General features: G+C 35.2%; 2 protein-coding genes and 2 long non-coding RNA genes across 4 annotated transcripts; 3 read left to right on the forward strand and 1 right to left on the reverse strand.

Annotated features, from left to right (window-relative positions):
* The first annotated feature begins 17,162 nt into the window (after window positions 1-17,162).
* On the forward strand, window positions 17,163-23,689 carry LOC146937081 (flavin-containing monooxygenase FMO GS-OX-like 8). Its single transcript, XM_085751553.1, has 7 exons — window positions 17,163-18,005; window positions 18,350-18,420; window positions 18,748-18,909; window positions 19,983-20,065; window positions 20,622-20,757; window positions 21,965-22,129; window positions 23,279-23,689. The coding sequence occupies exons 1-7, from the start codon at window positions 17,447-17,449 to the stop codon at window positions 23,465-23,467; spliced, it is 1,365 nt and encodes a 454-aa protein (XP_085607679.1). The 5' UTR covers window positions 17,163-17,446; the 3' UTR covers window positions 23,468-23,689.
* Window positions 23,690-26,874: 3,185 nt separating this feature from the next.
* Window positions 26,875-29,825, forward strand: LOC146937082 (uncharacterized). Its single transcript, XR_015030839.1, has 3 exons — window positions 26,875-27,182; window positions 28,300-28,496; window positions 29,583-29,825. It is a non-coding gene; the product is annotated as an uncharacterized LOC146937082 (long non-coding RNA).
* A 739-nt stretch (window positions 29,826-30,564) lies between these two features.
* LOC146937083 (uncharacterized) lies at window positions 30,565-37,829 on the forward strand. Its single transcript, XM_085749332.1, has 12 exons — window positions 30,565-30,589; window positions 31,693-31,790; window positions 31,873-31,991; window positions 33,963-34,101; window positions 34,211-34,287; window positions 34,638-34,664; window positions 34,749-34,797; window positions 35,321-35,412; window positions 35,892-36,018; window positions 36,164-36,234; window positions 36,489-36,736; window positions 36,818-37,829. The coding sequence occupies exons 1-12, from the start codon at window positions 30,565-30,567 to the stop codon at window positions 37,591-37,593; spliced, it is 1,848 nt and encodes a 615-aa protein (XP_085605458.1). The 3' UTR covers window positions 37,594-37,829.
* Window positions 37,830-38,611: 782 nt separating this feature from the next.
* LOC146937084 (uncharacterized) lies at window positions 38,612-41,738 on the reverse strand. Its single transcript, XR_015033238.1, has 2 exons — window positions 41,264-41,738; window positions 38,612-39,149 (listed from the first exon to the last, which is right to left on the reverse strand). It is a non-coding gene; the product is annotated as an uncharacterized LOC146937084 (long non-coding RNA).
* Between the last annotated feature and the right edge of the window lie 30,351 nt (window positions 41,739-72,089).

The raw sequence follows: 72,089 nt of genomic DNA on the forward strand, positions 1-72,089 counted from the left end.
TGTTATACCTCACTGCATCTAGGCCAGATATTTTATTCAGTGTATGCTTGTGTGCAAGATTCCAATCAGATCCTAAAGAATCTCATATGACTGCTGTCAAGAGAATCTTCAGGTATTTGAAAGGAACAACTAATCTTGGACTCCTTTATAGGAAATCCTTAGATTATAAGCTAATTGGATTCTGTGATGCTGATTATGCTGGTGATAGGATTGACAGAAAGTCAACCAGTGGCAATTGTCAATTTCTGGGTGATAATCTTATATCCTGGGCTAGCAAAAGACAAACAACTATTGCTATGTCTACAGCAGAAGCAGAATACATTTCAGCTGCAAGTTGTTGTACACAACTACTCTGGATGAAACATCAGTTGGAAGATTATCAGATAACTGCTAACAGTATTCCCATTTATTGTGATAATACTGCTGCTATTTGTTTGTCTAAAAATCCAATTTTGCATTCAAGAGCTAAGCACATTGAAATCAAACACCATTTTATCAGAGATTATGTTCAAAAAGGAATTTTAGATATACAATTCATTGATACTGAAAATCAATGGGCTGATATATTTACTAAGCCTTTAACTGTTGAAAGATTTGATTTTATAAAGAAAAATTTGAACATGCATTACGTGTCTGATTAGATGTTTGCTTGCTCCTGAATAGGATTTTAGGTTCTGAAGTTAGTTCAGAAGCAGTAGTCCATCAGAAGCTCTTTATTGAGGTTCTGAGGAAAACTCGCTTCTGATGACGTCAGCATCTGAAGTCCAGAAGCTGGATTTATTGCTTCTGAATAGTTGAATTAGTGGAAACGTTGGGAGTTACTTTTTAAAAGTAACTTCTGGCCCACTAACTTGGTAGTTACTCTGTGAACTTCTTACGTGGCCTGTATGTGTTGGTGTATAACTAAAAAGGGCAATGATGATTTAATAGCTTTGAAAGTACTTTTCACGCGCCCCCAATTTTGTCATTAATGTTATGTTTGTTTGTCTCTTTTGAATTGCAATCGTTTTACTTTTAACACTTTGACAATTCACACACTACTCACTCACAACAAACACATTTGCTCTCAAACCTCTTGCGAAGTAAGCGCATTCTCTCAACCTTAGAACCCTAAAATCTTCATCTTCTTCAAATCTTCGTCAATCATCAAATGGCATCATCAAGCTCGCAACGAGAAGTTTCAGTATCTACTTCACGAATGATCCCTGAATATGACTACAAAGGAAGAAGCATGAAATTGGAAGAATGGGAACTACAGGTTCAAATAGAAAATCCGGTGGATTTTGAATCACTCGCCTTCCATGAGTGTTGGATCAGAAGCTACTATGAAAAGCAGGAACTTATGCATTACTTCAAGATGTTGAATGGACCAACATACGAAGCATTGGTAAGACACTTCTGGGTGAGGGCTAAGGTTTATGACAAAGCTGCGTCTATAACTGAAGAAAGTCAAATGGTGTTGATTTATCCCGAACTGGAAGGGAAGACCAGAGAAGAAATGGGTCTTGAGCCATTTACAGGTATTGAAATCAGGTCAAGTATTTGTGGTATTCCAGTAAGAATTGCGGAATGGCAGATAGAAGCTGTACTCTGTAGAGAGGCCTCTGGAAAATACTCTGGAATTGATCTCTCAAATACAGCTGAAGAACGCCTCTGGAAAGAGAAAGTAAACTTGGCCCTGTACAACTCAACACAAGCAGGAAAGTATGCTGATCTAAGCATGGATAAGAAGCTGCTTCTGAAGATTCAGAATGAGGACTTACTTCCATGTGGTGGAAGTGAGAAACCCAATTTGGCACAAAAGGTCTTTCTTCAACACTTCATTAAGAAGGAGAAAGTGAACGTGCCAAAATATATGTTCAAATACTTGATAGAGTGTCTGAAACAGAGTCAGCTGCAGAATAGAACCTGGGTACCTTATGGAAGACTCTTGTCAGAAATATTCTATCAAGGAGGAGTCTTGGACAAGCTAAGCAGTGCTGAAGCCTTCACAGACGAGTTGCTTGATACTAAAACTGGAAAGTTCATTAATGCACAAACCCTCAAGAATATGAAGTTGATCCCTGCTGTCACCAAGCTTCATACAGATTTGAGTGAATCACTTGTTAAGTCTGATCTTATGAAGGACTTTCCACCCATCTGCAAGAAGGATCCCATTGAAGTGCAGATGTACTATATAAAGGAACATTTTGAGGCAACCAATGAGAGAATCAGATTGGAAGATATTCCAGAGGAAATGTATGGTGGTGCTCTGCCACGAGCCAGAGGCAGAAAGTCAAAAAGAAAGATGACTGCAGAGCAATATCTAGAGGTTGAACAATCTGCTAAAAAGGCAAAAGTTGCTACTGACAAGCTCAAAATTGGTATTTCATCAGTACCTTCTATTGAAGAAGCCATTGAAGACATGGATTCCAGGATGATCATGGATGTTGGCATTACTCTTGATCAACCTGCAATACCAAAGAAGAAAAGGAAGCAAGCAGTAAGGAGGACCAAGAACTTCCCTCATGTTTCTAAGAAGACTGAAGTTGCTACTATTGTGTCAGAAGCTATTGGAAAAGCTATGGAGATTGCTGCTGAGCTACAAGAGTCTGTAGTTTCAGAAGCCAAGCAACTGTTGCTGATGACCAGTGAGTCTGTTAAAGAGGATTCTGATCCTGAACCAGAGAAGGTAATTAATATATCATCAGATTCCGCATCCTCACCATTATCAGATTCTGATGATTCTGATGATGATATACCCTTAGCCCAACTCTTTCAAAAACCAGTAAAAAGCCAGCCAACATCAACCAAAACCAACAAAAAGCCCTCTCAGTCAACTACTTATGAACCAGTTGGTCACATAATTAATGAGAAGTTGGCTGAAATGGCTGTGCAGAGAGAAAGAGTCATTGAGACTATCTTTCGCCTTAACCCTCAACCCCTTAACATTCAACCTCTCAACATGATTCCTCCAGAAAATGTTGAGTTTACCTCAGAAAAGGCCTCTGAAGCAACTCCAGAAGCAGCTGCTTCTGAAAACGTTGTTTCAGAAAACCCCCATCAACAAACACCTGAACCACATAAACCCACAACACCCCCACAATCACCAACAGCTACCATTGACCCCCAACTCAACACTCAAACATCAACTTCACCACAACAACCACCAACTGAAATTGAACACTCCCCACAACCAACTCCCATGGATGTTGACATCTCTCTAGTCAATGTTCAAGTCTCAACCTCTACCACTCACATTGCCTCTGACCAGCCTTCATCTTCAAACACTCAAACACACTTTACCATTCCAATTCCTAACCCTTTTCAAGATTTGGAAATCAGTGATTCTGATCTTGAAATCCTTGAACAACCACCCACAAACATCCTGGAATCTGGATATATTAATTCTGAGCTTCTGACAATCCTTAGTAGATTGCATAATCTTGTGGATCAACGAAGGACAATTGATCTCACAAGTGCATATGAAGACTCCTGGGCATCTCTTCAGAACCGGGCAGCTGAGCTTATTGAAGAGATCAAGGCTAAATGCATCAGAGTCAAGCAAGCATCAGTCAGAAGGCTAATGGAAAATCTGAATCAGAGTCTTAGAGTAAGAAGTTCTACACTGCTCCTGGCAAACCAGCCTTTCTTCTTAGAAACGGATTACTTGACCAGAGAAGCAAGGTTGTGTAAGCTTCTGAAGAAACAGATGGCACAGCAGCAGCAAGAAGCTAAGGAAAGGGAACATGCTCTTCTCCAAAGGCAACAACAGCTTGAAGAACTGTTGCAGAAGAAGATTGAAGAAATGGAGGAGATGAAGAAACAACAACAAACCAACCCTTAGTTGCACACCCTTGTGTTTTTATTTTTGTTTGTTGTTTGTTTTAAATTCCTAGTCCTTGCTTCTAAAACCATCGTGTTTTATTTCTCTATGCTTCTGAATGCTTACTGATTCTGACTGTTTAGCTGCTTCTGATATTTTAGATATTCATGTTCATATATTTTTGATCTTATTTATTTAATTAATTTCTTGTATACTCTCTTTTGTTTGAGTTTTTCTCAAATCTTTTTGTCTTTTATGCTTATTTTTATCTTTTTTGATAATGACAAAAGGGGGAGTATATGTGACAAGTATTTAAAGGCTCTGAGCCCCATTAATGGCATTTGAAATTTTTTGAAAAACTTCTATCATTTTTTTTTACCTTATTGGTATAAGCTATGAACGAACGAAGGAGTATCAAAATTCAAGTAAAATTAATTGAACCATTCTTCTTATCTATAAGTTAATTCTTTCAATGATTCAATTTTGTTTTTAAGCTCTGATATTCTTTATTGTGCGAAAAATGAATTTAATTAACCTGGATAGAACTTAGGGGGAGCTTACAAACCTCACCTTAAATACTATCAGACTCAGGGGGAGTTTGAGCTTACAAACCTCAGATTCTGAGCTTACAAACCTCAGAACCCCAAAGTCAACTTGTTAATTAGATTAACAACAATTGATCAATTTTAAATACTTTTGTTTGTCATCATCAAAAAGGGGGAGATTGTTGGAACAAAATGTGTTTAACAATGAACCTTAAAGAGTTTTGATGATAACAAGGTATTAAAAATTGTAAATTGGACTAGCTAATATTTGTTCAAGTGTACAGGACCATAATTATAAAGTTACATCATCATTGGTTCTGAATGAGCAAATAAAGAGCAAAAGAAAATGAAGCTTAGATGATTCTGAAGAAATAGTGCTCCTGAAGTCAAGCTGCTCCTGAAGAAATAGCGCTCCTGAAGTAAGCCACTCCTGAAGAATAGTGCTTCTGAAGACAAGAGGTCCAGAAGCCACATCATCAGAAGCTGCGTCATCAGAAGCTGCAGAAGTCATATCATCAGAAGCTGCATCATCAGAAGCTGCCTCATCAGAAGCTATTTCACCAGAAGCTGAATCTCAACTGGATTTGCAAAAGATTCAAGAATTGAAGAATTATCAATGCAAAAGCTGTCCATTGGATTCGAAAACACAAACAAAGGATTAGTGGAATTTTGCAACGGTCATTTCAAAGGTGTTTGAAGGCTTGTGCTTGCATTTTGGACGAAAGCGTTGACATTGTACTTTGTACGAATTGTACAACCACGTTCTCCACTACTCTGTTTTGTGTCCACGCTTCAAGACAAGAAAACAGCTCCAGAATACGGTCTCGCCTGCATATATGTTCCTTTGGATAAGGAATGGATTTCAAATTGGTTCTTCATAGGACAACAACCAAATCAGGCAATAGATCATTGGTGAAAGATCAAGCTTCAACAACGACTCTTTGGTGCGCTGGCAATTTCACAACGTCTCTTTCACACCTCTATATAAAGGAGTGAAGACCTAGAGATTTGGTAATGCAAGAACGCTAAACGAAAGACTCACAAGATTTTCACAAGTACCAAACCTCTGCTGAAATTGTTCTGCATTCACTTAGAATTTCTGTGTCTCAAAGTCATATCTTAGAAATTCTTAAGTCCATTGAGTCTGTATCTGATTTGTATTGTGAGCACCTCTGATTGTATATCAAGTGTTCAACCTTAAACAATTTTCTGTGTAATTTTGTTTAGTTAGGAAGTCTCTAGCAGTTGTGCTTGAGCAGGAAGTCTCTTGATTGTGTTCTTGAGGAAAGGAAGTTTCTTGCTTGTGTGCTTGAGCATTGGAAGTCTCTTGCTTGTGTGCTTGAGCATTTGTAATCAGATATTACTCATAGTGAAATATCCTTGGAAGTGCAAGGGGGACTGGACTACTTCCGGATTGTGGAAGGAACCAGTATAATTGCTTTGTGTCGTTCTTCTTCTCTCTCTCTGTTTTATTCCGCTGCATTTAGATTCTGATTATCACTTCAGAAGCTGTCTCACCTAGCTTCTGATCAGTGTGTTCAGTTTTTAGGAGAAAAGAAGAATTTTTCAAAACACAATTCAACCCCCCTTCTTGTGTTTTTCTCACCTTCAATATTTGGAGATATATGATTTGTATCCGTTGCGACTGTTGAGATATTTTATTACATGTATGTTGTTTTGGATTTTGTTTAGACGTAGCGTCTATTTCATGAATATTTGCCATATTCGAGTGTTTTATCGCTTTAAAAGAAATAGGGCGTTACAAGTTGGTATCGGAGCCTGGTTAGTCTTGTCCGGACTAGCATTCGTTGAATTTCTTGTTGTATGCGACATGTACGGGAGTACTGTCGGTACTTGTTATGTTGTGTTGTTTCGTTCTTTTAGGTGGGTTTGAGCGTAGTGGGGGAGTAACAGGTTGCTTCTAGTGTGTTAGTCTGGCAAGGGAAGGTATCAATGGCTGCGGAGGCTCAGTTTGTTGTGGTTTGTGGTAAGGTTCCTGTTTATTTTGAATTGAATGATGTTTGCTTCCTTGAAGGAGAAGAAGTTGTTTGCTAAGTTGTCGAAGTGTGAGTTTTGGTTGCGGGAAGTGAGTTTCCTTGGTCATGTGATTTCAAAGGGTGGTATTGTCGTGGATCTGTCGAAGGTAGATGCAGTGTTGCAGTGGGAATCACCTAAGTCTGTTTTTGAAGTTAGAAGCCTTCTTGGTTTGGCAGGTTATTATCAGAGGTTCATTGAGGGATTCTCTAAGTTGGCGTTGCCATTGACGCAGTTGACTCGGAAAGGGCAAGCTTATGTTTGGTATGTTAAGTGTGAGAAGAGTTTCCAAGAGTTGAAGAAAAGGTTGAAGAATCGTTTGTTGTGTATTGTGATGCTTCTAAGATGGGTCTTGGTGGTGGCTTATGCTTCCAGGCAATTGAAAGTGCATGAGAAGAACTATCCGACTCATGATTTGGAATTGGCAGCAGTGGTGTATGTGTTGAAGATTTGGCGACATTATCTGTATGGTTCTAAGTTTGAAGTGTTCAGTGACCATAAGAGTTTGAAGTACTTGTTTGATCAGAAAGAGTTGAATATGAGGCAGAGGAGATGGTTGGAGTATCTTAAGGATTTTGATTTTCAGTTGAGCTATCACCCTGGATAAGCGAATGTTGTTGTTGATGCTTTTAGTAGGAAGTCGTTGCATATGTCTGCTTTGATGGTTAAAGAGTTGGAGTTGATTGAGCAGTTCCGAGATTTGAGTTTGGTTAGTGAGTTGACACCGGAGGGTGTGAGATTGGGAATGTTGAAGCTGACGAGTAATATCTTAGAAGAGATTAAGAACGGTCAGAAGGAAGATTTGGGACTTGTAGATCGAGTGGTGTTGGTTCACCAAGGTAAGGGTGGAGACTTCATATTGGATGAGAACGGTGTTTTGATGTTTCGTGATCGTGTTTGTGTACCATATGTTCTTGAGCTTAAGCAACAGATTTTGGAAGAAGGTCATAGAAGTAGTTTGAGTATTCATCCAGGAGCGACTAAGATGTATCAGGATTTGAAGAGGTTATTTTGGTGGCCTGGAATGAAGAAAGAGATCGCGGAATTTGTGTATGCTTGCTTGGTTTGTCAGAAGTCTAAGATTGAACATCAGAAGTCGTCGAGTTTGATGCAACTGTTGTTTGCACCGGAGTGGAAGTGGGATAGTATCTCTATGGATTTGTTGGAGCGTTGCCAAAGACTGTTAAGGGTTTTGATTCGATTTGGGTAATTGTTGACCGGTTGACGAAGTTGGCACATTTCGTTCCTATTAAGACCGGTATGTCTGTGCCGAAGTTGGCTGAGATCTACATTGAGTTATCCCCAACAATTCAGCGGCCTGGTTGTAATATTGACAATTTTCATTTAAAAAGTAGTGAAATAAAGAATATTGGCTTAATGCATCATTTGGTCCTATTTCGTTAGTTTTAACCCCCACAAAAAGGAGATCGTTGGATAAAGTATGTCCATCAGATCTAATGGTGTATCATCAACACCTAATTATTTTACTCATCACCTTCTTCTTCCCTCATCAATCATCATCATCTTCATCAATCTTCATCATCTTTATAAAAATAAAAAATAAACCTTTTTTTTTTCTTTCAAAAATTCATCATTTCAACTTCAACAATGAGGGTATAATATTTGGGCTAATCCCCCAAAGGTGAATTTAGAATTACACCGTTAAATTGAATAAAATTGAATTTATCCTCAACTAATGGTTTTGTGAAAATTTTAGCGAATTGATTATTTGTATCAACAAAGCTTAATGCAATATCCTTTTTCTGAAAATGGTCTCTAATGAAATGATATTTAATTTCAACATGCTTAGACCTAGAATGTTGAATTGGATATTTAGAAAGATTAATGGCACTTGTATTATCACACATAATAGGAACACTTGTGTACCTTAGTGAATAATCCTCCATCTGATTTCTGATCCACAAAACTTGAGAGCAACAACTTGCTGCAGAGAAATATTCAGCTTCAGTTGTGGAGAGTGCAATGGTGTTTTTATTTCTGCAAGATCATCCAATCAATGCTTGTCCCAAGAATTGACAAGAGCCACCTGTACTCTTTCTCTCAACTTTGTCTCCAGCATAATCAGCATAACAATTGGCTACAAGATCAAAACTATAACCTTTTATATATCAAAGGCCAAGACCAATAGTACCTACTAGATATCTAAAAATCCTTTTAACTGCAGTTAAATGAGATTCTTTTGCACATGTTTGAAATCTAGCACATAAACCTACTGCAAACACTATGTCAGGTCTGCTAGCAGTCAAATAAAATAATGAACCTATCATGCCTCTATATTCTTTTTTAGAAATAGATTTTCTATTCTCATCCTTATCTGAACTTGAAGATAGGTGCATAAGGGTGACCATTATTTTTGCCTCATTCATTTTATATTTTTTAAGATTGTCTTTGACATACTTTTCTTGACTTATGAAAATTTCATTTGGATGTTGTTTGGTTGGTATACCAAGGAAAAAACCAAGTTCACCCATCATGCTCATCTCAAATTCACTTTGCATGAGATTGGAAAATTCTTCACATATTTTCTCTTTGGTTTCACCAAAAATGATATCATCCACATAAACTTGAACTATAAGTAAGTCAGAGTTATGAGTTTTTCTAAAAAGTGTGGTATCTATTTTTCATCTTGAAAATCCATTTTCAATTAAAAATGTGTTAGGTCTATCATACCAAGCTCTGGGAGCTTTCTTAAGACCATAAAGTTCTTTAGTGAGTTTAAAAACATGATTAGGTTTTTCTTCATTTATGAAGCCAAGAGGTTAATTCACATAAACTTCATAATTTAGAAAACCATTTAAAAATGCACTTTTCCCATCCATTTGAAAAAGTTTAATGATTTTATGTGTAGCTTATGCAAGAAGAATTCTGATAGCTTCTAACCTTGCTACTGGTGCAAAAGTCTCAACATAGTCAATACCTTCTTGTTGGTTGTAGCCTTGAGCAACTAACTTTGCTTTGTTTCTAAAAACTTTGTCATCTTCATCAACCTTGTTTCTGAAAACCCATCTTGTTCCAAACTTTGTTTCTTTCAAATTGGGAAAGTTCATTTTTCATGGCTTTAATCCATGAGTCATCAACTATAGCTTCATTGATTGACTTAGGTTCCATTTGAGAAATCATTGCCATGTTGTTTCCTTGAAAGGACATTCTGGTTCTAACACTATTAGTTGTGCTTCCAATGATTTGATATGCAGGATGATCTACTACCATTCTCCAACTTCTAGGTGGACTTTGAAGTGATAGATCCTGAACATTCTGATCATCTTCTTTCTCTATTGTACTTACATCATTTTGATTGGAAACATTCTGAAGTGTTGGTACTTCAGTGTCTTCACTTTTTTTATGTTGAGAATGTTCATCATATTCGTCAAATATGACATGCATACTAATTTCAACTGTCTAGGTTTTTAGATTGTACACTCTATAACCTTTAGAAGTTGTAGAGTATCCTAAAAAGATAGCTTTATCTGATTTAGGATCAAACTTACCCAATTTTTCCTTATTGTTCAGAATGTAGCAATAGCACCCAAATATGTGAAAGTAAGGTATGCTAGGTTTGATGTTTTTCCAGAGTTCATATGGGGTTTTATTAAGAACCTTTCTTATTGAAACTCTATTCAAAATGTAACAAGATGTATTAATGGCTTCAGCCCAAATATAATCTTCAACATTTGATTCATTTAACATTGTTCTAGCCATTTCTTGCAAAGTTCTATTTTTTCTTTCAACAACTCCATTTTGTTGTGGAGTTCTTGCACAAGAAAAATTATGTTTAATACCATTTTCATCAAAGAAGGTTTTGAAGGATGCATTTTCAAATTCTCCTCCATGATCACTACTTACTGTGATGATATTAGAAAGTTTTTCATTTTGAACTTACAAAAGTTTTGAAATGCTTCAAAAGATTCATCTTTGTGTTTTAAAAATAGAACCCATGTAAATCTGGAAAAGTCATCAACAATAACAAAACCATATCTTTTGCCATTTAGACTTGCAGTTTGAACTGGACCAAAGATATCAATGTGAAGAAGCTCTAAAGGTTTCTGAGTTGAAATAAATTCAATTGTTTTGAAACTGCTTTTGACTTGTTTTCCTTTAACACAAGCTTCACAGATCTTATCCTTTTCAAAGCTAATCTTAGGCAAACCTCTAACTAGATCAAGTTGAGAAAGTTTAGCAATGGTTTTCATACTTATATGGCCAGCTTTTTTTTGTCAAATCCATTTATCTTTTTCAAGAGACATAACATGATTCAGCTGACACATCATTTAAATCTAAAACATATAAGTTCTTTTTCCTTGATCCAGAGAAAAATAGTTTATTATTAGAGGAGGTTTGTCTTATTTCACATATGTTAGGTGATGAGTCATTAATTAGTAGTTTTTATATAATATTTGGTTTCGTTTTATTTAGATTTAAGTTTATTTTATTTAAATAATATTTCCTTTTAGAACTATTTTCTTCAATTGCATATTATTATATTTCAGGAACGATTATTTGATAGATTGAGTCTTGGAGCAAAAGAAAGAGAATTAGGAGCTGATTCGGGATGAAAATACAAAATATGGGACAAAAATATGTCACTCCCCAAGTCAGAGAGATGGCACGGCCCGTGCTCCCACTGGCACGGCCGTGCCAAGCTTCAGGACACTCTTTTGCTGCTTTTGCTTCAGGAACAAGCTGCCTATTTTGACCGAAAAGCCCGTGGTTTCTTGTGGAACATTCTAGTGAATATTTGCTTAGGTTTTAAGTCGACATACGACTATAAATAGAGTAGCTAGCTATCACAACAAAATCATCTATCATTCTTGGAATTCAATAAGTGACAATTGTCTTTCTTAATAAAAGTTCTTTTCTTTTCCTTTACTTTCTTGTTATTTTACTTTTATGCTTTTCTTCTTCTTCTCCATGTCTACGATGAACATGAGTGAGTAGACTCTTCTTGTCTTGGGATTGTTGGATAAGTCTAATGACGTAATCCTAATCAAATCAAATCATAAACCCTAGTTTTATATAAATATACTTTCTAATCTAATTTCACCGTTTTTATAATGAATTAGCAATTACTAAGCTAAGAAGCGAACGCGGAGGGTTTAGTAATTGTTAATTCATCATCACAAATATTAAGCGAAGGATCGAAAGATGAAGTTTTAATATTGGAACAAGTGAAATTAGACAAGGGTTGCGAAACATGAGAATAGTCTACCAAACCTTGAGACATATAAAGTTTCGTTCTTCAAAGATTCTAATAGCAATCAACCATGAGAATATGCATGGTTGCTAGAGGAACACACTCACTGGGACCGAAAGGAGATGTGATAGGCTAGAGAGAAACTTGTCTTTAGAAAGTATATCAAATATAAAGGTAGAAGTTTAGCGTTTGTTTGTGAAGGATTCGTTGTTATGATGAACCAATAATCCCGAGGCTCTTTTTATTATTATTTTCTTCCGTTAAAAATCAAACCTTTTTCAACTGAACCTTCTTCTAATCATTCTCTAAAAGTTAGTTAAATTGAACAACTCCCTGTCAGAACGATACTCTTTTATTACTACACCGGTAGAACCGTGCACTTGCGGTTTTATCTCATCATTAGGTTTAAGTCAACTTTAAATCCACTATCACACAATTGACTTATACTAAGTCAATTGTGGTTTTAAACCTTCTACATACTGAATATTTTCTATTTTAGCAGAGTTCAGTTTACCTATAGTACATTTACCTCTGATTTTACCTTTGTCATTGTTTCCAAATGTTACTAGTCCTCCATCCTTCTTTTCAAAGGTTAGAAACAATTCATGTAACCTGTCATGTGTCTAGAACAACCACTATCCAAGTACCATGGCTTTGTTCTTGCACCCTAAGGCAGGACCTACATTTGACAGGACAAAAACTTTAGGTACTCATGTAATGTTGGGTCCTTGAGGGTTAGTTCTTATAAGAGATCTTTACTAATTGTAACATTCTGTTTTGTATGATCAGATTTGTTACAGTAGGAACATATCTTCTTAGCCTACTCAACCTTTTGTGAACTTTCTGATATATTGAGATAAGAACGTTCTAAACTAAGATTAACCTTATTTTTTCTAATAAAGTTTTTCTTATGAAAATATGCTGAATCAATATGTCCTAGCCTGTCACGGTATGAACATTTTAATTTCATTTTTCCTTCATCCTTTTGAGGTACAAATCTCTTAATAAATTTGTTTGGATCTTTAAATCCCAAACCAAATTTTTCAGCATTTCCACTTTGTGATCCCAAAATGTTTTGAAATTTTTATGTAAACTTTATAAAACATGTAAGATCATTTTTTAGATCTTCAACTTCCTTTTTCAAAAGAGTGTTTTCCTTTTGTACCTCAGAAGGTTTAACAAAAATGTTCTTTTGTTTTCTGTTTAACTCTTTTTGTTGTTCGGACATTTTGAAATGAGAGTCTTGCAAAGTTTGTATGGTTTTTCTAGATTCATCATATTTGCTTTGAAATTTCTCTTTTTCTTCTTTTAGTTCAGAATTTTATTTGATTAATGAATGACATCTATTAGTTAGAAAATTTGAATAATATAAAAGACTATCAATTTTATTTTCAAGGTCTCTATACAAAGGATCAATTTTATAGACAATTACCTCTTCTTCATCATCTGACTGAGCCATCAGACACATGTTGGCTTCTTCATCTTCTTGTTGGTTCTGTTTCTTCCATGTCATCCCAAGTAATCATTGTCTTGAATGGTGGTTTTCTCTGCACCTTTTTAATGTCAGGACATTCACTTTTGTAGTGTCCAGTTTCGTTGCACTCAAAACAAGTGACTTGACTTTTGTCAGCTTCAGTTCTGGTGCTATTGATGGTGTTGGGAAATTTCTTTCTGATTTGATTTCTTCTCATCATCATTCTTTGTATCCTTTTGGATATCAGTGTAAGTTAATCTTCAGTTTCTTCTTCATGAACTTCTTCTGTTTCTTGTGGTTCTTGCACATCATCTTCAGTTGTTGATGAGGTTTGCTGAGATGCTTTCAAAGCAAGTGATTTTACCTTTTTCAATGGTTTGTCTCCTTGAAATACAAGTTCATGAGCTCTCAGTGAACCAGTGAGATCTTCCAGGTTCATAGATTTTAAATCTTTGGCCTGAGTTATTGCAGTGACCATAGGTCTCCACATACTTGGAAGACATCTCAATATATTTTGATTCTCTCATAACTTGATTAAAATAAGGAATGGGGGTTTGAATTGTGACCCTTTAAAAATTAAACATGTACCTTAAAAATAATTCTCAAGTTGTAAACTTGGAATATTTATGTTAACAGACAGACTTCAGAACGTTCATAAGTGTTATTGTGAAAACAGTTTAAATAAATAAATGTGTTTGTGTGTGTTGTGTTTACTGAAAGTAAAGAGTATAAGGAAGAGAATAAGAACACACAAAAATTTATAGTGGTTCACCCAATGTGGGTTAGTCCACTCCTCACAATCTTGTGAGAGTTTCCACTATGATGCTTGAGATAACCTCTCAAATCCTGCACCTTACAATCCTACAGCAACTGTATTCTCTTAGCCTCAGCAGGCTTACACCTTTCTTTCTAAGTTACCCACTTAGACTTTTACACCTTCTGCTCAAACTAACACCTTAGTACCCCTAAAGCTAGATGAGACTTTCTTTACAATTTGTTTGTGAGTTTGAATGATTGAAATCAGACAAGAGAAAAATGGAGGGAGAAGTTTATCTTTAAAACGATAAGATAAATATTGATACACATTTTTAAAGACTTCTTGGAATCTTTATAAGATCAATTTTTTTGCTAAAGCTTCAAACACTCTTATGTTGTTTTCTTGTATACTTTGCAATGGTACAAGTAATGTTGAGCCTTCCACTTCTATTTATAGAGTGTCTTAACCTTTTGTAGCCGTTGGAGTGTGACCAATAGTCTTGTGCCATGTGTCTTGGGACCCACCAACTTTTACTTGAAATTCTGGGTAAACTGAAATACTTCATAATGTTGTTGGGTTCATGCCATGTGTCTTGGGACCCACCAACTTTTACTTGAAATTCTGGGTAAACTGAAATACTTCATAATGTTGTTGGGTTCATCATGATCTTCATCTAGGTTTATGTGGATGAAGGGCCAGATGTGTTTCTGGGTTTCATCATATGAATATCACTTGAATTTATAGGTTGTACTATGAAGATTGTTCTTGTACGTACTTCAGAATGTTCTTGGGTCAGAGTGCATGATTGATAAAGTGGAACTGTCACTTCAAGCCCATGCTTTAGGGGATTTGGTTAGCTTTGTACAGTACCAACTTCCTTATGTGTCGAATTCTTGTTGAATAAGAGTATATCTTGCTTTTAGAATTGCTTTTTACTTTCCAACAACTGTACTGTTCATGTCAGAAAAAGCATGGAGCAGGATCGAACTTTCGGAACTCAGGGGACTTCAAAATGTTCCTTTTATTTCACTTATGATGATTTGTAAGAATCTCATTTGATGTAATCAAATCCTAATCGTGAAACATTTATGAAGTGCAGTATGAAAAACATCTTGGATGATATTCTTAAAGGAATATTCCTAATGTTTTGCACTTCAAATGTACATAGTCTTGAATGAACATTGAAGATGCCCTTTTTGACTTTAATCAAATAAATGACTTTATTCCTTGATTGATCTTGGTGAATGTACTTTACTGGGCTTTTATTTATGTCACGTGAACCTTGCATGTTCTTCATTTGGTTGATGAATTTCTGGGCTTGGTTCTTGATGTTCATCATAACAACCTTCTGAACTCTGTCCAACCTTCTGAACTCATTTTAACTTTCTGAACTCTGACTTAGTTCTTAAGTCTTTATGTCCTTTGATTTCTTGTTTCTTGATATGAATAAAACTTTGTTCCTGTCTTAGTTAAACACTCAAGAGCACAAGTTAAATACCAAGAAATTAATCAAAGTCCATTAATTCCTTAATCATCAAGGTTTGTTATCTTTAAAATTAATTAGGGATTTTACCTCAACAGGCCGAACCTTTATAGCCATGGCAGAAAACTATCATCTGACCCCATCAACTTATAACTTGTGGGTGAAATGGTTCTGAACTTGGAAAAGACCCAATCCTTGGATAAATTTGTGTACCTCTCTTCGCTGGTACACAAAGTGAACATAATACGGACACCCCCTAGTTCACACTAGAATAATGACCACATGCGGTAATTTAAACCGTTCAGCTCGAATCTGATGATTCCTTCTAATAATCTGCACATAGTTGTCCATGTAAATGTTCCAAGACCAAACCCTATATTTCCCTATAAATACTAATGTATGGAGTTCACCCAGGTATGCACATATTTTATCCTAAAATACATCGCAAATCCATAACGTTTACTGACTTAAACGTTGGAGTGTCTTCGTAGGCAGGAGTGGACCCACTGTATGGCTAAGTGTGGCTATATTCACACCAAAATATTACCCAATTTTTTTTTAATATACTAGACCGAAAATTTCATTATATATGATATATATCACTAATGTTTCACAAGTTTGTGCTTGGCCTAGTGGTAAATGGATCTGCAATCATAGTCGTGGGTCCGCCCTTGTTTGTAGGTATCACCTCCTCTGTTAAGAGAAGAAAGTTGTTGACAATGGTCCTACATTCAAAGACCATTCTACACCACCATTCAAAGATCTCCGTTTCGACAAGATCACAACCCGAGGAAATATACCTAAAATTCTTGACGACCTTTCTATAAAATAAAGAAAATCCATATAGATTTCTTACCTTATAATGTATTTACTTTGGAATAAGCCAACTATAAATGGCGGACCTTGCTGGTAAACTCCAATGCCTTCAGCAATGATGTATCCCAAAAAATAACTTTATTAGTTAAGAATGAACGGTTTAAGTTCAATGTAATAATGCTTTAGTAACAGAAAACCTAGGTTAATTTATGGACTAGGAAAAAAATGTTGATTGAATCAAATAAAAGAATGTTGATTTGGAATATATAATGTAAATAAGTTCCTTTGTCCTTCTCCTAAGGTGGGGTTTAGTTGTGTCAATGAAAGACCATCATAATTCATAACGACATATCAAACACATGCATGCAGTGCTGAACAAAACCCTGACCCACACAAAACCAAAAGAGAAAGTAAAAAGTAAGGTTGCAAACAGTAAACCCCAATGATGACTATAAACTTCAACTTTTATCAAAGAATTTATAATTTGTAAAAATTAAAGTGATATGAGAAGAAGCGTTTTCCACGTTAAGATAAAAGAGTCCGGTCCGGTCCAGTCCAGGTGTTATTATTGAACTCCAAACTTGAAAAAGTTGATAAGAATTAAAAGCATTCATTTTAGCTGTTCACGTGTGTCTCCAGGCCAGCAAACCATCACTATTCCTCAAAATAAATTGTACGCAAATTTACCCAATTTTTTTTTTTTTTTTTTGCATAAGAATATGTTTTCAGGATTTGAACTCGTGACCTTTCAATTATATGATAACATTTTTACTAGTTGCGTCAAGGTTACCCCTCATCATTAATCCTCAAAATATTTTTGAAAAATGTTTTATCTATACCTACATACTCAATCGATCACAAATGTGATATAATAGATGTGATATGTTATTGATCTGATAGAAACATGAAAGTGTTAATTACGTATTATTATATGAAAATTTGAGATGTTTAAATATAAAGAGTCGACGATGATTTCTCTTTGCCTACGTGAAACATTTCAACTATAAAATCCCCTCAATTCACCAACACATTCCTTACCAATACAAACATCTTTCATTTTCATTCTTACCTATCCCCTCATTTCAACTATATTCCTTACCAATACAACCTCGCTCTCGTGCATCCTCTATATCCTCATTTTTCTTATTTTTTCTCTTCTATTTTCTTTCTTTTCACCCTTATTTTCTCTGACCTAATCCTCTCAATCTCTCTCTCCACTCTTTATTTTTAGCTTAAAATTTTCTTTTTTTTCTTCTATTTTTTCTCTCTTGCAACCGCGGAATAGAATCCAATTTGATCCAACATATTTGTCCAACAACCATGGTTTCCGAGACGAACCAATCGAAGAATGTATGTGTAATCGGAGCTGGACCAGCAGGCCTAGTAGCCGCAAGAGAGATAAGAAAAGAAGGTCACAAAGTAATTGTGCTAGAACAAAATCATGACATTGGAGGACAATGGTTATATGATGATCAAAACATAGAAGGTGAAGACCCTTTAGGTAGAAACTCTTTTCTAAAAGTTCATAGCAGTATCTATAACTCTTTAAGAACACAATCTCCAAGAGAAGTCATGGGGTTCACAGATTTTCCATTTTCTACCAAGAAAGGTAGAGACATGAGGAGGTTCCCTGGCCATGTTGAAATACTTATGTATCTAAAAGATTTTTGTGAATGGTTTGGGTTAAGAGAGATGATAAGGTTCAATACTAGGGTTAATTATGTTGGAATGCTGGATGATTATGGTGTTTGTGGAAATAATTTGAAGTGGATTGTTAGAAGCAAAGAGAAGGATTGTGATAAGGTTGTGGAAGAGGTTTTTGATGCAGTGGTTGTTGCCACTGGTCATTACGCTCAACCAAAATTGCCATCCATTAAAGGTAACATGATTTTCTATACTAATATCTTGAATCTTCTCATCCATTTATTTCATGTTAGAGATATGAATATGATATAAAGAAACAGGAAGAAAGGAATTTTATAATGTAATACTCCAGAGGTAACGCCTCGCTAGCTATAGCAAAACCCATTAACTATTGGTGCAAGAAATATAACATACAAGATTTTTATTTATATGGCCAAGTCTTTGTATATTTTTTTCATATTATCCGATGTGCGACATTTTCTCATAATAATTAAAGGGAATTACATTCTCATTATTATTATTGATATGTGATTATGTAGATAATTATATATTGATGCATAATTATATATTAATGCTCAGGAATGGATACATGGAAAAGAAAACAAATGCATAGTCACATTTACAGGACTCCAGAACCATTCCACAATGAGGTATATTTGCTATGTAATCTCTTATGTTTTTTCTTTGATAAATCAAAGATAATATATATTATTTAATTGATATGCACTATGAAAAAAGAAAATTACACATGCAACCATATATCACAATTATATCTCTTTGTTAATATTAGCTCTGAAAATATATCTATAAATTATCCACGTGGCAAAATGTAATTAGAAACTATGTAAATTTATTTTTACACCGACAGTCCTGCTCTATAATACATGTAAATAATGGAAGGGCATACAAAAGCTTTGGAAGCTTTAGGGACACTCAAACTTATTTAAGCTGATTAATTTTTTTTATTTATATAACAGGTTGTGGTGGTGGTTGGAAATTCCTTTAGTGGCCAAGATATAGCAATAGAACTAGTGGGAATAGCAAAGGAAGTTCATATAAGTTCAAGATCTCTTGATACTATAACTGAGGGATTTTCTAAAGTCATATCAAAACATGAGACCTTACACCTTCATCCACAGGTATTGATAATTATAATCTCAAATTAAAGAAAAAAGATATTTCACTACTATTTTTGTTAGATTTATACTCACTCTGTCTCATTATATTAAGTGTGGTTTAAGGTTAGGCATGCAAAGTTCTGAAAAAATTATAGAGTATACTAATATGGGTTAAATATGTTTTTGGTCCCTATAAAACTGGGAACTTTTAATTTTAGTCCTTACTTAATTTTCATAGGTTTTTTAGTCCCTACAAAAAAAATTACTTCTAATTTTAGTCCTTGTTACAACAAAGTTTGTTTAATTATCCCTAAACTCTTAAATTTTTGAACAATTTTTTTGAGACACGTTTAGAACACTATGAAAGGTTCATTTACTAAAATTTAGAATTTTGTTAACATGAAACGAATTAAATATGAATTTTTTAAAACAACAAAAGTTAAAGATAAAATTAACAAAATCTGGACGTAGAAATCAAATTTTACGACAATTTTTTGCAGAGGAGCTTTTAGTAATGTTCTTAGCACGTCTTCAAAAAATTGTTCAAAAACTCAAGAGTTTAAGCATAAATTAAACAAATTTGAATTGATGAGGGACTAATACTGAGTGCAAAAATAAAAACTTAAGGGCTAAAAGAACTATTAAAATTAAGTAAGGACTAAACTTAAAAGTTCCCAATTTTATAGGGACCAAAAACATATTTAACCCTACTAATATTTATTAATTAAATAAGTTTCATTGATTAAAAGACTTTTATTAAATAAAGTAGTTGGGTTGATTGAGATAAATAATGCATAAGGATATTACTAGAAAAAATGTAATTAGCTTTATTTGTTAACAGTGTATCACTTCAATAGTAAGAGTTTGTCATCATAATTAGAGGAATGATATTTGAATAATAATTTGGGACAATCTTTATGACAATATTTTTTTTCTTTTTTTTATTGGTCAAAAACAATAGAAAGATAAGAAGAACATTATATGAGTATTTGAAAGGAAGTTGTTAAAAAATTATCATAAAATAATTTTACAAATATCATCTCTCTTTAACAGGGGACTTATATAGTAACGTGTTATATTGGATCATTGTGCAGATAGACGCCCTTGAAGAGGATGGAAGGGTAATTTTCATTGATGGTTCTTGCGTTAAAGCAGACTCTATTGTGTATTGTACAGGGTAAGTCCTTGAGAAATTCTAATATAGTCACATGACCAAATAAATAGTATTTGGTCACACACACAAAAAGAAGTATACCAGTAAATCAAGCTGTCAAAAGAAAAGATTGATTAAAAAAAATTATTTTCTATCACAAACAGTACATTATGATTGAATAATAATTATGATCTTTGTCCAGTGATTTCGCTGTGCGGACTAATCAATATGTCGAAACATGTTTAAATATTTCCTTTTAGAGTAAAGTAGTTATGTATACTAGTCCTTCCGTCCCGAATTAATTGAGCCATTGGTTCATTTCACACTTATTAAAAAAAATGTATAAATATAGGGGAAAGTGGAATATATTGAATTGGGAATGATGAAAGTATTATTAATTAGAGTTATAAAGGGGAAAAAGTGGAATATATTGAATTGAGAATGATGAAAGTAGTATTGAAAATTGAAATGACTCAGTTATTTTAAGACACTTTTTTTTAGTAAATGACTCAATTAATCCGGGACGGAGCGAGTAATAATTAAAGGTGTTTTTGAAATTCATCAATTGGTTGTTTTGTAGGTACTCCTATAGCTTCCCTTTTCTTGACACCAAAGGAATGGTGGTTATAGAAGATGACAGAGTGGGGCCTTTGTATGAGCACACTTTCCACCCTTTACTTTCTCCATCTCTTACTTTTATAGGCATCCCTAAAAAGGTAATTAACCTAAAATCAGCAATTGAAAAATTAGTTATGAGGTATATAACATCAACACTTCATACCGAATATATAAATGGCTTCTGACACATTTTGATTATGCAGCATTGACACTTCTAATTAAAAATATGGGTTTTGTTTGACATGCACGTGACACTTGTATATGTAATTGATATGTGTGATTGTATTCTGTTAATTCTTTTTCTCAAATAGACGTGTCGGTGTCGTGTTTAGTATTCATATGTGTTAGCGTTTTATGGTGCGTCGATGTCTAACACTAACACTTGTAGTTACATTTAATTACTTTATTTTTTTAAATTATTATCAGTATATATCATGTTTAGGGGCGTAGCCTTGTATATGGGAGGGGTAGCCTTGGCTACCCCAAAAAAAAATATTATTCTTGAATTGGTCTGTATGTATTTATATCCGGCAACCCCAAATAATAAACATTGAGCTACCCCAAACAAGTCCAATTGCAAAAATTATCATAAATAATAAAGTAAAAAAATTACTACATGATTGATAGATTTATTTGTATTGGTTTGATACTTTTGGTCTCAATAACAACTAAAGAAAAACCTTTTTCAACAATAAAAATTATCAAAACAATAGTCATAGACAACTTAAATGGACAATGAGTTTCTTGCAAATAACCGATTTATTTACATTTGAAAAGTTTTTTTTTTTAACGGCCGTTTGAAAAGATATTATTAATCTATTATTAAACAGGCAATTATAGATGAAATATTGGGTTCTTGAAACGCATTTTGTCCAACGTTTCTAAATAGCGATTTTTATGTTAAGTTCCTAATATTTGTTATTTTTAGTCCTTAATTTTTTATTAGAGATTAAATTCAAGACTTACGACACTTTTGTTTTGTAAAATTTTAAAAAATTGAGACAATAATTGAATATTTTTTTTATGGACTAAACCTAAAAAATTATAATTTATGGGACTAAAAACATATTATCCTTAAATTTAATATTTGTTTTCAAAAAAAAATTTCTTTATAGTTGGCCCCTGCTTAAATTTTTCGCGAGCTTCGCCGCTGATCATGTTTGTATATGAGTATGAGTAGGTACTTGGTAGATTTTAAGGTCACATTTATTTTTTTATCTCTTATGCATACTTTTTAGTTTCAATGGTGATACCAAAAGTATGTATATCAAATGTTGAATTCTTTAATTGATGAGTGTACTACAGATTTTAGGATTCCCTTTCTTTGAGTCCCAAGCAATGTGGATAGCTCAATTGCTTTCTGGGAAAAAAGTATTGCCATCATGGGAGGAAATGATGAAATCCATCGAGGAGTTCTACCATGAAAGAGAAGTAGCAGGCATTCCTACTCATGATATTGGAGATTTTGAGGTAAAAAAAAAAATAAACAAAATCTTGGTTTTTTTATTTTTAACAAAACAATATCTTGGTAGCCATTAAATTTTATAATATGCACCTATTTATACATAGATGGCTTCATCACATAATTTGAAGAGACAAAATTGCTAGCAATTTGCTTTTTAACACTCCCTTTTCAAATTAGTGGGATTTGTTAGATTTCAACTAATGGGGGGCTCATGCAATATTTTTTATTCTATACAAACAATTCATGAAATATCACATGTCCATTAAGCACAATCAACCATAGAAAAATATATTTTCTTAATTATAACAATGACAAAAAAAAAAGATATCAAAGATCATAGAAAAAGAACCTTTTATCAAAATAGTAAAAAATTCTTAAAATGTCTTAAGGGTGACCATTAATAGTTTTTTATTGTCATGTCTAACTTTTCTAGGCTGATTGCTTCACGCAATCCCCTAGATTTGTTTTGAATCTTTTATTTTTTTTTACTAAAAGATCTGTTTTGAATCTAATTTATAGAAGTTGAAATTCAATCTTCATCTAAAAATACTTATTTGGGGAAGGTGGTAAATATCTGAGTTATTTTTTATTTGAAAATTGCTCTTATCCCTTTTAAAATTGTTCATTCTCTTATCTCAATGGGAGTTAACTCACGTTCGGTATTATTCAATATGAGTTAACTCACGCTAACACTTTTAAGATATGTTGACCCGACTTAAAAAGTGCTTAAACCAATCTTAAAAGTGCTAGTGTGAGTTAACTCATGTTGAAAATATCGAGCGTGAGTTAACTCACGCTAAATTAAGGATATAAACATTTTCAAAATATAATATCATACGAAAATGGTATTATTTGGGTTTAGATCTACATATTAAGATCATCTGATTTAAACCGCCAAATCAAGATCAGATGTATGCATTCAAACTTTAATAAATCAAGTTCAAAATTTAATGTCAAATAAAAATTATCTGATTGTAATATGAGGATCCAGATCTACAAGTGCATGATTGAATAAGATATGGTCCATTGGTCTAGTCCTACATCAGAATTATTGGTGTACACTGTACAGCCACCCGTAGCTCCATTAATTTATGGAAAAATGAAAAGGTGAAAATTTGTATATGTGTTTTAATTTTTATTTTGTTACATTGCAGTATTGTGACAAATATGGTGAGAATGTAGGACTCCCACCATTACAAGAATGGAGAAAAGTGCTTTGTGTTTCAGCCATAATTAACTCCATTGTTAACTTGGAGACATATCGAGACTCATGGGATGATGATGAGGTGCTCCAAGAGGCCCTTCAAAGTCCTTACTTCACTCAACTTGGACTTGAAGATTGATTCTCTTCTCCAAATTTAAAATATATTTATAATAAAATTAAATAAAGAAAATGTGTGTAATAATTATCCCATGCAAGAACAAAAAATATGCATGTGCTCAATTATATTTCTCTGTTGTGTTGTTTCATAATGTTAGTGTGAGATATGATTGAATACTTGTGTATTCTATTACATTATGAGTGCATTGAATTTAAATCCAAAAAACGAAAGAGTTGTTTCGTACGTAGTAGCATTCAAATCATTTGATTATATTGGTTCTTATTTATAAAGAAAAAGGGAAACAAGTGTTTGAATTAGAACATTGTTTCATGTTTCATTTTGAATTTGATTTTAGGATGGAAAAATTATTAATCAGACTTTACTTGCCTCGCAGCCAACCTCCAAATTATTAGGGTCTCTTTTCTCTAGAATCGGGAGGGTTAATACTCAAAAGAAACATAGTTTTATTTTTTTGTGTTTTGTTGGAGTTGTGTGATGTATTCTCCTTCTATTCATTTTTTGTGTGTGATTGATCTCTCTATTCCTAATTACTTAATCTTACTTACTAAAGCTTGTCAGGTCAAGTTAACCCTAACTCTAACCATAAAGCAAGCATTTTCCTGCTCATTCTAAAGCATTTATGTCGACGCTTGACCCCATCACCTTTAATACACGCCATAAAGTCATTTCATTACAGGTTGTAGTAACTGCCATTTATAAGACGATTGCATATTATTTTAATTTTTGAAATAGAATAACACACTATTGCTGTATTAATTGTCATCCCAAATTAGACTTGTGAATTACGTACAAAATTGTATAATGGAAATAAAATAAGACACAATCAATTGTATCACTACAAGAAATAAGATATTTAGCAGCGACTTTTTCTCAGCGACAATCAATTTGTTGTCAATAATATGCTTATTGCAACGACTTATTTAAGTCGTTATAATAAGTTGTTTTTTTTCACAACAATTTCGTTATCGCTGAGAAAAATGACTTATCCCAACAACAATTATTATCGTTGGAAATAATACAATTTTTTGATATGCATATAGCAACGACTTATTTAAGTCGTTGTAATAAGTTATTTTTTTTAACAACAATTTCATTATCGCCGCGAAAAACGACTTATCCCAACAACAATTATTATCGTTGGAACTAATACAATTTTTTGATATGCATATAGCAATGACTTATTTAAGTCATTGTAATAAGTTTTTTTTTTCACTACAATTTTGTTATCGCTGGGAAAAATGACTTATCCCAACAACTATTATTATCGTTGGAAATAATACAATTTTTTGATATGCATATAGCAACGACTTATTTAAGTCGTTGTAATAAGTTTTTTTTTCACAACAATTTCGCTATCACTGGAGAAAATAATTTATCCCAACAACAATTATTATCGTTGCAGGGATCAAAAAATTATTATCGTTGCAAAATAATATAATTTTTTAAAGTCTGTCAAGTTTCTCCAAATTTGTAGCTTTTTTTTTTTGTTGAGGAATCCAAGTTTGTAGGCTTGTTCATTGCCACTTAGTTTTAAACTGTAACTTTGTTCTATAAAAAAGGATATGGAGGACACGCATCCCATATCTTGCAACTAATTAGTATTAAAAAAATAATAATCAAAGAACACCAAAAAACAGGAAAAAAAATTCACAGTTGGCCAACAAGCATTGAGAAAAAATGTTTCACGTGACAAAAATAGATATATTAAATTCTATCTATAGTTCCTTTAAAAATTCCAGCAAGTTTTAGACCTCTAAATGTTTTTCATCATGACTTTTGGTTTCTATTTTTAAGTAAACTCGTGCACGGTTCATATTTTTTAAAGAAGTTTTATAAAGATGTTTAGAATATTATAACAAATTTTCCAATGAAAATTCATAATTAATCCATCCATTGTTAAAAAAAATTAAACTTGTGCAAAAGAAAATTTACAATATAGAAAGATCTTTTTACACAATAATTTTTTTCCCCGGGATTATCTGTTTTGTAAATCTTGTATTGCTTAATTACAATTTCAAATTTCAATTGACATGATTTATGTATTACTTATTACTTCAAACAAATATTATGAATGGCGTAAACCATAATAGCAAAATGAGGTATATTTGCAATGACTAAAATCGAAGAAATGATTTTTATATTATAAATACTAAAAGAAAAAATTGATATATTAATGAGGGAGTGAGAGCGGTTGACGCCAATTAGTTTTGGGAAGGAATGGGGGGTAAAGTCGGTAACACAAAAAGTATATCTTTTTTGAAGTGTTCCTTGTTAATTAGGTGAAGTTCTTTTGTGGAGTAATGCTAGGCGCCAGAGGGTTAGGAAGTTCTTTTGTGAAGTTATTTTTTGGTAGCTGAAATGAGGAGGTTAGGTTGGAGGATTGATGGGCGGGTTGGAAGTGGCGACGAAGACTATTCGCTAGGGAAGAGGAGCAGGTGTTGCAGTGTGATTCTTTGTTCGATAACATTTTTTTCTAGCATGATAACGTTTTCAATAAATGGATTCGGAAACAAGATCACGATGTTGGCTATTGTGTAAATTGTATTTATAGAATTCTCAATCAGAATGAGGAAATGGGTAACGATTTGCATAACGACATAATTTGAAACAAAGCAGTGCCTCCAAGTGTCGCTTTTTGCTTGAAGGCTTTTTAATAAACAGATTCCCACCATGTGGGATAATTTGACTCATCGTGAGGTTGTTTTGTTATGCTCGTTTTTGCGTTCAAGTGACTATGGGAATGAGTAATCACTTAACTATCTATCTATTTATGGAGTGTATTTTTTGTAGGAGTATTTGGCATCTTCATATCTTTGGTGGTTGTTTATTTATGCAATTCATCCTTATGATATTGGTTTTTACGCGTTAGAATTCAGTGGCGCACACGTGTTCAGGAAGGAGACCTGTTTCTATTTTCAGGTTATCTAGGTGACATATTATTTGAAAAGAGTGCAATTCAAGATGTTTGATGTTTGATTTTCATTATTAGTGGTTTAATCGGTCACTTTGTATTAGGTATGCCACTCAGGAGTGATACTTTTGGCTTTTCTTTCGAATTTTGCCTTTGTTTGTTTTTTAATTTGACTTTGATCCATTCTAGGCACATCTTGTGCTTCATAAGGATTCTTTATTTATTTTAATTTGGGTCCTTAAAAAAACAAATATATTAAATTCTATTTATAGTTCCTTTAAATATCTTAAATAAAAAATGGTTAAGTAGGTTTTTTTTTAGAGGAGGTTAAGATTTGCTCCCTGTAAATATCTTAAATTATATTTATAGTTCCTTTAAAAAATTCAGCAAGTTAACCAGTGTCCCGAGGCTATGAGAAATGTTAACAAGTGTCCCATATACTTTTTAAGCACCTAACCATATACTTATTTTAAAAAGAAAAAAACTTAATGGAATTATAATTTTCATGAAAAATTGGCGGCATTGGTTTAGCGCTAAAATAACTTTGGTTGAGCACTTTCTCTTAACTCTTGAGTAACTGATACCCATTATCTCCTCCTACTCCAAACATATACCCACTACAGTTTCTTGAGTAAAAACAAGAATCTTTGCACAATGGAGGTAACGACAGTGACCAAGCAACGCTAAAGTCTTTTGCAGATGCAGATCTCTTTCAATTAGCATCCAAATCTCTTTCAATTTCTTGCAGATTCATAGTTCTCATTCGATTTTCTTTCACATTCAGAATTCGAATTTCTTCCCCAGGTAAGTATTCAAAATTCGAATTTCTTCCCGTTCGTTTATATGCTACGTTTTTCCTTTGATCAATTTTGGTAAAATGTTTGATTGCATGAATGTCTTGTTTTTGGGATTTGTCAATGATTTATTTCCGATGGCTTTCTCTCTCAATCAAAATCTAGGGTTATTTTTGTTTGACTGTGAATGTTGCTAAAAGGGGAAGAATTAGGAACATGAATGGATGTGGGAATATGATTTGGTGATTTTGGGTTACTAAGAATGGATTTTCTAACACACACAGACACATTTCAAGAGAGGTTCCCAGTTCTCATCTCATTTTTAAGTTGGTTTCTTCACGGAAATTTTACAATTTGATTTCAAACAATTTGGTTTCTTCATGAAATTGAGACTTTGGTGGAAAATTCTGCTGTTTCATGATGAGTCAAGTTCAGACTAAGTTATGTATAACCAACTCCAATTACCTGCATACAAATACATAGTTAGTAGATAAATTCTTTTTTTTTTGCTTTAATACAATCAAAACATCAATAAATAAGATATTGTATTAGTAGTGACTTTTATACAATCAAAACATCAATAAATAAGATATTGTATTAGTAGTGACTTTTTTAAGATAGAGTAGGTGTCTCTAATTTTAGATTCATTTGATGTTTTCTTTGCACCGATATAGCCCCCATTTTTTGTTTTCATTTGACTTTTTTTTACTTTTAATATGTTTATGTTGTAGATGATTCTATGTAGTATAATGGATGTCAATATAGTTGAAATGTTCTTGACAATTATGATGCTTTTGTATGCTATTTTATTTTCAAGAAAACTTAATTACTTCTTTGGTCCATGTGATTTTGGGTTACTAAAGAATGGATTTTCTAACAACACACATTTCAAGAGAGGTTCTCATCTCATTTTTAAGTTGTTTTCTTCGTGAAAATTTTACAATTTGATTTCAAAACAATTTGGTTTCTTCATGAAAATGAAAGTTTGGTGGAAAATTCTGCTGTTTCATGTAAAGTTCAACTAAGTTATGTGTATTAGACCCATTTCCTTTGTTCTTCTCTAGCCTAGTTGTAGTGCATAATAGATAATATAGGTTGTTCTAGAATTAAGGTACACTTGTAAATAGGTTGTTCTAGGCGTCAAAAAAGACAAGATATAGAGATGAAGTTAAAAGAAGTAGAGACTCAACTCGAAAAGGAGCGAAACATGAGGGAAGAAATGACGGCAAAATTTGAAGAGAGTCAAAGGCAACTAGGAGAAAAGATGGAGAAACAATTTGAGGAAAAAATGGCAAAGATGTTTAGTCAAATGATGAATTTCCAAGTAAGTATATAAATAATCATAGTCAACAGCACTTATGTTTTGATTGTAAGTCACATGAGCTCTGGTTGGGGTGTTATTTTGAATATTTTTATAGGGTATCGGTGGACAATTTTCTAGTGCACTTAATATAATGTCCGAACTTGTTCATAAGGGTAATAACATGACTTCAGAGAAATTGAAGTAATTTTTCTTTACTTTTAGCATACAATTTAGTCCAAATTTTATTTCAAGTTGAGATGGATTGGTGGAGACACGGCTTAATGCATTTGTGAGGATATTCTAATTGAGAATTCGTTTTTGCAATTGGTTAATAATCCAAACTTACTGGTGTTTCCTGTTTTCTGGTGTGAGAGTTCGGCTGCTGTTTGTGCAGTGGTTCTGTTTGTGTGCTGCTGTTTGTTAGACCTTAAAGCACACCAGCCATAGAGGTTTTTGGGCTAGTTAGTTTGGTTATAGCAAGCTTAGGCTAGTTATGTTCCTATTGTATTGGTTGTTGTCTGTTTTGGCAGGGTAGTGATGTGGTGTAGGCACATTTCCCTTGTATAGGTGGGTTTGGCATGACCTTTGGGTTGGTTTGGCCTCTAGGTGTTTCGCCTTGTTTCAGCGCCTTTGTATGTTTTCGGTTGCGAGTGTTGGTAGTTCTTTTACCTTCCTCTGCCAATAATATTTGCTGATTAAAAAAAATGCTATTGGTGTGGCTGTGTTAGCTGTTGCACGCCCTTGGTGCTGCTGTTTTTTGTTTTCGGTTGTGTGACAGCTTGGGGAAGCTTTTGGTGTGGATTTTTGCTGTTGGTTTTGGCCGTTGTTTTCGTTATTATTAGGGCTCATGTCCACAATCTTTGTCTCGTTGAGTTTGGCCATTGTATGAGTTTAAGTTTGGATTTGCTTAAGAGACGCGGTTTGAATATATGCTAAAATTGGTAGATTAATGCTTCAACATCTTGCTATTGTTTTTTGGGTTTTACGAATTTGACAGACACATTTGAAACATAGGCTTGATGATATTTGTTTTCTATTTTTCTTCCATCCATTAATTGTATAGAAAAAGTCACATTAAATATTAATTCGATTTTGTTGAAATTGCAGGTCAAAGTAAGGATGATTCAACTGCTTCACAAAGAAAGATTCTAAGACAAGCTACAAAAAAGAAGAATTAATATTGTTGCTGGCTGGAGCCACAATTTTATTTGTTATATTTGTTAATTTTTGGAATTGTTAGTTTTTCTTTTTTTTTCTGAGAAAACCATTTATGATTATTAGTTTTTTTTTGTGTTAAGAAGGATAATTTATGGCATTTTATATTTTTAATGTTATAGTACTTTGCAGGTATGTTAAACTTGACCATTTTTTACATTAAAAATATTGTTTCTTATATTCTAATGTAATTTTGAATAGTTATGACAATTTAAATTACAAATGTGATTGATACTGATTTTATTAGAAAATAAAAGTTAAAAAATAATCATTTTTATTAAATGACATAAGTTGTTGGGAAATGTAATTTATACCAACTACTCTGGTTGTGGCGATTGATAGAAAATAGCAGCAATTTGTACTATTGACAAAAAACAACTTCTCGCAACAAATTTAGTTGTTGAGGAAAATACTTTATCGCAACAAATAGTCATTGTGACAATAAAAAATAGCAGCAACTTGTATTGTTGACAAAAAACAACTTATCACAACAACTTTAGTTGTTGAGGAAAATACTTTATCGCAACGAATATAGTCATTGTGACATGTGACATATGTCAACAATAATTGTCGTTGCAAAAACATTAGTTTTCACAGCGACATCAAATGTCGTTGCAAAACTTTTCGCAACAGCACTTATGCCAACGACATGCAGCGATATTTTTTTCGCTGGGAAAAGCACATTTCGCAGCAACTTTGCATTTTTCTCAACGACATATGTCGCTGTCAAAAGCCTTTTTTCTTGTAGTGTATATTGATTAGCATTAAAACCATACAGTTGAAAATTTCTTTTAAAAACAAAAGAGGCCACACAGTTGCATATAAAAGAAACAACACCTTTTGCATATTAAAAGAAAACCACAGGGTTTTCATAATGGAAATCTTACTTACTAAAACTTGTCAGGTCAAGCTAACCCTAACCCTAACCCTAAAGCCAGAATTTTCCCGCTTATTCTAAAGCATTTATGTCGACGCTTGACACCCCCACTTTAATACACGCCATAAAGTCATTTCATTACAGGTTGTAGTAACTGCCATTTATAACACGATTGCATATTATTTTAATTTTTGAAATAGAATAACACACGATTGTTGTATTAATTGCCATCACAAATTAGACCCGTAAATTACGTACAAAATTGTATAATGGAAATAAAATAAGACACAATCAATTGTATATTGATTAGCATTAAAACCACACGGTTGAAAATTTCTTTTAAAAACAAGAGGCCACACGGTTGCATATAAAAAAACAGCACCTTTTACATATTAAAAGAAAACCACAGGGTTTGCATAATGGAAATAAAATAACACACAATCAATTGTACATTAACTAGCATTATTGTATAATCGAAATAAAATAACACACAATCAATTGTATATTAACTAGCATTAAAACCACATGATTGAAAATTTCTTTAAAAAAAAAAAAAGGAAGGCCACACGGGTGCATATAAAAAAAAACAGCACCTTTTGCCTATTAAAAGAAAACCACACGGTTTGCATAATGGAAATAAAATAACACCCAATCAATTGTACATTAACTAGCATTATTGTATAATGGAAATAAAATAACACACAATCAATTGTATATTAACTAGAATTAAAACCACATGGTTGAAAATTTCTTAAAAAAAAAAGGAGGTCACACGGTTTGCATAATGGAAATAAAATAACATCCAATCAATTGTACATTAACTAGCATTAAAATCACACAGTTGAAATTTTCTTTGAAAAAAAAGGTCACACGGTTGCATATTGAAAAAAACAGCATCGTTTGCAAGTTAAAAAAAAAACCACACGGTTTGCATATTAAAATCAGTCTATAAAATCAATCTCCTTTCTCCTTCCATTATTCTATCATTGATTCCAATAGAGGGTCATTGTATTGAAACTCTGTTGTCCTATCAGTGCTTGACAGGTGCTACGGTTATTTTTTCTCACAATTACGACGTGTTTTAACATTTTTTTTCCTATTTTTTAAACCTTTATGATGTTGCAGGTCCTTTGTTCAAAAATTCAGCTTCATCCTTTGAAAGTGTTGTCAACAAGTATTGTGTGAAGTTTAGGACGTACATAGTCGAGTATGATGTTGAAGAGGTGAAGATAATTTTGTCTGACATGTTTCATTTTTTTTTTTTTGTTATCTGTAATGGTTCTAATCGTTTTTTTGTTGCATCAGGGGGTTGTTATGCTACCGAACATGTTCACGAACGACTTTGGGGACCAAGTTCAACGATTTGCAACTATGATTGATGCAAAGAGCAATCAGTTTGAGGTGTTGGTTGAAAGAATTGATGGGTCTGTGTATTTCTCCAAAGGGATGGAAATCCTTGCGTGATTTTTTTGGGATCAGCTTGGGTGCATATAGTTCTTTCACATCTTACTAACTAAAGCTTGTCAGGTCAAGCTAACCCTAACCCTAACCCTAAAGCCAACATTTTCCCGCTCATTCTAAAGCATTTATGTCGACGCTTGACCTCCTCACCTTTAATACACGCCATAAAGTCATTTCATTACAGGCTGTAGTAACTGTCATTTATAACACGATTGCATATTATTTTAATTTTTGAAATAGAATAACACATGATTGCTGTATTAATTGTCATCCCAAATTAGACCCGTGAATTACGTACAAAATTGTATAATGGAAATAAAATAAGTCACAATCAATTGTATATTGATTAGCATTAAAACCGCACAATTGGAAATTTCTTTTAAAAACAAAAGCGGTCACACGGTTGCATATAAAAAAAAGCAGCACCTTTTGCATATTAAAAGAAAACCACACGGTTTGCATAATGGAAATAAAATAACACACAATCAATTGTACATTAACTAGCATTATTGTATAATGAAAATAAAATAACACACAATCAATTGTATATTAACTAGCATTAAAACCACATGGTTGAAAATTTCTTTAAAAAAAAAAGGAGGCCACACGGTTGCATATAAAAAAAACAGCACATTTTGCCTATTAAAAGAAAACCACACGGTTTGCATAATGGAAATAAAATAACACCCAATCAATTGTACATTAACTAGCATTATTGTATAAAGGAAATAAAATAACACGCAATCAATTGTATATTGACTAGCATTAAAACCATATGGTTGAAAATTTCTTAAAGAAATGGAGGCCACATGGTTGCATAGAAAGAAAAAAAACATAACATTTTGCATATTAAAAGAAAACCATATGGTTTGCATAATGGAAATAAAATAACACTCAATCAATTGTACATTAACTATTATGACTTATTCTTCTATGGTATAATATTGACTTAGGTAACATTGTGAGTTTCTACATGAAAATAAGACACGTACGTCAGCACGGGTCATGGTTATTTTTCTATAGTATAATATTGGCTTAGGTAACATTGCGAGTTTCTACATGAAAATAAGACCCGTGCGTCAGCACGGGTCATGGTTCTAGTACTGATTCATGTCTCTTATAATTAATGTGAATGTAAAATTATTTTTTTGAGTATGACTTAAAAATAGGAACCGCCGGATACATAATATATAACACACACTACACCAATCACTTATCACTTATACTAGACTTCAATAATAAATATAACTGTAATTTGACTCAAATGGTTAATGAGCTCCACCAAGAATGAATTGTTCTGAAGAAATTAAATTTGATTTTTGGATATAAAACAATTATTGATCAGACGTTACTTACCTCCCAGTCAAACTACGGATTATCAAAGTCTCATTTTCATTTGAATCGGATCATCAGGACCTAAAAAGACTTGAATGATATAATATAATTAATAAAATACGCGTCCAATAATTGACAACAAAATATAGTTAATATAATCTTTAAATTTAAAGATAACATATAAATAGAACAAATAATTTATATTTTTTGAGGGAAAATAATTTATAAAAATTTAAAAGTTATTTTTTGAACAAAAAAAAACATTAAAAGTAAAAAAGAATATACATAGTGATTTATCGAGGTTAAGTGAAAGTTACAAAAGTTAAGTGGAGAATTTCATCGAATAGTTAGAATAGACATAAGTGTGCTTAACGGTGTGTCAATTGTTAACGAGAAGAAGAGACTAAAGTAGAAAAAGGATCATCTAATTGACGTTTGTCACTGGGAATTAGGATCCCCAACTAGGAGTTGAGCGAAACAGACTCTGCATATACGGCAAAAGTTATGGTGCATAAGTCATAACTTATGCACCATGCATAAGTTAATCACAACCATCAGATAATTGGACACTTGTAATAATCTTATGGTTCTCACCTCAGACCCCACAATCAGTCCCCACAATCTTCTCCTACCTCATACGACTCAACCTTGCTCGCGCGCCACCGTAACTCCGACGTCGTTTTCCGGTTGATTCACGGCTGGATTGCGCCGACTCCAAGGAAGCAGCTCGCCACTAAGGTACCCACCGTTCACCGCCGTAACTGATTTGTTTTCCGTTTTCTCCATGTTAGGGTTTCGTTTTCTTCGATTCGAATTTTTCGATTGATTTCATTGCTTTTTCGTTCAGGCTGCTAGGAAATCTGCTCCTACTACTGGAGGAGTCAAAAAACCTCACCGTTACCGTCCTGGAACCGTTGCACTTCGGTAATTTCGTTTTCCCCTAATTTTTTTGGTTTTCAGAGTTTTGAATTTGAATTTTGGATTCATAATTTTTAGGAATTTTGAATTTGCGGTTTAACATTCTTGCCATCTCGTGATTCTGTTGTGTGTAAGTTGTTATGAATGTCTTTAAAGCAATCACCAAAGTGTTGTTCAAGTAGGAAATTATAGTCTTTCCCTTGTTTATGTCATTATTTTCTCTACCTAATTATCATTTGAAGGTTGGAATTTATTCCTTGGCTGTTTTGCATTCGTTGATTTAATTTTCTTATCTTTAGGTATATAACTTACTCAAAAGAATCTGAAGCAGTTTGATGTATTCAATCCGTTCATTTTTTTGTACTAGAAGGTAGATCATTGAGGTAAGGATATACCATTTTGATTGGGTTGTTAACTTGCGAGGTTTTCATGATTCTGTGATGACGGGTGGTTATTTTCATTTGCAGGGCTTGTTTTGGAACCACAAAGTATTGTCATGCATGGCTCAGAAATGTGGTAAAATAGACACTACAAACTGAATTTATGAATATTTTATCACACATACCTACATCTTTGTGCTACTATGTTAGAAACTGGATTAAACTTTGTAGAATGGGTATATCTATAGTATTATTCCGGAAATAATTCTTGTACCAGTAGGAAGCAGTGCCAAAATCGTAGATTTACAAGAGTTTTAATGACTAAAACTGAAAAGATAACACAAGGTATTTGATGAACCCTTCACTCTGCTTTACCGACTTGTAGGACTACTCATTTTCAGTCTTTTTCTTCACCCTAACTCATTTTTTTTATTTAGATATAGAGGTCAACTATGTCCCCAGCCTGGATTCCCTTTTTGTTTTGTCGCCTGAACCACTAAATTATTTCCTTACGTAAATCACTAGGCGTATCTTGGTTGTTTCCCATGCAATCTGCTACTTAATTATTCAATTCTCCTTGTTTTCCTTTCTGCTGTATCCTAATATAGACCATAGTAATAGGTTCCTCACATACTATATAAATTATCTTGCTGGTCCAGCCTTGCAGCAATAGAGACTGTTTGTATCTACATGATCATGGTGCTCACGAAGATAGCTTTACCAAAGATGAATTAGTATTAGCATTTGCAAGGTATGATTGGTTCTCAACTCATGTACACTGTCTCTCCATTTTGATTGAACTTTTGAATTTGCTATCGTGCCTATATAAACCTCAGCTAGTTGTCTTTTGACCATATTGTTTATTCATTTGGTAGTTCAAATTTTAATGGTTACACATCAATGTCTTTTTACTTCTCTGGTGTTGGATCCTCTTAAGTTTGATTGCTTTCAATTTTCATATCGTAAAAAAAAACCTGCATCTTGCATAACATAGTCTTAGGTTTCTCCATAATTTCCACAAATATGTCAAACAAGTATGGGTATGTCATGGTTCATTAGTATTTTTACCTTCCTTCTGTATGACCTCTTTTTATTTGTCTTGGATTGCATTCTCTTCCTTCTAGTTAGACATACTCTTATTTTTTTAGTATGCTATTCTATGTTTATGTTGATAGTTATATCTTCTTTGATTGTAGTTTTGGTTTTGTCTTTTGTGTGTTAAAAGAGTAGGGTCCTACAAATCATTGGTGCTACAAATAATTTGAATCGTCCTTCAGGGAGTGTTTTACCTCCACCACCAGATGATCTTAAACATGTATCATCAGCCACCAAAGTAGTGTCCAAAAGCTCTTTAGATGTAAGTATTAATGAACATTACTTCTGTGGTAAACTTATTTATTATGGGAGATATGATACTTCAATTTTCTACTATTTTGTTTTTTAGGCAGTGAACTGATAATTTTATTTAACTCACTTGTCTGTTATCCATCTTGACAATTAAGAACCAGATTAAAGAATCATGTTCAAGCAATGGAGCTGCCAATTCAACAGCACTTCCTGCAGCCAACTCTTGGTAATGGATTTATGAATGTTTGGTATGATCGCATTAATTTGTTTTGCATGGCAGTACGGCTGCTATTTTCATGGTGGTCACAGCATCTACAGTTTTTTCTTTAAAAAAATAGTGTAGTAGCCGCATGCTTCTGCTTTAGGTTGCGTCACCAGCTATATTTTTATGGCAGTTTAGCTTGCCACCATGAAATAACATAATCCACTTCTAGCATATTTTTTTAGTGTGAACGCTGACTTTTTGGTATATTGTACTAGGGCAAGGTGTGTATCTGGCAGTCTTTCAAAGGATACTAGTTCATCTTCATCACGTGCTGGTAATCTAGTCAATAGAAAGATTGAAGCATCTATTGATTCCCAAACGGGGTTGCTTGCACCGAAAGGTCTATACTTGATACAAAAAAAATCAGGGGAAGTAAAAGACAGCTCTGACGTGCATTCCACCAATAGTGTATCTGTACCTTCAGAGTTGAACAAACATCACATTGGTGGAAATTTGCAAACATGTGAGTCAATTGTTATCAATGAGGTTACTGTGATGAAACTTTCTGGCATTATTTTGTCTAACTGTGAAACTTATTCAGCAGCTTCCGTGGGCCTTGGTCAAGAAAAGGTTGTACCTTCTGTGAGTACAAGCTTCCTGGAGATCAGCGCACCACATGATTTGAATACTAACAAGGCAGTTTCAAATCGGGATGTGCATGGCTCATGTTCGGAGTTATCATCTGTTAGCATCAACAGTCATCTTGAAGATTCATATTTCACTTGGGATTCGGACAGAATACTTTTTACTCCTAACTCGACCAATTCCTCTTTAGGGAAGCATTTGCATCAAGATAATGAGTATTGTAAAGATCATTCAACCACACCAGCCTTTTGGGAAGATATAATTGTGGATGATATGCTAAACAAAGAATGTGATCAACAACAACACGGCAAAGGCAGCGATAATTTAGCATCCAGGCATTATTCACCTCAATGTCCTCAGAATCTAAGCCAATCAAGCCATCATCTGAAGCAGGAAAATCAAATTTGTAACCAGAATCATTTGGGGAAGCCTTCTGAATATTTTACTGAACCCTTGGGGGCAGGATTAGAGAAGATCGTGAAGAGTGAGGGTACTGGTTCAGATGTTGATAACAAGGTTTCTTCGGACGTCGGCGAAAACAACATTATATCTAACATTTTGTCTTTGGAACTAGATGCATGGGAAGATTCAATAGTTAAGTTGTTGGATAAAAGTGATGAGCCATACACATCCTTCAAAGCACCTGCTTTGCGCAAAATCCAAGACAATAATCAGTCCAGGTTTTCCTTTGCCAGACAAAATGATTCCTTGAATAAAACCTCTGATTTGCAGTAATCATTTGGGGTTGCTGGACATGATCCTAAAGGGAATTATGCATCTGGTGGTTGTAATGAAAATTATACATTTCACATTCTTTATAACATTCTTTATTTTGATATTGATGCTTATAGTTACAAAACCATTAGACAATTAGTTTGGTTTCACAAAGAACACTATGAAAACCATTAAACCATACGTATGGTTTCAACAATAGTTTTTATTTAAAACCATTTATAAATAATGATTTTCACTATTCTTTTAGGAGCACTTGTTGTGGAGCACTTGTTATTGGAAATTATAACATTCACATTCTTTGTTGTTACGTATTCATGATTATAGGTTGTTACAAAACCATTAGACGGTTAGTTTGGTTTCGCATAGAACACTATCAAAACCATTGAACCATACTTATGGTTTCAGTAATAGTTTTTATTTAAAACTAAGATAATTAGTTTATTTTATTTTATTTACCATTTGACAATTATTTAATAGGTTATAAGTGTGTACTATTAAGTGGTTACTTAATAATGATTTTAATGTTATCACATTTTTTTTATTACAAAACCATTAGACAATTATTTTGGTTTCACATTGAAAACTATCAAAATGTGTACTATTAAGTGGTTACTTTGAAAACTAATTTTAATAAAATTGAACATTATTGGGCCAAAAATTAAATAAAATGAACAGTATACTATGATAGATACTATAAAAAGACACAACCAACTGATTATGTCACTTTTCGTAGAAATTCGAGAGGTTTAACACGAAAAACAAACATAAAATAAAGCAAAAGTATGTTTTCTTTTTCTAGAAGATAAATTGTTTAAAACAAATTAATAATTTCATTTAAAACCATTAGGCAGTTATTTTGGTTTCACATAGAACACTATCAAAACCATTTAACCATACTTATGGTTTCAGTATTCCATACCCCTAATTTTAGTAAAATTAAATTAAATTGAACATTATTGGGCCAAAAATTAAATAAGATGAACAATATAATATGATAGATACTATAAAAAGACACTCCTAACTATCAAAACCATTAAACCATACTTAATGTTTCAGTATTCCATACCCCTAAGTTTGTTTCACCATAAACTTGATACAAATCCAGAAATTCATAAACTTGATACAAACATTAACAAGAAACTTAACACTAATCTAGAAATCCAGAAATTCAATAAAAAAAACATTAACATGCTAGCTTTTGAATCAATTCTTCATAGTATGAAGTTGCTGCCTTCTCCACATAGTTTCTTTTTGCAATTGCTTGAGTCGCTTAATATTGATGAACAGATTCCAATTCTCAAATCCATAGTTTTTGCAGCCTTGCCATTCTTCCCATAATTTTCATCATCTAAACTACCTTCATCAGAATCTTGTGCAACATTTTGTTGTTTCTTTTTTTGATGCTTCTTTTCTTTACCCTTAGACTTTCTTGTTTTCTGCTCCTTATTTTTACCACCATCAGATGATGAAGCTGTGTCATTCCTTTCCTCCTCCTCCATTTGTGTTAGCCCAAAACTGAATGATGACAATGGCTCTAGCTCTTTAGTTTTTTTCACCTGCATGATCAAAGAAGACCATTAAATACATCTAATGGTTTTGGAGTACAACTGACCAAAACCATTTCCACAGCACAATGGTTTTTGCATAGTTTTTAGAGTTTAACAAAGTTCTAACAAAGTGCATTGTGGTGTATGACTTCTAAATCTCTATGTCCATATTACGTCTTATTTTCACTTATATTTCTGGCTCTTGTTTGTTTTTTCCTAACAAAAATAACAATAATGAATTTTTTGTTATATTCAAAATAATTCACACACACATACAATAAAACCAAATATATTAGTGTCGTAAGGACGGAGCAAGTAAGTGAAATGCGGAAAAACCATTGAAATAAAACAACCATTGATTTTGGTCAGAGCACATATATAGCTAGCAGAGATGGACCAATAGAGCTCAAACTCAAATCACAAACACAGTGCAGGAAAATATTGTCTCAGCTGATATTTTAAGACCATAAGGACGGAGCAAGTAAGTGAAATGATCTCAATCCATACTTCCATTTAAGTGAAATAAATCAAAAGAAAAAAATCATTGATTTATACAGCACAACACATAACATAAGCAAGATGAAGATTTCTAAATACTATGACAGTGTGGCAGATTGCATTGTAGCTACTGCCTACTGCTCTCGCGCGCGCTCACACAAATGATCTCCAAACTTTTGAGTTTGGGTTCTAATCCTGCTGAAGATTACCTTCTTCCACTTACAAATTGGAAATTACCCTCTAACATGCTTTTTCAAATCAATCAAGAAATATACACTATTATCATACTTGAAGAAAAACTTTTTCCCCTAATTAGAAGAGCATTTTTAAAAGAATGACTGATGTTTGGTTTATGTAATGGATGACAGTGAGCCACATCCCATCTATATGAGCTAGTTGGACACTTATTTGTTTGTAGTTGGTTTTCGGTTTTTAAACATGTTAACACTGCATTCATTTTTAAGTGTTTGTTTTGTATGACGTTTGATGAAAATTACGGCAAAAATGCATATGAAAACATGCTAACATGCTTTTGTATGTTGCCAACGTGACGTGAAGCCAACACAAGCATATTTCAATATCTCTGGTATACCGTACAATGTGGTAAGAAACAAAACTAATATTATGCACTTACTAAGATTGATGTTCTACCATATCTTTTTGGTAAGTAAACGTTGCCAAAGGACCTAAGAAACAAAACTAAAAGGCTCTTATTTAGGAAACTAGACCCTAGATGCACACATTGAAAATCAAGAATGCAATAACAAAAATCTGAAGTGAAATTAAGAGAAAGGCAAGACTAACACATCTACTTACACATGTTAAAACTGGTTGCCACAAAGGCACACATAGGCAATTTTTTCCCTAATATGATAAAATGTTACTAATAAATAACTAAACAATAACTGTGAGGACTATAATAGAGACACAAATAGATGGGTAAAAGTTTAAGCATGCACGTCCATGAAGAGTTACATTTTTTTGTTTCTTAAAACCAAAACTTTCATCAACTCTTGACTCACAATTAACAAAAAAAACAAAATGCACTAACTTAACTTAAACTAATAATGCTCTAGTCTTCTAGCAACACTTCTTTTGTTCTTTTCAAAATGCACTAACTTAAACAAAATGCACTAACTTAACTTAAACTAATAATGCTCCAGTCTTCTAACTTAACTTAAACTAATAATGCTCTAGTCTTCTAGCAACACTTTTTTGTTCTTGAGAACATCCTCAACCTATCTCTTGAAATCTTCAGTCCCATTTTTCAAGAGATACTCTGAAACCATTTCCACAGCAAAATGGTTTCAGAGTAAAACTTCCAAAAACCATTTACACAGCATATTGGTTTTGGCATAAATTTTAATGTTGCGGTGAAATATAGTCCCGTCAAAGTAACCACTCGCACACAGCGCTAAAAAATTCTGTATTGAAAGAAAACTTAATTGTTAGTTACGACACTTCAATCAACCAAACAGAATAGGCAAAATACGTGATTTAACTTAACTTAGGGTACAAAATTCATAAGAGATACAGTCGCTAAGTTCACAATCATAATCTTAGTTTACCCGAACCCGAACCCGTTAAAATTCAGGAAACAGAAAAGAAGTGAATGAAGTACTTACCTCAGAGGTTTTAGGGACTTCATCGCAGAAGATTTCGCATTTAATATCACCTAGGTTATGGTGAAAGATGCTTGCGGCGGCGGAAGATGCTTGCAGCGGCGGAAGATGAAGATGATGTTGATGAAAATGCGGTGGTGATGATGTTGATTTCAAATTTGCGGCGATGATGAAGATTATGATTATGATTTAGCAAAAATGCGGTCGTGACAAAGATGGTGGTGAATGACGGTGTTGTTGAGTACGACGGCGACGGAAGACGGCGATGGAAGTTTGTTTCCGGTCGTAGAAGTTTGTTACCGGTGGTGGAAGTTGGAAATGGATGAAAATGATGAAAAAGATCGTGATGTTTTGTTTTGTTTTGTTTGCTTTCTTCACCAGTTTTTCTTTGGGGTGTAAGAAGTAATTCTGGTGGGCTAGGTGCATAATGGGTTGGACTTATGCAGGGTGCATAAGGAATCCTTATGCATGATAACCACACCCTGCATATACGATGGCGGTTTTTCCTCAGTTTGTTTCATGTCAAATAAACTTGATACCGAAACTTTCATATTTTAAATGAGGACAAGTGGAAAGTCTGGGATTTAAACTCCGACCACTATGCTTCCCACTATTTAGCAGTAATTTTCTAGATTAGCGGCACTTCCAATTTCCAAAGTCCCCGTTTACCAATCCTTTATATACTAATTCTCCTTAATAAGAAGAGAAAACTCATCCCTCAAAAAAAAAAAAAAGAGAAAACTCATGAATCTTACTACTCCCTCCGTCCCTTAATGTAACCCCCCTTTGCTTTTTTCACATTTCTTAAGAAAAGTTGTCAGTGTAATTAATTTGTCTGTTTTGTGTATTAATATTACCAAATTGTCCTTTGTTTGTATGTGTAATAAATTTGATTATTCATATTTCAAGACAAATTAGAAGTATTAATTAGGGGTATGTTTAGGAAAAAAGTAATAAATTTATACAGTAATTTGAAAAGGAGTTTACATTTAGGGACAAAAATAAAATCAAATGGGTGTTTAGATATAGGGACGGAGGGAGTAATTTTTTGTTTGTGTCGATCTTTTTCATAAATGAGGAATAATTAATGCAAATATGAACTCATTTTTCTTAGGTCATTAAATGAGATGACAATCATCACTATTAAAAAAGGGTTTTTCTTATGGCACTTGTTAGGGATTTAAAAATGGAAACAATTGATAATTTTCATGTAGAAAAAAGGTCTTTTTGATGTTTCATTGACTTGAATACACAAATACCAAGATAAAATTTACATTTTAAACTTGTTATCGAATGTCCTAAGAACATTTGTTAACATTTCTCTTGTCAAAACATACACATAACTGTGATGTATTGGATTTGAACCCAAATAAAGTTGTAGAGGGCAACATAATGCATAACGTTGGTCTATATGGCTAGATAGTTACCAAGCTAGAGGGGGTGAATAGATTTTTAAAAGATTTTCCGGAGATTTGATAAAAACGGATTTTAATGAAATTGACTATTGGAATTTTGCTCGAACAATCAAAATCAATGAATCAACAAGAAACCTTGAACAAGGTGCAAAATAATACACAATTTCAAACCAAACCTATGTGAACAAAATTACTATGCTATCAAATCAAAAACACAATGCAAGTGTAATTGAAGAATTGAAAAGACTTTGGAATCAGTTGATCTAAGCAAATTGTATGAAACCTAACTCAATGAATTATGTTAATTTTCAATGAAAAACAACTTAGATCAACACTAGCAGTCAACCTATCAATTATTCAATTAATCATATGCAATATCAAAAAGTAAAAAGGATAGGGGGAGAGAGAGAGAGAGAGAGAGAGAGAGAGAGAGAGAGAGTGAGAGAGAGAGAGAACACCGGTGTTTATAGTAGTTCACCCTTTTTCGTCCTCGCTTAGGGATACGTCTACTCTACTTGATGAAGTACACCTTCACCAAGGTCATCCACTTTGTAACAAATGTTGATTACAATGTTTACAAGTGTTCCTTCAAATTAAAACCCTAATTCTTCAACTCCTATGTAAAACACTCCCCAAACTTCAAGTACCCCTTGAATTTAGTGCTTATTGAATCTTCGGATCCTTGAATTACCCGTGCATTCCTTCGAACTCTTCACTCGAGTCTTCAATGCTACATCTGGTAAACGAACCCCCTTCGACTTCAAGAATGGTTAGAAAGACCCCCAAGTCCTTTGGAGGTGGAATGAGATTATCACTTCCTTTGAAGCCTTGATTAAGCCCAATCAATCTTCTTGAGAGAACCAACTTACAATCCCTACTAGCACCATAGAGAATCTATGCACTCAATGAACAAAGTGATTCTAAGAAAAAGTGTTTATTCTTGAAGAATGTATGAACAATGAGTTTTTGAGACCTAGAGAGAATAGATGCAAATGATTCAATGATTTTCAAGATGTGGAGAGAATTGTATATATAGTGAAGGGTGAAGAGACTCAATTTTCGCACATAATTAACAAATTGAATCGATTCAGACAACAAAAAAACAGACCAGAGAAGCATGAAGGATGAAATGATTCAATACACAGTTGAGTCGTTCAAGTGAACCGAGGATGAAGATTGAGACGATTCAAATTTCTTAAGAATCGATTCAAGGGCAGGTCAGAGAGTTTTGTGAGATGATTCAAACAGAAAAGAGACGATTCACACATGAATCAATTCAAGTAGATGTGAATCGATTCACATGAAGTCAGAGACTTCATTGAATCGATTCAGACTGTATTGAGTCGATTCAAACTGATCCAAAATGATTTTTGACACTTTTTTCAAAGGACACAAAACAACAAGACCAGAACACATAGATTCCAGAGTGCTTTAACATGCTAGCTATAAGACTATCATCAAAACGATAAACTAAAGAGATAAGCAATATCATCATCAAATAACCTACCCATCTTAGACATCATCAAAATAAAAACTAAAGCGATAAGCAATAGTATCTTCATTCTCCCCCTTTTTATTGATGTCAAACACATGTTGATGATGTGGGCTAATCTCTCCCCCTGAAACATAGCATACAAGAAACACACCAAACATGCAAACAAATATGGAAATATATATAGTCACATAGTCACGTGTGAAGAAATATAGATCAACATTATCTCCCCCTTTGACAACGTCAAAAAGGGATATTAACCAAAGTGGAATATCATAAACAAGCAAGTAAGCAATCACAATTGACTACAAACCGACATAAACATGCATAGATATCGATGAACATACATAAAATCAACATTAAAGATAACAACAAGCATGGATACCAATAACCATAAACATGCACATAAACATGAAAACCAAATTTCATGAACGAGACAATAATCATGATGACATAACCTCTCTCTTTAACAATGTCAAAGAGAGATGGTGCAACGGTGCTTTTTACAAAACAAATGCCCAACATAAGAAAAATGAGTTACCATGCAATTTATTTAGTGAATATTTGAACAAACAAGATTTTATAGAACACCCCCAAAACAAATAGCATGTAAACAATCGCAATTGAAATACAAGCCAACATGCAACTGTTTTCCTGTGATTTTGGCAAACGGGGGCTAGTTCTGATTATTACAAGCGAGATCGAACTAGAAATCTCAAGACCGTTGTGCAAAGGTTTTTATCGAAAAAGAGTTTGAAAAAAGACCACGAAATGCACTCAGGTTGCTTACACAGCAGGACGAGTTTGATGTAAAAAGGCACTGTCTCTCGACAGATTTGAGAATGCGATAAAAAGGCTTAAAATAAAGCAAGATAAAAGTAAGTTTACAAACGTAAACTCAAGGAAAAGGTAAAATGCAAATGCACTAAAATAAAAGGGGTGGTCTACAAATCAGTTTACATACATTTTGTATAACTCGTTTCCCTAGATGTCGGTAGTTTAAGTGTTGTAGAATTCTGTATATGATTTGCGATCCACTTTCCGGCTTGGAAACTACTATTTATACTAAAACTAGATGGCGAACCATGATAGAGATTTAGCAAGTGTACTAAAACTATCGAAGTAATAAAAATAAGTTCGTTTTCACGAGGACTGTGTTAATCTCAATTTAGCAATAAAGTTAATATCTAGGATGTGTAAATTTTATAAGTGCCCGAGGCAGTAGATTTGATTGCATAAAATTAAATAACAGAAAATAAAGATTGGTAGTAAAGAATAAGAGAGAGATGAGATCAGGTCTTTCGAATCATCTATGTTCCCCTAATTGGTATACTGCACCTATTCTTATGAATGATTTTCTAGTTCCACGATAGTTAACAAAATAGTCTTAATCAATCCCTTAAGTTAGAACCCTCTTCTCAAACTATAGCCCCTAATTCCTTAGGTGGTCTAATAATCTTTGAAGGTTTAAGCACGTTAACCTAATATCACTAACAAATGATTATCCATTCCTAGACTAACCCTGTTTATTAAAATAATTCAATTAGGTCTAAGTAGAAAGCTATGGTCAGTAGTCATTCATTCTCACTAAATCATGTTTATATTTGATCAGGATATAAAAAGCATTAAGAACAATTGAATTAAATAAAAACTAGATTGTCATTCACAATAAATAGAGTTTCACAGCAACATGTTTCAATTAGGGTTACACAGATTCATCTCAAACCTAGTCTCTGGATGGAAATTAGCTAGACATGATCAAGTAAATAAACAACGTAGTAAAGAAAATAAACCAGAGAAGACTGATGCACCGTGGGATGGTACTTCCTCTATCTCCTTGTCTCCTCCCTATGAAGTAAAAAGTTATGCATCCATGTCTTTTTTCTCGTTATGCGCAAACCTCACCTCTATTCCAAAACGCGGTTCCTGTACCAGCCGTAATCCCTCTCTCTTCATGTGGCTCCTCTTTCTTTTATATTATATTGTTCTCATGTACTAATCTTTCCAATTCCTTCCCCATGACCTAGTTGTGTCACTCTTCAAGTTAGGCCCAATTTCTTTCTTCATTTCACAACCCCAATGTTGCACTCATGGCTATATTTTCTTTTGTTTATCTTTTCATTAGCCAATCACATTAATTCATAAAACCACATTTTTATTTTATCATATTTACTAGCCATTGATTTCTAGTAATAATAGACAATAATACACTACTCGACTCAATAAATAAGAACATGACAATTTATTTAAAATGACTCTAAATTAAGTACTAAACTAATAAAAATAAACTAAAAGCTTAATTAAAATGACTCTAAAAATAGTGAATGACTGACTGTCATCAAACCACTAACTCCATGATCAGCACTGCTTCCATCTTGGACAACGACTTGCCCCACGTTTTCCACTAAAAGGAAACCGCCTCTTTTCTTGAAATCGCGCTTCCCGCCCTTTTGCTTGTCTTCGACGCGAAACTATCCTTTCAGCCTTGGTTTGTCGAGATTCTGGTTATGCGCCTTAGGCTTAAAGCTTTGTCGAAGCTTCTTTAATTTGTATACGAAAGCTCATCGATTCCTGCGAAGTTAAAGGTCAAACAAACGTCGACCATATTAAATGAGCTGTCAAATTTACATGCTAACAAATGCCCCCCAAAAATGCCATTTTCGACGAAAATTGTCAAATGAGGAGAAAGTTGGCATTTTTGAAAGTACTTCACTTGTCCCATTTTCTTTCGTCAATGGTCGACACCATTTTATTATCTCAATGGGCCCCTTTTTTACAGTTGACAGTTAGTGGAACCCTTTGGTGACCTCAGACCACCTGTCCGTCCTTGATTAAATCCAACAAGTTATACACGTTGCAATCATTCGAAAGATTTCGTGATTAATGGCATATTTAGTCTTCATTTCACTCCTCACTCCCTTGTAATCATGGTACTTTTCATTGAGATTCCCATTTCTGAGTCTTTAAAATGCCATTGTATCTATCTTCAACCCTCCAAATAGCCCACTGAGATTATACCAGCCACAGGTCTGAGAGACTTTGTTCATCAAACAACTTTCCTTTTCATCAGTGACCTTTGTTTGAAGAATCATATGGACAATCTACCATATCACCTTCTGTTTCCTATTGCCGTCAAGGTCGCTAAATCCAATGTTAGAAACCTTTTCAGATTCAAGGCTATTTCTTCTCGTTATTGGAAGCTTCTCGATCATCCCGCAGTTCTTAGGGCTTTACAAAGGAGCTGTTTGTTCTACCTCTTTGATTCCAAACCCTGCGCGGAAAAGATTGCTTTCATGCATCGTCTCTCAGCTAGCGGGCACTCAACATTCTGTGTTGCTTTGGCTTCTCAACTTTTCCAGAAGCCAGATCTAGATGTGGAGGAAGTTCGACGGGTTTTGGATCTAGCAACCCGCCATTGATCTAATGGGGCCAAGTACTTCTTGATGATGCTTGATGTACTGGCTGAAGATGGGTTCTTCGTGTATAATGTTTTCTTGATGTTTATCGGTCTCTTCATCGATAAACAACTAGCTCGCTGTAGAAGATCCCTTATGAATCTCGGAGTCCACCCTGACTCCGCTTTCCTCCCTCGAGGGTTAATGTATCGACGCACTTGTGAATCTGGTAAAACTTGTGAAGGTAGCAAAACTAGATCGAGGCTTGTTTGGCCGCTTCCTGGACCTGATGAGGAATACAGAATGCCTAACATCTGTCTTTTTTGCCGCCTCGACCTTGAAATCACTTGGTTCCTTGTTCATTTTCGTTTCATGGAGAACTTAAGTTTCCATTAAGGATGCGGCGCTTTGTTTTGGTATGCTTTGGCATCCGCATCTTGGTCCGTAGGGTGACTCCTGAAACAAGAGAAATGATTGTCTTCTGTTTTCGCTTTGGCTTTGCTATGTATTGTGTCGTGACATAACAATGTCCAATTTTGTAGTGTTTCAGCTACTTTTGTATTGCTCTATTAATTCCAAAGCCGAATGATTGTTTCTTTGTCGAAATTTAATGTTTGTGCCATTCTGTTTTATACAACAGGCTTATACTATCAATACATACCTTTATATCGACATGTTTATCAAAGAAATTAATTCCTTTGACGGTTTGTAAAATGGTAAAGAACTTCGATTTTTTAGGATAAGAATTATTTGCAACCTGAGTAAGTATTTGCAAATAAACCAAAGTCCTAAATAAAAACTCCAATAAACATAATTGTTTGACCCCAAACTTTGATACTGACAAGTTTGCCACAAGGGTTCTAAACAAGAATTATATCTATTTCGGTTTCATCCACTGCTTATGGTTTCTTAACCATCTTTTGATAAGCACTAGCCATTAAGGCCTGTCTGATATCAAACTCCGGCTACACAACCGTGATTTGATTCTAAGCAACTTGCTTAGATGTGATGATCATGTTCACCATTCCCTAAGGTTAGGGAATTCATATCCTCCATGTCAGATTCTGTGTCAAACATCTCCCTTTCCCACATGAAGCCATGAGTTGGATGGAGTTTCACATAACTTGCATCTGCTTGATTATCATCATCGAATTTTGCAAATGAACATGGAGCAATATTTGCTAAGTTCTTGTCGAAGGTTTTCCTTGTGATTTGATTTACTTCAGCAAGAAAATAGCTTTGGTTAGCCTCAATGTTCATGACTATACCCACATCTCTCCAGATCGAGATTCTTTGGAGCATGGATGAGGGAACAACACATATCCCATGAATCCATTCTCTCCCCAACAACAAGTTGAAGTTAGCTTTCGATGGGACCACCGTGAATAAAGTTGGTCTAACCACAGTTCCCAGTATTAGACTTACTTGGAGATCACCAAGGGAATGACCAGCGTTTCCTTCGTAATTCGACAGAATCACATTATGAGGCTTCAAATCTTTGTCGGTCTTACCAATCCTTTTGAGTAAGGATTGAGGCATTAGATTGACCGCAGCGCCACCATCGACCAACACTTTATTAACACTAACCTTATCCACTTTGGCTTGGATGAACAAAGGTTTGAGATAACTATTCATCTAATCATCAGGTTGTTCAAATATGGCTTTCTGATTGTCTTTAAGGCCATCATTCACAAAATAACACATGTATTCCCCCATGTCTTTGGGATCGAACTCTTCCTCCGAATCATCAACTTCGGATATCATATCATATTCAGCTGGTAAAATTGAAACCAAATTGCATATGACATCGAAGTCTGGTTCTGAATCTGTAAATCCTGATCCTAACTCATTATCCTCATTAGGATCCTCTTCGACTACATGAAGAGATAACCTCTCTTTTGCTGGTATCCTATTGGATTCGACCATTCTCTGATCACCCTTTGGGTCGACAGTTTCATCTTCAAGGCTTGTAGAAATGCCTTTCTTAAACCTCTGGTACCTCCTCCACTGAGTTCTTGTCATGGGATTCTTTCCCTTATAGTTGTTGCGATAAGCAAACTTCTTCGACTCAAAGGCAGTACCATTTTTGTTGTTATCCACAACACTGGTGTTTCTTTTCATCACATTATTCTTCCCAAGTTGCACATTCTTGTGGGTCGACTGAACCCATTTTTTGTATGGTGCATAAGGGACCAAAGTTTTTCCCTGGCCACCTTGATTGACATAATTTGTGGTCGAAGAGTTATAGATGAAGTGAATGTCACTCTTTGTAATGGAAAACTTAGGTCTATGATCAGCAGACCATTTCCCCCTTTTCTTAGGTTTTGGATAGAACCTTCGAGGCCTTTAGTTGCCTCTTTGTCAAACACAACACTATATCTAGGGCAGAGCATTACCTCAGAATTCTTCAGCTTGCATCGATTGAGGAAGTCAATCAATTCTTCTTCTGCTGTAGGATAGGCTGTCTTTAACTTCTCACCGAACGGAGGCTCTGGAGCATCCTCCTTGACGTGTTCTGCATCTTTCGTGATGTCCATAATTTGACATTCTGCAGCCTTAGTTTCTGCTTCTACTTCTGCTTTGACAGACAGGTTCTCGACAACATCAATAATTGCTTCGACCATATTGCAGCCTGCAATGTCAGTGCACATCATGCTCGCATCTTTCAAGGGATCAGAGTCTACTTGCATTTGAGGCTTTAACTTGTTTCCAAATTTCAGTCTGCCTTCATTAAGACCCTTCTAGTGGTGGGATTTTTATATCCTTAGGAACTACCACTTGACCATCAGCAACTAAGAGATCATAAATCTCATCGCATTTGGTTGCGTCGAACGTATATCTTGGGGACATATCTTTCATTGCTTGTTTCGACAGGGCCTCAACGATTTACACGTATTAAAGGGCCCTGGTTTTAACTTGGCAATATCAACCTCCTTTATTTCGACATCACCAAAAGCTATGTCGAATTCTTGGTTGCTTTCGTTTGATGCGATGTGAGCAACCTTTTCTTTCCTGAAATGTTTCTGAGTTCTGGCTTTTTCAGCCTTTAGTCTTTCGACATGTCGAACTCTGTCGGCCAACTGGGCCATATCTCTCAAGTGTTGAATGTTGAGTTTCTTCCTGATGTTTAGGCACTTGAGTGAAACATCTTGCCTTTAACAATCTGAATCTATTGAGGTAATCGTCAATGGATTCAGCAAAAATTCTCTTAACACTCACCAATTCCTTTAGACTGATCTTCGATTGGCCCATGTAAAATTGTTCATTGAATAACCATTCTAATTCAGTCCAATGTTGGATCGAATGCGGCGCAAGAGTAGTAAACCATGTGAAGGCATTCTTTTTTAGAGAATTGGAGAAGAATTTCAACCTCAAATTCTCATCATTTGCTAGGTCTCCTGCTTCCATCAAATATCTTGCGATATGTTCGACAGTGGACTCATTGGTATCCCCTGCAAATTTAGTGAACTTAGGAATTTTATAACCCCTAGGAAGTTCGGATTGTAATAATATTCCGACAAAGGAGAAACAAAGTTTGGCCTATGAAGGCCAATGTTTAAACCATTCTGAGCCATTAAATTTTCGACTAAATTGGTTATATTGTTATGTGTTCCTATGTTTTGTTGTCGGACATTCCGAACAGTTTCATCGGCATTATCATTTCGATCTATCAAGATCACTTCAGGTTAACCCTGTATTATTGGTTCGACCGGTTGGGGTTGAGGCACAGTTGTTGCCTCTGAACCATTTGTTCAACTAACCGCAACGGCTATTGATTTTGTATTTGTGTGATCGATTGGTAAACCGGTTGTGGGGATGCAATGAAATCTGCTATTATCCCCATTTGAGTGGTTAAGGCTTGGTAACTTTGGTTTGTATCCCTTATCAAAGGATTAAACATGATACCAATTTGTTGCGTTAACAAATTAACCATTTCATGGTTACTCTCGTCCATTTGTTGTCTCAATAAATTCAACGAATCTGTTGTTAATGGTAGATTATTTTGACCAAAAGTACTAGAACTTCAGGGACTATGTACGTTGTGCATAACGAACGGATTTGCTTGGTCTGCAAAAACAGAAGCACTATTATGTACATTTTCCATCATCGAAGTTGGCATACCATACGGTTATTCCCTCGAAACATTCTGTATATTTACATTTCGATCATCAAGTCTAGGCCTGTTTGAAGGAGCACTAGTACTTGGCATGTTGGTAGTCGAAGGAACACCAGCGGTGAATTGGGGTATAACGGTTCCCATTTCTGGTCGTGTCATTTGAGTGGATCTAGAAAAGGTCGAAGGAGTGGTTACTCCCATGTCCGTCGAGCCTAACATAGCCATGGTTGCCCCCACAGGGGTCGACACGTTTAAATCTCCTAAAGGAGAGGTCGCTTGTCAAGGTTGTGCTTGTGAAGATGATTGTTAATATGATGAACCGACATGAGGCATAGTTTTACCACTTCTCAAATCTATACACGAACAACTTGGTGTTTTTAGCAATAAAGTTACCCAAAAATAGTAACAAAATTCTAAAAATTGATCTCTTCAAAGAGATGAGTTTTGAAAAAGTTTTTGAAAACGGTTTTTTGATTTTGAAAATCAATTGCACAAGCTGGGTCCCACCAGGCGTGCCAATTTGTTTGCTTGTGATTTTGGCAAACGGGGGCTAGTTCTGATAATTACAAGCGAGATAGAACTAGAAATCTCAAGACCGTTGTGCAAAGGTTTTATCGAAAAAGAGTTTGAGAAAAGGCTATGAAATGCACTCAGGTTGCTTAGAGAGCAGGACGAGTTTGATGTAAAAAGGCACTGTCTCTCGACAGGTTTGAGAATGCGATAAAAACGTTTAAAATAAAGCAAGAAAAAAGTAAGTTTACGCACGTAAACTCAAGGAAAAGGTAAAATGTAAATGCATTAAAATAAAAGGGATGGTCTACAAATTAGCTTACATACATTCTGTATAACTCGTTTCCCTAGATGTCGGTAGTTTGAGTGTTGTAGAATTCTATATATAACTTGCGACCCACTTTCTGGCTTGGAAACTACTATTTATACTAAAACTAGATGGCGAACCACTAAATCCATGATCAGCACTTCTTCCATCTTGGATAACCACTTGCCGCACATTTTCCACTAAAAGGAAACTGCGTCTTTGCTTGAAATCGTGCTTCCCGCCCTTTTGCTTCTCTTCAACGCGAAACTATCCTTTCAGCCTTGCTTTGTCGAGATTCTAGTTATGCGCTACGAAAGCTCTCCGATTCCTGCGAAGTTAAAGGTCAAACAAACATCGACCATATTAAATGAGCCTGTCAAATTTACATGCTAATAGTAAGACAAGGCATAAAGAAAATACAAATAGCATGCAATAAGGGATGAATAAAATCAACGATAAACTACTACTCATGCATAATATTAGAATAGTAACATGATAAGAACATATCAAACACAAGATAGGGTAGGAGTAAATTTTCAAGGAGAAGTCAAAACACTTTTGACACTCAATGAAAATTCATTACCTATAACCAAAACTTACTCCCTTGTATGATTGCTCTAAGGAGTGATGATAAGAGAGATGTTGATTGTGACCATCCAACATGATAAGACAATGTAGAGGTTTGGAATTTGAAGTCCTCCTGTACGCCTTCATCACACTTTTGCCCATGATGGCCTTAAGATTAAGGATCTTATAGTGGAGCATCATCTTTGACTTTTCTCATTCATCATCAAACCTACAATACACTAAAACAAACATACCTTTCCCAATCTTTTGGGAGTAAGAGAGAAACAAGGGACACCATAATTGATTTGTGAGTATTGAGATGTGTTCATATTCCCTTTATTTAGGATGAGAATAGTAGACACACCTTAACTAGGTGTCTTGAACAACCTAGAAGGAGAAATCCTTTCAAAAGTTGCAAGACGTACTAACACTAATCAATTAGGGGTCCTTAGGATCCCAACTAAAGTTGGGTCCTTGGGATTAATAACATTTGTAGATTGTTTGGGAACCCATATCATTTGCCCTTTTGGAACTAAAATTTTCATGGCATGGCAATGAGGTGTGATGTGCCCAATTTCTTTACAAGAATTGCACCTTATTTTGTGTTCATGAACTTTGCCTTTTTGATGTTTGTTTTGAAACTTCCTCTTAGAGGAGTTTTTGAAATGAGAGTGAAAATTAGTTGATCTTTTAGCAAAGGTCATGGGAACACTTGAGGCTTGTTCTATTTTACTCTTTAGAGAGGTGATCTCTTCTTGTAACTTACGAAAAACTTCACATGTATCAATATCTTTAGACTTAGTTGTTATTGATACATCAACATTAGGTGACTCTTTAGTAAGAATTGCAAATTTCTCATTCATTAAAGATGCATGCTCCTTTTTGAAAAGTTCAAAATTCTTTTTAATTTTCAAAATTTCAGCTTCTAATTTGAGAATAGTTATCTTTTGGGAACCAATCTTTTTAAAGGAATTCATAGCATCTCCATTCATTTCTATGAGAGAATTTTGCAATTCATCATAAGAGGGATTAGAGTCGGAGTCCGAATCACTAACCTCAAGAGGCTTATTCTTTGGTCTTATTGGTTTATGATGTCCCATGAAGCATAGGTCATCAACTTCATCGTTCTCGGAGTCACTTCATGTAGAGGAAGTTTCTTCATCTTCCCATGTTATCTAAGCTCTTCTTCCTTTTGACTTATCTGATGACTTGGATTTACCTCTTGTTTTGAGTAGTTTGGGACATTCACTTTTTAGGTGACCGGATTTTCCACATCCATAGCAATTTGGACCTTTGTCCTCCTTAGCACCTTCCCTTTTGAGTTGAGTCTTCCTAGAGTTCACCATACTTTTTTCACTACGCCTTAACCCATTCTTTTGAATGTAGCGATTAAAGCATCTCACGAACAACCTCATTTCTTCTTCACTAGGTGAATCATATCCAGAGTCACTATCTCCATTAATTGTTGAACTTGCCTTGGACGAAGAGGCCTTGAACATAACTGGTTTCTTGTCCTTCAACTTGCCCTCTTCCTCACTAGATTTAGACCGAGTGATCTCATGCTCATGTTCCTTTAGCTTTCCCAAGAGTGTGGTCATGCTAAGCACATTGAGATTTTGTGATTCCTTGATAGCGTTAACCTTGGGTTGCCATTCCTTTGTCATACATCTCAAAATTTTATTAGTGCAATATTGGTTTGAAATTGTTTTACCAAGGTTTTGCAACTTGTTTACAGTATGAGTAAATCTCATTTGCATGGATGAGAGGTTTCACCATCTTACATACAAAAAAGCTCATATTGTTGCACAAGGGTATTAATTTTGATTGTTTAACTTCATTGGTTCCTTCGTGAAGGGTTTCCAATGCATCCCACATATCTTTGGAGGTCTTACAATGAGATACGAAATGGTACTCATTAACCCCAAGAGAGGAGATGAGGATATTCCGTGCCTTCAAATTGTATTGGACCTTCTCTTTGTCATCATCACTCCAAACAGCTTTTGGCTTATCTTGTGCTACACCATTGGCAACAAGTTGCGGTTCAAAATGCCTGTTGGCTACGTCGTCCCACACATCCATATCCATCGATTGGATGTGAACGCTCATGCATTCTTTCCAATAGTCGTAATTTTCTCCGTTGAAAAAAGGTGCTCTCTTATACGCCCTCGTGGGCTCCTTACTAGCCATATGGATCAACTCTTTCAGTAGTTAGCCGTAAGAAGAGACCAAGCTCTATGATACCACTTGTTGGTCTATATGGCTAGATAGTTACCAAGGTAGAGGGGGTGAATAGCTTTTTAAAAGATTTTCCGGAGATTTGATAAAAACGGATTTTAATGAAATTGACTATTGGAATTTTGCTCGAACAATCACAATCAATGAATCAACAAGAAGCAAATATATGTGGAATAAGATTTTATCTTAGAATTGAGAGATTCACGATACAAATCTTTTTATACAATCAAATATTAATAAACCTTGAACAAGGTGCAAAATAATACACAATTTCAAACCAAACCTATGTGAACAAAATTACTATGCTATCAAATCAAAAACACAATGCAAGTGTAATTGAAGAATTGAAAAGACTTTGCAATCAATTGATCTAAGCAAATTGTGTGAAACCTAACTCAATGAATTAGGTTAATTTTCAATGAAAAACAACTTAGATCAACACTAGCAATTAACCTGTCAATTATTCAATTAATCACATGAAATATCAAAAAGTAAAAAGGATAGGGAAAGAGAGAGAACACCGGTGTTTATAGTAGTTCACCCTTTTTCTTCCTCGCTTAGGGCTGCGTCTACTATACTTGATGAACTACACCTTCACCAAGGTCATCCACTATGTAATAAATTTTGATTACATTGTTTACAAGAGTTCCTTCAAATTAAAACCCTAATTCTTCAACTCCTATGTAAAATACTCCCCAAAGTTCAAGTACCCCTTGAATTTGGTGCTTCTTAAATCTTTGGATCCTTGAATTACTTGTGCACTCCTTCGAACTCTTCACTCAAATCTTCAATGCTACGGCTGGTAAACGAACCCCCTTCGACTTCAAGAACGGTTAGAAAGACCCCCCAAGTCCTTTGGAGGTTGAATGAGATTATTCACTTCCTTTCAAGCCTTGATTAAGCTCAATCAATCTTCTTGAGAGAACCAACTTACAATCTCTACTAGCACCCTAGAGGATCTAAGCACTCAAAGAACAAAGTGATTCTAAGAAAAAATGTTTAATCTTGAAGAATGTATGAACAATGAGTTTTTAAGACCTAGAGAGAATAGATGCAAATGATTCAATGGTTTTGGAGATGTGGAGAGAAGTGTATATATAGTAAAGGGTGAAGAGACTCAATTTTTGCACATAATTAACAAATTGAATCGATTCACTAAATGCGTGAATCGATTTAGACAGCAAAAAAATAGACCAGAGAAGCATGAAGGATGAAATGATTCCATACACCGTTGAGTCGATTCAAGTGAACCCAGGATGAAGATTGATACGATTCAAATTTCTTATGAATCGATTCAAGTGCAGGTCAAAGAGTTTTGTGAGACGATTCAAACAGAAAAGAGACGATTCATACATGAATCGATTCAAATAGATGTGAATCGATTCACATGAAGTCAAAGACTTCATTGAATTGATTCAGACTGTATTGACTAGATTAAAATTGATCCAAAATGATTTTTGACACTTTTTTCAAAGGATACAAAACAACAAGACCAAAACACATAGATTCCAGGGTGCTTTAACATGCTAGCTATAATACTATCATCAAAACGATAAACTAAAGAGATAAGCAATATCATCATCAAATAACCTACCCATCTTAGACATCATCAAAATATAAACTAAAGTGATAAGCAATATTATCTTCATTCTCTCCCTTTTTAATGATGTCAAACACATGTTGATGATGTGGGCTAATCTCTCCCCCGAAATCATAGCATACAAGAAACACACCAAACGAGCAAACAAATATGGAAATATATATAGTCATATAGTCACATACGAAGAAATATATATCAACATTATCTCCCCCTTTGACAAGTATTAGAAGAAGAAATCTCATGTTAACATATACGTCAAAGTGCTTCTCCAAAGTCATCTTAACCATTTTCACTTTCACCTCACTAGTGAATGGATCAAGTTTTTGATATGAAAATTTCAAAAAGTTAAGCTTTTTGGTTAAATCAAGAAAATCCCAAAATGCCAAGACTACATTGTAGTCACTCCAATACTTGTCAAATATTTGCTTCATAATTACAACCATGTTTTCTTGACAAAAAAAAAATTACAGCCATGATTTGAATTAATAAATCTTTGTTGGAACCAAATGTGTTTAACAATAAACCTTAAGAGTTTTGATGATAACAAGTTATTAAAAATTGTCAATTGGACTAGCTAATAATTGTTCAAGTGTACATGACCATAGTTAAAAAAATTTACATCATATATGGGTTCGAAGAACAAAAGAGAGCTTAGAAATCAACAAAAAGGAAGCTTATATAAAGCATCTGAAGAGAAGTGCTCTTGAAGTGCAAAAGTGCTCCTGAAGAAGTGCTCCTGAAGACAAAGTGTTTCTGAAGTGATGACGTCATTAGAAGCTGAAATTCATCAGAAGCAAGTTCAGAAGTGACTTCATCAGAAGCTGAAAATCACCAGAAGCTGAAGATTCAAGATTTAATAGTTCAAAAGTTGTTCAATGGATTCGAAAGCAATGCAGAAGACTGGGAATATCAAGCAACGGTCATTTTGTGAAGATTTGAAGGCTTTGTATGCTTATCTTCAAAAAGCGTTGACATAGTACAATTGTACGAAGTCTACAACCATTATCCTCACTACTCTGCAGTGTCCACGCTACAAGACAAGAAAACAGCTACAGAATACAGCTCTGCCTGCAACAATGTTCCTTCATGTCATACCCCAATTTTTGACCTAAGATACCACTGACACGTGTCGGTGGACCTTACCTTCATATGTCGTTTAACCCGGACCAGTCTCCGATTTTCAGCGAAAATTCGGTAGAGGTATTTTAAATTACCTCATTTTTAGTTCTGAGTCAGTTCACCTTTCTTTTTTTAGTCGTTATTTTCATCTTTTATCTTGTTTAAATTAATTTGATTTTATTGTTTTATTTTAATTAGTCATTCTTTTATATTAATTAAGTCATTCACTTTCTTTTTAATCAATTATTTCCTTTTTAGATAGGTCCAGGTCCGTATAACATTTTATTTTATTATTTCTTTTATCATTATTTGATAAAAATCCCAAAAGAGTCCAAAGCCAAACCCAGCCTGTCATGCGCTTGTAAATTCCAGTCCATGTTCAGACCACATCTGCAGCAATTTCATAGGAACAGAAACGCATTCTTCACCAATTCATTCCAATCCAAAGCCAGATTTTCTGCGCCTCTTTAAACAAACCCTAAGCCTAAAATCAACACTATAAATTAAACCTGTACATACACATTGAAAGGGGGCCAAAATTCATTGCAAAATTCATCATAACAGACCCAATTTCAAACACCAGAATTCATCAACATAAACCTGCATCCTTTCGCACAACAGTAACGATTTCACCAAAAAAACAACGCATCAAAGCCAATCACGAATACATTCCACAACACATAGTCACAAACATAAAAACCTGTTTCATACCCAAACATCAACAAGCCAATCGCAACACACATCTTTTTCACGACACAAGTCTCAACCTATTCATCCCCGCAACACAGTTCCACGAGCCAAAAGATTACAAACACAAAATCAACAACCGATTCCAATAATCAAATCCAGCCGTAAAACCTTTAAACCTGTACTCAAACAATCGACCCAATCCTCACAAATCACTCAAACCTGTCAACAATCAAACCGACCGCCGCAAACGCAGACGTCGACAGAAACTACATATACAAAGCCCTAGCCGAGACATCAAATCGTACCAGATCAAACACTGTGAGGCCAGCACGAAATTGTCTCAACCGGAGCCGTACACGAAGCCGCAAACAATCTCACGGACGTCAACACGAAGTCGCAGCAGTACAAAGACCTCGCAATCCAAATCGGCATCAACAGAGGACCGGATCGACAGGGTAGGAGAGGTTTTTCTTTGATTTATTTATTTTTGATCTAGTGCTGTTTTGGGATTTCTGATGGAAGAATCGGGAACAGGGTAGGAATCGAGCAGGAATAACAGAAAATAAAAACAAAACTGTGTTGAGCGGCGGCGCCGCCGTCGATGACGGCTAACCGCCGCGTAGGAACCCCCTACCTTCTCTTCGGAATGAAGAACATAGAGGGAATAGAACAAAGAAGTGTGAGAGAGAGAGAGAGAGAGAGAGAGAGAGAGAGAGAGAGAGAGAGAGAGAGAACGAGAAGAAGAAGTAGGAAGAGAGAGAAAGGATGGTTCAAAATGAATGAATGTCTGAAGGGAGATGCTATTTATATAGCCTTCTGTTCCAGTGCTTGCGCGTGCACCCTACTAGTGTGTACCCACGTGCTAATCTCCCTTGATTTTAATCCCATGGCCATTGGAGCCTTTCCGCTGGTCAATTCCAGGCCGTCTGATCAATCAGACGGCCCACTTCAAATCTCTCAATCCTATTTCCCATCTTTTAAACCCATGATCCAAACCCGCTCCAGGTACCAAACCGATCCACCCAGGATCCGAAATCAACCCGCCCAGCACCTGTTTCAAGCCCAACTTACTTTTTTCTATTTTCTGCATACTAATTACGCCCCTTGCTTACTGTTTACACCCCCATTCTGCATTCTTTCATTTTTATTTCTATTCTTTATCATGTTTCTTTTTTCTCCATGCATTTTTTTTATTCTAATTGCATTTTATCTTGCTGCATCTTATATTTGTTTTAGGTCGCACTTTTGCATTACGAAGCATTTTTTTCAATTATTAGAATGTAAACTAGGATTTAATGTAAATAATTAATTTATTCTTTTTTTGCCATTTATTTTCCGCAGACCTTAGAATGTACAGTAGGTTTAAATGTAATTTATTTATTTATTCTCGTCATTTACTTTCTCGCAGACTATAGCATGTACAATAGGTTTTTTGTAATAGTTTAGGTGCATGTGTGCGTGCGTGTGTGTATGCCTTTCTTTTGATGTTGCTAGATTAGGTTAAAGGTCCTCGTGGTGGCCCGACGGCACTATAAGGTACCTACGCTTTATCTTCTCGTTCCGTTAGTGTCAATTTTAGTATAGTCATCATTCAAAAACAACAAAAACATGCAAATATCAAAACACAAAAAATATTTTTCTTAAAATAAACCTTGATCTTAAATCAAGTGATGTCTTTTTTATTTTCTTTCCTTAATCAAACTTCAATCAATTTAATCATATTTCAAGTCATTTTTTCATTAATATAAAAAATACAAACAAATTGATTTTGCCATTTGGCTTTTTCATTTTAAAATCTTTTCAAAAACATTAAAAAACATTCAACCAATCAAACGTCAATTTTTACCACGAACTACGTGATTTTGATCCCTCACTGGTACGTAGGCAGAGGACACTCGTCCTTTCAAATCAATAAAAATGTAGATAAATAGGTCTCCTTTTTCTTTTAATCATCTTTCCTAAGTTCCTTCTTTTTAATAAAAAGCAAGTTTATAGCACATTAATTAAATGAAACCAAGAGGTTCCCGTAGAGTACTACGGACATAAAGGGTGCTAACACCTTCCCTTTATGTAACTAACCCCCGAACCCTAAATCTTTTCAAAATGTGGGGTAGTTTGAACTTTCTTCCCCTTTTCAAAATGTTCGGTCGTGAAATAAATTAGTGAGTCAAAAGCTAATCAAATAGCCTTGATCTTCGAAAAATGACGCGACAGAAATGGCGACTTCACTGGGGACCCCCCTAAGAGGGTTGAGCCTAACTTGACTTTATTTAACTTTTGTGCTACGACTTGCCTAAAAATAAAATCAAAAAATAAAAGATGGAAATTCGTGTATATATTTGTTCTCCCTTCTTCTTTCTCCTTTCTTAAACGGGAGTGGTGAGATAAGTCCTACACCCGGACTTGAGGGAAACATAAGATAGGATGGTGGTATAATCAAAGTCCCATACCGAGAGTAAATTTCGTGATATGGCACATGTGATAACCCCACTCAACGGAGGTCTCTTGGAAGTAATTTATGTCGACATGAGTAGTCGTGATTGGCATTGCTACTTTCAAGTGACTGTTAATGTTGAGGACCTTTAGTTACCTTTAACCTATCTTGGCCTTTTAGGACGTAGTGCGATGGCTAATCAAGAGTAGTCTTGAGTTGGTTGATACGCGATACTACACTCAGACGAGACTTTCTTACGAACGTTGTTAGACCGGAAGTAGTTCCGCAACCCGATAATGTTCGGAAGTGGTTGACAACTCTGGGAACTTGGTAGAACCCTTGTTACAAGTGCAGATAAAACCATAGTGCTTACCAAATGGCGTTGTTACCCTTGGCTCCATTATCATGGACCTTAAAACCTCACTGTATTTTCACCGTTTGTGTAGCATAATCGTGCATACATGCATTCATTCATAAACAACTTTTTCCATTAAATATCGAAGGATTTAGACAAGTTTTTGCAAACATCACAGATGAACGTACCTTGTAAGAAAGAACCCCAAGAAATACATTTTCAAAAGTTTTAACTAAACCTTAGCTTTTGTTAGGGGCTATTGTCCTTGACTTTGCTTTTGCTCTTAACGAAACTGTTTGTAATATTCCAAATTATCAAATGAAGCAATGTTCCTTATGATGTTTACAATTACTTTGACGAGTCCTTCGATAAATAAAAAATATGTCTATTTTTGCATAATATCATGCATCATTTCGCATTTCACAGTCTCAAATCCAAAGTCTCACAAATTATCCTTCTCCATAAAAGGTCAACCAATCTCAAAAGTGTCATGGCGTCCTCGTCCGAAACCAACTCGCATGTACAACACTCGAGCAATCATAAAGAGAAGATGGATTTTCTCGAGCAAGAAAATCAATTGCTCCGGGAGGAAATGGCAGCCATGCAGAACAAGATGGACGAAATGACTGAATTGATGAAGACACTGACGGTTGCTCAAGCACCTCCTCCTCCTATCAGGACTCTAGCCAAAATTGTTTCTATTGGCCCCGAATGGATGTTTTGTGCCAATACTCCGGAGTACTCTACACCGCAACATTTCGTACCTTGGTTCCCGCCTCTTACTGCTGGCGAAGTACTCCGTCCCATTGCTTATGAAGCTCAGATGTCTACTTTTCAACGTGCAAGTCATGTTCCTCAGCAAGTTACGACAATTCCTCCAGCAGTCGTGACCTACTCAGCACCCGCCGTTCATATTATCCCACAACAAGAGGAACCATTCTTCCATTCTGGGAGTGTGGGGGCCTATGATAGAGTTAATGACTTACAGCAAAAATATGATGAAATTCAGCGAGATGTGAGAGCCCTCCATGGAAAGAAAATGTTTGGGAAGACTGCTTACGATCTCTGTTTGGTGTCGGACGTTCAGATACCCCACAAGTTCAAGGTCCCAGATTTCGAGAAGTATAAGGGGGACTCATGTCCTGAGGAACATTTAACAATGTATGTGAGAAGAATGTCTGCCTATGCCAAGGATGATCCGGTCCTTATCTATTATTTTCAAGAGAGTTTGGCTAGTCCTGCCTCAAAGTGGTACATGAATCTAGACAAAACAAAGATTCGAACTTTCCGTGATCTGTGTGATGCCTTTGTAGAGCAATACAGTTACAATGTGGATATGACTCCAGACCGAAGCGATCTTCAGGCTATGACGCAGGGAGACAAAGAAACATTCAAGGAATATGCTCAACGGTGGAGAAATTTCGCTGCCCAAGTCAGCCCGCGTATAGAAGAGAAGGAGATGACCAAACTTTTCTTAAAGACTCTCAATCAGTTCTACTATAAGAAAATGGTCGGAAGTGCGCCCAAGAACTTTGTAGAGATGGTTGGTATGGGTGTACAGTTGGAAGAATGAGTCCGAGAAGGACGATTAGTTATGGAAGGTGTACCTGCCAGCAGTTCTAATAAATTTGGGAACAATTTTCCGAGAAAGAACGAACAAGAAGTGAGCATGTTGGCCCAGGGGAGACCTCAACAAAAACATCCGACTTATCAACACGTGGCTGCTATTACACCTGCTACCAATGTCGTTCAACAACCACTTTATCAGCCTCGACAACAGGCTCCGAGGACACGATTTGATCCGATTCCCATGAAGTATGCTGAGTTGCTCCCATCTTTGCTCAAAGGGAATTATGTCCAAACCAGGCCGCCTCCTTCGATGCCCTGAAAATTGCCAGCAGGTTTTAGAGCCGACTTCTCATGTGTCTTCCATCAAGGGGCACCAGGTCATGATGTTGAGCGTTTTTATGCTTTAAGGAACACAGTTCAAGATTTAGTCGAAGCCAAAGTCCTGTCCTTCACAGACTTGAATCAAAATGTGTAATGTTAATATGATACCGAACCACGGGACCTCATCCTAAAGAAGTGGTGCGTAATTTTAGTGAAACATGGAGTGGTTTGCCGCATTTAGGGTAGTTGTTTTTGTTCGTTCAGCTATTTCTTTTGTTCAAATAATGCCTGTGTTTGTTGTTTACTGCTTTTCAAAAAAAAAATCCTTTCGTCCTGCCCGAGACGAAAGTGAACTTGTGTAGGGCTTTTTACTTTAAGTATCGTCGTCATTAATAAAAAGGTCGTTTTGATCCCGACTTTGTTTTATCTTGTGCTTTTTTTTGGGAAGATGGTAATACAAAAAACCAAAAAAATATAATCATTCTCAAATATCTGCATAATCATAACTTATACTTACTTGTCAAAATCAATAATCAAATCATGCATTAATAAACCCATTGAACACATCAACCATGTACTCTCTTCCAACTTTGAGTTCCCTGTGTCCAAATCTGAAGAAGGGAAGAATGAAGGGACTCTCGACAAGATGTCTCACATACTAGGGCATCTCAGCCCTCGAAGCTGTCAAAAATCAGGAAGATTGTCCAGAAGATGGCAGTTACTTACAAAGACTAGCATGAGATGTTACCATTGCCTCACTGGAGTATCATGCTTCATTATACATTTCAACACGGGCAGCCCCCCTCCATCTCCAATATACAACATGGAGGTCGTGCTTCTTGTGGAGGTCGAAGTCCCGTCAATAGGAGTTCTGCTAAAGTCCAAGCTTGATCGAATTTAAACGCATGACGACCCTGTACAAATATATCAAAAGAGGTTTGAAACAAGCTTCTAACAAAAAGGTTCGTCCCCATGAATTTCAAGCAGGAAACTTGGTACTATCTTTTCAACCAGACTCCAGGGCCAAGAGGACGCCTAACTATGAAGGCTTGTGTGCAATGACTTTTACAACTATGGATGGTGACAAACTATTAAATCTTGTGAATGTCGGTGCAATCAAGAAACACTCTGTCAAAACAAAAGAAGCTCGATAAGTCGCAAACTTGAAAAGGCGGCTTAGGCAAAAATGAGCGTCTCGGTGGACTGAAAACCCGAAAGGGCGGTCCAGGCAAAAATTAGAGACAAAAAAAAAAACATGATGATGATTATCCTGATAGATTGAAAACCCTAAAAGGGCGACCTATGCAAAAGTTAAGGATAAAAAGACAAAGTAACTGCATCAGTCAGCACCATCCACTTGGGGCATACCTGCTATCAAAGAACCTCCGATTCGAAGCATCTGCAGATCAAAGACTAGGAACCGGGGCATTCAAAGTTGTCAAGGAGTATAATGGTTATATGTGTTCAATGTACCTTTCCTTTATATTTACCATTTTCCAAATTTTTCAAAGATCCGTGGGGCCACGCCATTGGTAGGCCACTACTCAATTCATCAAATTTGAGCCTGTGCCATTTATTTGGAATTCTCATTTATTCTATTTGCAAAATTTCTTCTATTTTTGATGGCAATACTTGAAGCAAAAATTTTCAAAAAATGCAAAACTTTTTCTTTACATCCTTTGAAAAGTGTGAACAACAAACACACTCTCTTTGAACTCGTGAGTAGCTGAAGTGTACATCAACATCCGCCTCGAGAACGGTTACATTCCGAAAAAGAAACATGGCCAAGCACTATGAAGAGGACCTCTGCTTCGAGCAAGATGCTTTCACAGTCAAAAAAAAAAAATACAAAACTCAAAGCTCGCTAAGTTGAAAACCTGAAAAGGCGGCTTAGGCAATAGAGAGCGTCCCGGTGGACTGAAAACCCGAAAGGGCGATCCAGGCAAAAATTAAGGGCATAGAAAAGGAATATATTCCCGGTGGACTGTGTTGGAACAAAATGTGTTTAACAATGAACCTTAAAGAGTTTTGATGATAACAAGGTATTAAAAATTGTAAATTGGACTAGCTAATATTTGTTCAAGTGTACAGGACCATAATTATAAAGTTACATCATCATTGGTTCTGAATGAGCAAATAAAGAGCAAAAGAAAATGAAGCTTAGATGATTCTGAAGGCAAAGCGCTCCTGAAGTCAAGCTGCTCCTGAAAGAAATGGCGCTCCTGAAGTAAAGCTGCTCCTGAAGAACAGTGCTTCTGAAGACAAGAGGTCCAGAAGCCACATCATCAGAAGCTGCACCATCAGAAGCTGCAGAAGTTGCTTCATCAGAAGCTGCATCATCAGAAGCTGCCTCATCAGAAGTCATTTCACCAGAAGCTGAATCTCAACTGGATTTGCAAACGATTCAAGATTTGAAGAATTATCAATGCAAAAGCTGTCTATTGGATTCGTAAACACAAACAAAGAATTAGTGAAATTTGCAACGGTCATTTCAAAGGTGTTTGAAGGCTTGTGCTTGCAATTTGGACGAAAGCGTTGACATTGTACTTTGTACGAATTGTACAACCACGTTCTCCACTACTCTGTTTTGTGTCCACGCTTCAAGACAAGAAAACAGCTCCAGAATACGGTCTCGCCTGCATATATGTTCCTTTGGATAAGGAATGGATTTCAAATTGGTTCTTCATAGGACAACAACCAAATTAGGCAAAAGATCATTGGTGAAAGATCAAGCTTCAATAACGACTCTTTGGTGCGCTGGCAATTTCACAACGTCTCTTTCACACCTCTATATAAAGGAGTGAAGACCTAGAGATTTGGTAATGCAAGAACGCTGAACGAAAGACTCACAAGATTTTCACAAGTACCAAACCTCTGCTGAAATTGTTCTGCATTCACTTAGAATTTCTGTGTCTCAAAGTCATATCTTAGAAATTCTTAAGTCCATTGAGTCTGTATCTGATTTGTATTGTGAGCACCTCTGATTGTATATCAAGTGTTCAACCTTAAACAATTTTCTGTGTAATTTTGTTTAGTTAGGAAGTCTCTTGCAGTTGTGCTTGAGCAGGAAGTCTCTTGATTGTGTTCTTGAGCAAAGGAAGTCTCTTGCTTGTGTGCTTGAGCATTGGAAGTCTCTTGCTTGTGTGCTTGAGCATTTGTAATCAGATATTACTCATAGTGAAATCTCCTTGGAAGTGCAAGGGGGACTGGACTACTTCCAGATTGTGGAAGGAACCAGTATAATTGCTTTGTGTCGTTCTTCTTCTCTCTCTCTGTTTTATTCCGCTGCATTTAGATTCTGATTATCACTTCAGAAGCTGTCTCACCTAGCTTCTGATCAGTGTGTTCAGTTTTTAGGAGAAACGAAGAATTTTTCAAAACACAATTCAACCCCCCTTCTTGTGTTTTTCTCACCTTCAATTGGTATCTAGAGCCTTGGTCTGTTGTGTATCACTTAACCGTGCAACAGTCAAAGATCTGAGAAAAACATGTCTACTCCTCCTCCTACTGGTCCTAGTGATACTAGCTATAAACATGTCTCACATGATTATAGTGATAGTAAGAAATCCAGTGTTGGAAAAGTTCCAAAGTTCAATGGAGATGCTGAAGAGTTCTCTTGGTGGAAGACCAACTTTTACAGTTACATCATGAGCCTAGATGAAGAATTATGGGATATTCTGGAAGATGGTGTTGGTGATTTAGTCCTTGATGAAGAAGGAGCTGCTGTGGATAGAAAGAAACATACTCCAGAACTGAGGAAACTTTACAAGAAGCATCATATTATCAGAGGAGCTCTTGTCACTGCCATACCCAAAGCAGAATACATGAAGATGAGTGACAAATCCACTGCTAAAGCTATGTTTGCTTCTCTCTGTTCAAATTATGAAGGGAGCAAGAAGGTCAAAGAAGCAAAGGCTCTCCTGCTTGTACATTAGTATGAGTTATTCAAGATGAAGGATGATGAAACTATTGAGGAAATGTACTCAAGGTTTCAAACCTTAGTTTCTGGGCTACAGATTCTAAAGAAGAGCTATGTTGCTTCTGATCATGTAAGCAAGATACTCAGAAGCTTACCTGCCAGATGGAGACCAAAGGTGACTGCCATTGAGGAAGTTAAAGATTTAAACACTTTAAGTGTCGAAGATCTTGTTAGTTCTCTCAAAGTTCATGAGTTAAGTCTTAATGAACATGAGTCTACTAAGAAGAGTAAATCAATAGCTCTTCCATCCAAAGGCAAGTCATCAAAATCTCTCAAAGTAGTTGAATCTGAAGAGGAAGAACAGTCAAGTTCAGATTCTGAACCAGATGCTGCTGAAATGGCCATGCTCTCAAACAGACTTCAATATCTGGCCAAGAAGAATAGAAAGTTTCTCTCCAGAAGGGGTAACTCCAGAAGCTCAAAGAAAGAAGATCAGAAGGGATGCTTCAATTGTAAGAAGCCTGGACACTTCATTGCTGAATGCCCTGATCTTCAAAGAGAAAAGTCAAAGGACAAGTCAAAGAGGTCTACATTCAAACCAAGCAAACTCAAGAAGCAGATTAAGCAGAGTTTAATGGCAACCTGAGATGATTTGGGTAGTGAATCTGGATCTGATAAAGAGGAAGCTGATGAAGATGCAAAGGTAGCTGTTGGGTTGGTAGCAACAGCAACTTCAGAAGCTGGATCAGATTCAGACTCAGAAGATGAAAATGAGGTATATTCCAAAATTCCCAGAGATGAACTTGTTGAGTCACTTAAAGAACTTCTTACACATTTTGAAGTAAGAACCAATGAGTTGAAGGATTTAAAAGAAAAATATGCTAATTTGGTACAACAGCAAAAATCAACTCTATTGGATCTGAAAGCTTCTGAACAAGGACTTAGGGGCTTTGACTTCATGTGTAAAACATGTGAAGATCAGCTCAGGTTCTTATGTCAGAAGCTACAAGAAAAGTGTAATGAAAAACCTTTAAGTAACCATGAAATTGCTCTTGAAGATTTTATTATATCTGGCATTGACAGAAGCAGAGTAGCTTCTATGATTTATAGCATTTACAAGAACAATGGCAGAGGAATTGGTTTTCCAGAAGTGAAACTTGAGAAAACCAATCTAAAATCTTGTTGTGAATGCATCAAGGAAGGTCTGAAAACATTCTTTGTACCAGAAGGGGCTGAGTTGGAAACTGTTGTTCAATCAGAACCTGAAGCTTCTAGTCCTAAGGCTAAGATTACTTCAACGCCAAAGAACTCTAAGTCAAAGGCTATGATCAAATCTGATTCCGAGACTTCAAAGGTCAGGATCCTGAAAAGATCAGAACCTATTCCTCAGAGTCTGGTGAAACCAAAATCTGGGGTTCTGAAGTCTAAGTTTCAGAAGAAGATAGTTACTGCTTCTGAAGTACCAAAACCTAAGGTGATGGTTAATCAGAAGCAACCCAACTCACAGCACAAGGTACAAGAAGTGAAGAGTAAAGCCTTAAGTACTAACCTTCCAGGACCCATAGAACAATGGGTACCTAAATCTAAAAATGACAATGATGCAGGTATGTCTAAGAGCAGTGCCAAAGCAAAGATCATGGTACCTAGACAGCGGTTGCTCAAGACACATGACAGGAGACAAGTCCATGTTCCTCAGCCTAACAATGAAAGAGGGAGGAAATGTGAAATTTGGAGGCAACCAGTCAGGCAAGATCATAGGTACAGGAACTATTGGTAATTCCTCTACCTCAATTAATAATGTATGGTTGGTAGATGGTCTTGAACATAACCTTTTGAGCATTAGTCAATTTTGTGATAATGGTTATGATGTGCTTTTTGAAAAACCCAACTGTACAGTAATCAACAAGGAAGACAAATCCATTGTGTTCAAGGGAAAGAGAGTTGACAATGTCTATAAAATCAATTTTTCTGAACTGGCTGATCAGAAGGTGGTTTGCCTACTATCAGTGAATGATAAGAAATGGATGTGGCACAGAAGGTTGGGACATGCTAACTGGAGGTTAATCTCTAAGCTTAGTAAGTTACAACTTGTGAAAGGGCTACCAGACATTGACTATCATTCAGATGCACTCTGTGGTGCATGTCAGAGAGGGAAAATTGTGAAATCATCTTTCAAAACCAAAGACATTGTTTCAACCTCAAGACCTTTAGAATTACTCCATATTGATTTATTTGGACCAGTGAGTACTGCATCCTTATATGGAAGTAGATATGGATTAGTCATTGTTGATGATTACAGCAGATGGACTTGGGTGAAATTCATAAAGAGTAAAGATGTTGCGTGTGATGTATTCAGTAGCTTCTGCACTCAAATTCAATCTGAAAAAGAATCAAAAATTTTGAAAATCAGAAATGATCATGGTGGAGAATTTGAAAATGAGCCATTTGAAGCTTTTTGTGAAAAACATGGAATTTTCCATGAATTCTCTTCTCCTAGAACACCACAACAAAATGGGGTTGTAGAGAGAAAGAATAGAACTTTACAAGAAATGGCCAGAACCATGATTCATGAAAACAATTTACCAAAACATTTTTGGGCAGAAGCAGTGAATACAGCATGCTATGTTCAAAACAGGATCTATATTAGACCTATTTTGGAGAAAACAGCATATGAACTCTTTAAAGGAAGAAAACCCAATATCTCTTACTTTCATCAATTTGGATGTACATGTTACATTCTGAACAACAAGCTCTACCTAAAGAAATTTGATGCCAAGGCCCAAAGAGGAATCTTTTTAGGTTACTCTGAAAGGTCAAAGGCATACAGAGTGTATAATTCAGAAACACTCTGTGTTGAAGAATCTATGCACGTTAAATTTGATGACAAGGAGCTTGAAGATAAAACTTCAAAGCAAGGTGAAAGTTTTGCAGAGATACAGGTTCTTGAAGCTACTCCAGAACCTGATCAGATAGCTGAGTCTGAAGATAGTCCAGAAGCTGAACCCACATCAGAAGCACAAGATGAAGCTGCTTCTGATGAAGCACAAGATGGCTCACATCAAGCAGATCCTCCCAGAAACACATTCAAACACAAGTCTTCACATCCTGAGGAGCTAATCATTGGAAACAAAGATAGTCCAAGAAGAACAAGATCACATTTCAGACAAGAAGAGTCAATGATTGGACTAATCTCAATGATTGAACCTACAACAGTTGATGAAGCACTTTCGGATGATGGATGGATCCTAGCTATGCAAGAAGAGTTGAATCAATTTCAACGAAATGATGTGTGGGATCTGGTACCCAAACCTCAGCACAAAAACATTATTGGAACAAAATGGGTATTCAGAAACAAGCTGAATGAGCAAGGTGAAGTAACAAGAAACAAAGTCAGGCTTGTTGCACAAAGGTATAGTCAACAAGAAGGCATTGATTACACTGAAACGTTTGCTCCAGTTGCAAGATTGGAAGCAATCAGGTTACTTCTTTCCTATGCAGTTAATCATGGCATAATATTATATCAAATGGATGTCAAGAGTGCATTTCTAAATGGTGTCATAGAAGAAGAAGTGTATGTCAAGCAACCTCCTGGATTTGAGGATATTAAATATCCTAACCATGTTTTTAAACTGAAGAAATCACTATATGGCTTGAAACAAGCTCCCAGAGCTTGGTATGATAGACTAAATAATTTCTTAATCAAAAATGATTTTAAAAGAGGACAGGTTGATACTACACTCTTCAGAAGGACCCTTGAGAAAGATATTCTTGTTGTGCAAATATATGTTGATGATATAATATTTGGTTCTACTAATGCATCTCTTTGCAAGGAATTTTCTGAGTTAATGCAGGATGAATTTGAAATGAGCATGATGGGAGAGCTGAAGTTCTTCCTGGGCATTCAAATCAATCAATGCAAAGATGGAGTCTATGTTCATCAATCAAAGTACACAAAGGAGCTTCTGAAGAAGTTCAAACTTGAAGATTGTAAAGTGATGAACACTCCAATGCACCCTACGTGCACCTTAAGCAAAGAAGATGAAGGAGCTAAAGTAGATCAGAAGCTGTATAGAGGTATGATTGGTTCTTTGTTATACCTCACTGCATCTAGGCCAGATATTTTATTCAGTGTATGCTTGTGTGCAAGATTCCAATCAGATCCTAGAGAATCTCATATGACTGTTGTCAAGAGAATCTTCAGGTATTTGAAAGGAACAACTAATCTTGGACTCCTTTATAGGAAATCCTTAGATTATAAGCTAATTGGATTCTGTGATGCTGATTATGCTGGTGATAGGATTGAAAGAAAGTCAACCAGTGGCAATTGTCAATTTCTGGGTGATAATCTTATATCCTGGGCTAGCAAAAGACAAACAACTATTGCTATGTCTACAGCAGAAGCAGAATACATTTCAGCTGCAAGTTGTTGTACACAACTACTCTGGATGAAACATCAGTTGGAAGATTATCAGATAACTGCTAACAGTATTCCCATTTATTGTGATAATACTGCTGCTATTTGTTTGTCTAAAAATCCAATTTTGCATTCAAGAGTGAAGCACATTGAAATCAAACACCATTTTATCAGAGATTATGTTCAAAAAGGAATTTTAGATATACAATTCATTGATACTGAAAATCAATGGGCTGATATATTTACTAAGCCTTTAACTGTTGAAAGATTTGATTTTATAAAGAAAAATTTGAACATGCACTTTGTATCTGATTAAATGCTTGCTTGCTCCTGAATAGGATTTTAGGTTCTGAAGTTAGTTCAGAAGCGG

This window comes from Medicago sativa, chromosome 3 (genome assembly GCF_051527215.1).
Source record: "Medicago sativa cultivar Bolivia chromosome 3, Bolivia_mono, whole genome shotgun sequence".
Classification (NCBI taxonomy): domain Eukaryota; kingdom Viridiplantae; phylum Streptophyta; class Magnoliopsida; order Fabales; family Fabaceae; genus Medicago; species Medicago sativa.

Coding starts and splice junctions, on each gene's coding strand:
- LOC146937081 (XM_085751553.1), top strand. CDS start 17,447: ATGGTTTCCGAGACGAACCAATCGAAGAATGTATGTGTAATCGGAGCT. Junction 18,910..19,982: donor CCTTACACCTTCATCCACAG/GTATTGATAATT, acceptor ATCATTGTGCAG/ATAGACGCCCTTGAAGAGGA. Junction 20,758..21,964: donor TTATAGGCATCCCTAAAAAG/GTAATTAACCTA, acceptor AGTGTACTACAG/ATTTTAGGATTCCCTTTCTT.
- LOC146937083 (XM_085749332.1), top strand. CDS start 30,565: ATGGAAATCTTACTTACTAAAACTT. Junction 34,288..34,637: donor CCTGGAACCGTTGCACTTCG/GTAATTTCGTTT, acceptor ATCCGTTCATTT/TTTTGTACTAGAAGGTAGAT. Junction 36,019..36,163: donor TGTCCAAAAGCTCTTTAGAT/GTAAGTATTAAT, acceptor TTGACAATTAAG/AACCAGATTAAAGAATCATG.